Source organism: Lipophrys pholis (assembly GCF_963383615.2).
Source record: "Lipophrys pholis genome assembly, chromosome: 22".
Lineage (NCBI taxonomy): Eukaryota > Metazoa > Chordata > Actinopteri > Blenniiformes > Blenniidae > Lipophrys > Lipophrys pholis.
This window is the reverse complement of record NC_137644.1, coordinates 19,206,815-19,278,903: the sequence shown is the minus strand read 5'-3', so window position 1 is coordinate 19,278,903 and position 72,089 is coordinate 19,206,815. Positions and strand designations below refer to the sequence as shown.

The window sequence follows — 72,089 nt, the reverse complement described above, 5'->3', positions numbered from 1 at the left end:
GTCAGCATCGATATGAGCTAACGGCTAACATGCTAGCGACGCTAACTTGGTTCCGTAAACAAATGTGGTGTTGGAAAAGGTTCCATGCTCTACCGAGTGTAGCTCTAGTTTATCCATTAATCCGCCACAATCAGTTGAAATATCTAAATGGTTCCATTATCTGGACTGTCAAAGTCGCGGACGAAGAAGCTGACCTACATTCAGATCGTCTTTGATTCCCAACATCTTGAGTGTGGAGCGTTTACTTCTGGACCTCGCGCTGTTTTTTAGTGTCTTCCAGATCGACTCTGGCGCCTCCTCATGCCACTCGCCTCTTTCTGGATTCAGACGATGCTGCAGACCTTGATTAAGACAAAATAGCACTAAACTATTAATACTTTACTATTTACTATGGGGGACTTTCACCCCCAGTTATTTACCCATCCCATTTCTAGGATGTGGTGCGCAGCCACATTGCAGCACTCCAGGGAGCAGATGGAGGTCAAGGTTCCTGCTCTTGACCCACGGTGGTGACCCGTCCGCTGTGGGAATCAAACCTGTGAACTTCCGATCCCAAGTCAGCTTCTCTCTGGCCTCCGGGCCCAAACCAATGGCTGCCGTGCAAGGGAATCTACCCATCCAATGGGAGCGGTTTGGGGCTCAGTGCCTTGCTCAAGGACAATTCAAACATGTGGAATCGGGGAGATTTGGAATCTGCAATGAAGAGACGAACTACCAAAGAGGCATCAGGTAAAACTTGAGTTTGCCTTCATGCGTTGTCCATTGAATCACCCAAACCACCGATTAAAGCAGATTTTAGTGATTTTTTCTTTATAAATACCTGAAGTTAGCAGAAGATCGACTCCCTGTACATATCAGGTTATTATTGATGCTCGTATTGCTGATCATCACATTTAACTAACTTTCATAGAAGCCCGGGTCTGGTTAATTTCTCGTCTTTAGAAACTGTCTTTGTCTTTAGAACCTCCAGAACTATTGTCCCTTTTAAAGGCTTAATTTGACATGCATGTGCACAACCACAGGGTCATGATGGTATTCGCCTGCTTGATTGAATCCACTCCTGCACATGTGAGCAGGGAGAACAAATCCGTTTTCAATCCATGCTTCAGCATTCCTGGAACAACTGTCACACACACACACACACACACACACACACACACACACACACGCACACACACGCGCACACACGCGCACACACACGCACACACACGCACACACACGCACACACACGCACACACGCACACACACACGCACACACAGGCCTGCGCTCGTCATAATTCAAGCAAGTATCTTCAAATATCTGCACACTTTTATTTTGCCAAGCGGCTTCATCATTAATCAGTAAATCCTCCAAACAAAAACCACATTGTTATTTAATCTCAATCAGTGTCTCGTTGTCTTCGTATTGCCACTGTGGAGGAAAAACAAGCCGTGAAAAAAAAAAAGAATCCAGGAAGTCAACTTTGAGATTTTACAACCTTGTATAACCGCTGACTCGTTATGTTATTGGTTGTGGTCGCCGCGGTGGAATTCCGGGTTTGTGGTGAGAAGTTGGTGGACGGAGACGCCGGCAGCCTCGCCGTCCAGACCAGAGTCCTCGTCCAACACCTTCCTCTGGAAAGCCTGCAGGAGAGACGATGAGGAGGACTGACCGCTGTGCGCATATTTTCAAATGCATGGTTTTTTTTTTCCGAAACTACTTCTACTGTCATTTGTACTTCTTTTGACTCTGCTGCCGCCCGACTTGATCCAAACCTCATTTAAGCGTCTGATCATGAAGCGAAGCTGCTCAAACACACAGCAGGAGGGAGAAATTCTGCAACTGAGAAAATGTTTCCACGGCAACGTTTTTGCATTTTCGTTTTAGGGAAAGTTTCACGTTCACGTGGGAACATGTTGAAAACCAGGTTATTGTTTATTGTCCAGCTCCTCGCACATGTGCAGAAGAACCGTTTACTACATGCGGAACAGCAGCGTTCCAGAAAAGTTGGATTTTCTCCCGTTTTCACAGAGATGAGGGCTTTCAAAAAGTTCCACTTTGGGAGTCATTTTCAAATATTACATTTTCAGTAGGATAAGATACGATAAGATATAAGATAGATAATAAGACATAAGATAAGACATAAAACCTTAAAAGAGGTAAAAAAAAAAAAAAGTTTAGATTTTATAAAAAATTATATTATAAAATTATGAAAAATTATAAAACTAAAATTATATAAAATTAAAATGAAATTTTTTTTAAAATTAAAATGATAAAAAAATATTAAATTAAAATGATAAAAAATTACCAAATTAAAATGATAAAAAATATTAAATAAAAATTATTAAAAAAATAAATAAATTTAAAAGACCTTTAAAACAAGCTTCTGTGTTTTGAAACACTAAAATCATTTTAGCTGCTCTTTATTAGATTATTTGCGTTTTGCAGGTACGGTTTGAATTGTGGCCTCACCCTGAACGTGCGCAGCCTCGTCAGCCGGTCCTGCAGAGCTCTCTCCTGGGTGGAGGTCACCTCGGCGACGTGAGTCCTCCACCGCCGCTCCTTCTCCTGAAACACCACAACTCACTTTTTCTTTTTTTTTTCCTCCAGAGAAACACCAGGTACCGGAGAACATAATGGAGCGTAATGTTTGAAATGTGTCGAGCCATGAAATTCTTCTTGAGACAAAACAAACATCAGAGGTTAACTCCACAGCTGCAGCTTTGGACAAGGAGGGGAAATAAAAAAAAAAGGAAGTTGAGTGAGAAAACACCCAGAATCCTTCACACCTAATCCTCAATAAGGTCTTAAAGCTCAGCAGGGTCCTTAGGAAGGTTCCAACGTTTCCCCCCCGATACAATAACACAACAGTATGTACATTCTCCAAGGAAAGCGTAGGCGTGTGCGTGCGTGTGCGTGCGTGTGCGTGCGTGTGCGTGCGTGCGTGTGTGTGTGTTAGAGACTTTTGAGGTTTGTGGATGAAAGACATGGGATACATGTGAGATGGTCAAGGTCAGTGAACAGCACCTGTCATCAATTAACATTTCTGTCATGATGTGTGTGTGTGTGTGTGTGTGTGTGTGTGTGTGTGTGTGTGTGTGTGTGTGTGTGTGTGTGTGTGTGTGTGTGTGTGTGTGTGTGTGTGTGTGTGTGTGTGTGTGTGTGTGTGTGGAGCAGTAATGTGTCGAGGAAGTTGAGGCATTTACGTTAAAGTCAGTCAATCTAAAGAGGAAGACTTGCTGACATGTGGAGTGAAGGTGAAAGCATTTAAAGCATTACCTCCTCGATTACACACACACACACACACACACACACACACACACACACACACACACACACACACACACACACACGCACACGCTTTTTCAGGCAAACAAGCAGGTCTTTCTTCCCAAAAAGGCCTTGAGCCGAGTGTTTGTGTCTTTTGACTGATTAGACTGGTCCTTCCTGGCAGTGTGTGTGTGTGTGTGTGTGTGTGTGTGTGTGTGTGTGTGTGTGTGTGTGTGTGTGTGTGTGTGTGTGTGTGTGTGTGTGTGTGTGTGTGTGTGTGTTGAAGCCACGAGGAGCAGTAAACTCACAGTTTTGTCATCATTGACAAATTGATAAATTGGGCTAATTGTTTTCTGTCTGTTACACACTCGCACACAATGGCCGCCATTTTCCATCTGGCCTGCTGTGGAGTGTGTGTGTGTGTGTGTGTGTGTGTGTGTGTGTGTGTGTGTGTGTGTGTAGTGACTGAGCAGCATGATCACCACTTGGCCTGTTCAAGACATGAAGGACAAAAAGATATCGAGGAACTTTTGAATCAGAACTCTTTATGTACAAACGTCCAGGTTCTCTCAGCGAGCTGCACTTTCCAACACTGAAACTCAACATGAGGAACACTGGAGCTAGATGATGAACGCGTGATGGAAGGAAACTGTGACTGTCATTATGGGGTTATATCAAATGTTTTATCGGCCGCCTTTGTTTCTAAAACGGCGGCGTTTACACGTGCAGGCTGCTGGCACGATTCCAGTTTGAGGTTTTCCATGTAAAAGTAAATATCAGACTTTAAAGCTCTGAGGGCATTCCGGCGGTTTGAAGGTTGTTTTTTTCGTGCACATAATTACACTTTCTTTGATTTTATGGAATGATGTCCCGAGGAGCTTCACTTCAGCAGGGAGGGGAATAAAGCTCGGAGAATATTTAAGAACAAATGTCAGTGAGAAAAGAAGTAATACTTCCAGATACCACCCACAGATTGTCCTATATGCAAAGTACTCCAGTCAGGCAACTATAATCTTTGAAGATGATAATCTGAAGCTTGCATTAAACACAACTGAGCAGAGAAGACCCATATTAAAATCATTCCACTACATTTAACACAATCGCTGCCGATTTCAGGCTTTTTGATGAACAAACTAAAACTATATTTACTGTTTTACTGGAATTTCACGTCAAACTCAGATGATTTGTGGATTAAGGTTATTTTTAGATTACGTGATTTTGCAGATAAACACATTTTGGCTCAGCTGCAGCTTCACTACTTTCAATTCTTGCCTCTTTACGTCATTGCCAATCATGTTAGTTTGATTCAGTCTAAATCGGTCAGTTTTGCCTCGACATATTTTTTGGGGAACCGAGAAAGAATTCCTCACTTTTTCTTTTTTAATGTCCAAAGAACCTTTTATCTTTGAGTCCCATCATGAATTGTTTTGTCTGAAAGTTGTTTTGTGTGAAACTGAGCAGGAAAAAAAAGTGTTTCTGGCGTCGCAGTGAGAATCTGAGTGATTGAATGTGTGACGAACGTTCGTTCTCAGAGTTTCTATAAACCACAGAATTCACCTTTGTTCTGTGTTTCTGTACGTTTGTGTTCCGAGACGAGTTCTGTCATTAGTTTCCTGCATGTTGTTGTTGTTGTGAGGAAACGTTGACTAAGACAGGAACTTGTGTCCCTTGTTGACCTTAAACACTCGTGTCAGAAATGTGTGTGTTTTGTGTGTTTATTACTCTTGTGGGGACCGACATCTTTTCATCTTACATTACAGGGACCTGTCGTCCTCATGTGGACCAAAATCTAAATCTACTGAATGATACCATCACGTTATTTAATATTATAATGTAAGAAAAACTGAAGCAAATAGTTGTTATTGTTGAGTTTAAAGCAACTGTGCAGGAAATCATTTTAATAAATGTCCCAAGAAAGCATTAAAACATGAATGTGTGTTTATATCTGTTTTTCTACAGTAGTGGGGACATATAATTTACTAACCCACAGGGGCTTACCAAATATTTCAAACAATTCTTTTTGTACATCCATATATCTTTAAAGGCATGAAAACACAACATGTGTATTTAAGCGTGTTTATCGGTTGTGAAGGAATAAATCTGTTCACATATCTGCGAAATGGGAGTTTGTCTGAGATATAAGGGGGAAAAAATCATCAAATCCCCTGAAGGAAAGTTGTTTTTTTTTTACATGATTTCAGGTCGGAGTCAGGTACCACGAGTACACTGTTGATAGATATTCAAAGCCTGAGTACACGCCTTTTAATGTGCACGTAGTCGTCTTTGTTCAGGGCCGTGTGTGTTTGTAGTGACGGTCTTCACACAGGCGTTTGTGAAATAGTGCAATGGAGAGAGAAGTGTGATTAACAGGCGTCCGTCACATGAAAGGACATTTATCACTGAGTGTGTGTGTGTGTGTGTGTGTGTGTGTGTGTGTGTGTGTGTGTGTGTGTGTGTGTGTGTGTGTGTGTGTGTGTGTGTGTGTGTGTGTGTGTGTTCACCTTCTTGCACTCCTCTATCTCTCTCAGTCGCTCTCTCTCCTGCTGCTCTCTCTCCAGCCGCCGGCGGACCTGAGACGAACATAACATACCGACACGTCACATCAGGGAGTGATATTGTTGTCGTCCTCCTCTTCCTCCTCCTCCTCCTCCTCCTCCTCCTCCTCCTCCTCCTCCTCTTACCCTCTCCTCCTTTTTGTCTCTCCAGTCGTCCTCCAAAGTTGCAGCTTCTTCTGTCGTTTCCTCTGTCGTTTCTTGGGAATCCCCCAGAAATGCATAGTCCTCCTCTTTACATAAACTCCTCATGGACTGAGGTCAGAGCAGAACGATGATCAGATCACGACGCAGCATTGAGCCGCACGTTTTCTATTTCAGATCCACAATCATATGGAAATGTGCTGCATGCACATTAAAAAATAAATAAATAAATAAATAAACATTCCTTGTTTGTCTGAATTGATGATGATAATCGTCTTTTGGCTGCTTCCTTCCACGACAGACTCTGATCTGACTTTTTCTTTTTAGGTTTTATGTGCGACAGTCTTTTCCTCCCGAAACCTCCTAAAAATAAAATCAAAATAAAAGTTTTGATTGTTTTTTTTTTTGTTGGATACCAATACCTTTTTTTTTCCTGCATGCTCTACACGTCACTGGGCAGATTACAGAACTCGTACTGATTGTTTAACGTCACACAGAAAATGTAGACACACGGAGAATATTTGCAAACGACACGTACGAATGTTGAGACCTGCCCTATTTGAAAATGACGAGGCTCAACACAATATTCTGATTGCAAAGATTTGCACTTCGCCATCGCGGTCGGAACGGTTTTCAACACGTCGACTTTCCTGGAGATTTTCTCTCTTTGCCTCCGCCGCTCTGCTCTCGACTCTGGATTCGCTGGAGCAGAGCTCCACATGTGTTTTACACCTCTGGCAGATAATCTCCTTCTCTCATGAAATGCCTCATTTCCGATCGTTCAAAGGTTTTTTTGTTTTTTTAATCTTTTGCCGGAGTCCAAGATGTTTAGAGGCTTAAAGTGGCTCTCAGACCCTGACATGACAACACAGAATCCACCAGAGATCAGGATCGAGTTATTTCCTCCCGATTATTCAGAACTGATGTTTTGCCTTTATTTGGGTCAACTTTGACAATCCTTGTTTTCAAATGGGTCCTGATGGTATCACCTTTATAAATAGGCACAGTTTCAGAGAATCAGATGTTTTGCGATTGGAGCAAAATCAAATATGATCATCTTCGGGTACACGTCATTTCTCACATGACTAAATCTGCCTTGCGACGACGGGCTTTTCCCCACAAAGTGTTACTGCGATTCGTGCTGGTTAAGATAGGAAAACATCTTTTTCTTTTTTTAAAGTAGCTCTTCCCCTAAAGCGTTCAGTCCTGTCACTTGTTTTCCGCGTGCTGATATCCGGGTGACTATTCCGTCGGGCGGCCGCAGAGGGGAAAACCTGCCCGAAAGTGTCCGGCGCCACTGGCAGCTTGGGCGGTGGACGAACGCCTCGACCAGTTTGAACAATGACACGCGTTTTACAGTGTGGCCTCGATACAGATGAGGAACCAATCCGCCCTGGAAAATCGAGGCCGACTTCTGTTGCCTTTTCGACTTGCTCGTCTGAGAAAAACAATTTAGTTATGGCCAACGATATTCGCAGGGAATCATATGCCAGGTCAATCTGCGGCGAGAGATAAATAAATACACGAGTAAGGAAACGCGACTGAAGTGTTTCAGCGTCGGCTCTTCCCTTGTGTGTCGGGACCTTTTCTCCAGCATGTGACGCACCTTCGACATGGGGATTCCCTGAAACCTCTTCACATGAGCCATCGTCATCCAGGACCTGTTTGCTGTTCGTAACACAGAGATGCTGATAATTCATTGAAGTATTTCCATCACCAACATTCCTCTATGACAATGACATGTTGGGCGTTGAGCGTAAGCAGAGAAGGAAAGAAAAGTGAATTACTTACCTGCAGTTTTTCCACAAATTGTGACACAACTTTTTTTGGCCCTCTCCTTCTGCGAGTCGATCAATACGTGTATCCACGTTCTGATCGCTTCATGACTGCGGCTGCTCCGTTCCCGACTGGGAGTACCAACACGAAGCTTCTGATCAGTTATAGAAGATCTTGCGAGGTGACGGCACGCGGCTGGTCATTTCCACAGTGCAGTGACAGAAGTGTCACCGTTCTACTAATAAAAAGTCAAGCAGCCAGAAGAGGATAAATAATAGTTTTGACAGTTTGGAAAAAAAAGAAATAGACCAACTATGGTGGTGACATTAGTTCATCTAGAGTAGCAGAGATCTTGGTTTTGGTAAAAATCTAGAAAAAGTAGCTGTACCTTGACGGAAGTGCACATTCAGTTGTTTCTCACTTTGGATCTGAGTTTTGACACGTTGGTATGAGCAACTGGCTTAATTGTTCCATTTATCAGTGTCAGCTTCTACTGCCTTGTTCCTCTCTTGTCCATCCGTTACTTTTTAAAAGGTTTGAAGTGAAACTATTATGGACAGACTCTTTGAAAAAACTGGAATTGTCAAATTTACCGAAACATGTTGAGACTGAAACGCCACTGACTTTATACTTCAGGTAGCGTTGTGAAGATTCCTGTTTTACTTACATACAACCTTCCGCTGCCGTGTTTTCCCATCTGGAATCAATGAAGATCATCATGTCCTCTCAACTTCATTAACAGCACTGTCAGCTGGCTGCTAATAGGGAGTCTGTCAGCCACGGCAGCTGCTGGGTGATGGATGTACCCAGCAGACGCTGCGTCTCTGTTGAGATCACTCCGTCACCATGTTGCTAGATTGTTGCTGTAACTGATTCAAATATATCTGACCAAGAGAGGTCAGAGCAGAGGGTACCCTCTGGCTGCAGAGACAGTTTATTATTATTATTATTATTATTATAATACCTGTGTGATAGATGGCTGGTGTTCCAGTGATAATGTGGGCGTCGGCCACAGAGCGGGGTGTCGTCTGCATAGCAATGGAATTACATATTGTTTCAATGGAGAATGTGGCCAAGGACAGGGAAGTAGAAGATGAAGAGAATGGAACTGAAAGTGGAACCCTGAGGAACACCGGGGGGAGAGGGGAACTGAATCCACTGTGTCCTGCCAGAATGTTATGATGAGTCCTGCAGCGATACGTAATCCAATAGAAGCCAAGTCAGGATCTTTTAGGAGTTTGATGGTCATTATGGCGTCATTAAGGCGTCCTTGACATGCTAAAGTTGATTTTCTCAAGATTTCAAAACAAATTGACAGTAAAGAAAATGTGACAGGATATTTAAATTGTTGGTTTCATGAGAATCACAGTTACAGCAATAATTTTAAAATGATTATGATGCATCAGTAGTGAGTTTTCCTACGGAGCCATTTCAGTTAACCAGACGTAGAGCTGGTAAAAGATACAGGCTGGGCTTTCAGGAAAGGAGTAGAGTGTAAAACACAATATTATAGTGAGACCAAAGTTCATAAGTTCAGTTTAAATCCTGAAGTGACAGCTGTTAGATGAATGTTTATATTTATATATATATATTGTGATATTTATACATCATGTGTTCCACCACATCACCCTCCTCACGGTGAGAAAGCAACGATTTAATCACAAACTCAGTGTGGAGTAAGTTCTCCAAAAGATATGAATGTTGTTTTTTTTAGCCTGATTGATGACATTAAATGAGAAAAATATGCGTGTTTAGTTGTACTTCTGTCCGTGTTCACCCTGTAAGTGAAAAATATCATTCTCTAGAGCCACATTATGATATTCACCGACGTTCTGATGAACAGAACAGGACAAACAGACGTTTTATCAGTAACATGGAACATTTAATGGATCTTTTCATCATTTAAATTAAAGCAGGTCTGACAGATTGTCTTGCTGGTTTTGTATGCGTGTACCACAAAGTATTCCTGTATGTATTTGTGACCGGTATGTGATTGCGCCGAGGTGCAACATTTTCATCTGGTCACTACATTGCCGCTGCGAGTCTATTTTTATCGGTGATTAATCTGGGAACAAACTCTCCTCCTGCAGGCATAGAAACCGTAAGAATCCTCTGTGAACTGTGACTCTGCGGTGCATGCTCGAGTTTGAACACACATGTTGCAGAAATGAAATCCAGGCCGAGACGTTTGAGGAGTCAAAACATTTGATTTGTAAATTCTGCTTTGTGCCACTTCAGTCGACCACGTAACAGGATGGACTTAATGTGCAGGGAGTGTCTGCTGCAGGTTTCATCTGGGTACAATAAGTAAGGAGCCAAAACAACCACGACCACAGTGTGTCTTAGAACGTAAAATGAACTTGAAGGTTTACAAGCAGGAGGAGAACTTGTGGCGCCCACATGAGGCTACACACAACAACACTTTAAACACACACAACCTCTGTTCCTTTCGCACCCTGGGAAGCAGCAACAAGCGGCGACCTTTGACCTTTCAGTCCCTGACCATCTCCAACACCCTGTTATCACTCATCACGCCCTCCTAACAGGAAACGGGTCCGACCATCAAAGGCTTCCTCCTGCAGCATGAGGGGAATTTGTGAAAACACAGTAAAGTAGACGTGGCACGCATTGTTTGTATGTAATGATTAATGAGGGTCATCGTCATCCCACAGCCTCACCCCGAGTAGGAAATAAGGAAAAGGACCATATATGGCTTGTGAATTTTTATTAATACCCCCTCGGACGCATCCATGCCCCTGTAATCCATCTTTAATAGCACATGCTCTTATTTTATAGGTACAATGTGATCCAACTTGGTAAGACTGAGTATATATTTCCACTTCGTCACATTCTTTAGCTTGTCCCTCTGGGGTCATGAAACATTCGGAATCATCCGTCCAAGAAGTATCAGTCAGTACTCGCAGGACATACACAAAGATTATATCTATCATTGGATATCTTGGAAAACTCCTAGAAATGATGGTATGTCCTAAGTGGTAGAAAGAAAAAGTTAGATTGGTTTCTTTATTTAATAGAGGAACGATATCAAGGGTGCATTGATGCAGTTTCTCTCTTCAGCCTCTTCTATGTTCTCTCAAGAGAAAAAATAAAGCGCTAATCAACTTCATCTGATTAAATACAACATAATACATAAAGGTTTATAGTACTGTGCTCATGCTCATATGCCTTTGAGCCGGGGAAAAAAAAATCTGACATTTTCGACTACATCTGAGTGTTCAAATATAATCTGACAGGTAATTGAAAGCTACCTGTAACATTTCCCCTCGGTAAGCGTCATTGCTCACAACAAACCGGAATCCTACAAATTAACGTGACGACGCTGCTGAAAATACAACTTTTTTTAAAGGTGGAACGACCAGAAAATCTCCTTGTTTTCAGGGTTTCTGTGTAAACGGACATTGTTTTCAAAATGTTGCCTTGTAAACGCGAAACTTTTCCAACTCTAAAGCACAAAAACGATTTGGTTTCACCGTCGTATGAACGTGGCCTGAGTTCACGTCCTTTTGGTGCAGATGAGCGTAATGGAACTAAGCCTCACTTTGAGGTAGAGGCCAATCGAAGTGAGTTGAATTCAAAGTATTCAACTTTACAGTTGTGACACGATCCCCGTCTACCACATCCCTTTTCAATCTTCTGAGTGAAATCAGATGTGGTGGGTCTCGTTGACCTGGAGTGACTCTGATCAAAAGTCCTTGCTGAGAGCATGTCGTGCGTTTTAAACTCTTCATTCATAACTCATGTTTTGCAAAAAAAAAAGAAGGTTTAACTGCTCTAAATTACCATTCGGTGAATAAAGCACCAGAGCCTCAAAGGCTCGTCCTCCGAGGACAGAGAGACAGACTGCAAACTCACTGTAACGAGTGCGAGTCCAAACAGGACGAACCAAAGCGTGTGGATCTTCCCTTGATAACCTTTTAGCAGTATTAATGTGTGTGTGGGTGTACGTCTAAGTGACTTTATTGTGGCGACGAACAAAAAGAAGAAGTCTCTTTCCTGGGTGATTCAGTTTGTGAACATGTGTTTGCTGAACATCGTCCAAATCCCTGCAGAAACAAACTGAACAAAACAGTGTTTGTGCCAAACATACGTGTGCGTGGCTCCATTTCCTAGTGCCAGATATGCAATATATATATATATATATATATATATATATATATACATTCTGATTGGTGCTTCAAAGCCGTTCTTACAGCTGAAGATGGTCTGGTGTGTTCATTGTGTTCGCTGCATATTTGATCACATCTAATTTGTTTGGCAGGGAACTGATATTTCCAGAGGGGCCCGTTTTAAAAAGAAAACCTCAAGACATTTAAAGCACTCAGGGGATTTATGATCTGCAACATGCAAGTAAGCAGAATATGGCGAAGATACGTTTTATTTTAGATTAAAAGAAATAAGACTGGAGTTACATGTTGTTCATTGATTCATGGAGAGCCGTTGTGACTGTCGTACAACAAAAAACAACATGATGTCGGGAGGCGTCTTAAAGCCATTCTACTCAGTTGGATCAAACCATTTCAACTCCAGAGGTGATAAAAGGGAACATTAGTCCCATAAAACTAACTATCCTCCCCACCAAAGCCATAACCGTGAGTTAATGAAAAGAAAACCCAAACACCTAAATAATACAGTCAATTATAAACCCTGCTAAAACTATGTGCAACACCGAGTCCCCCCCACCCCACCCCCCCCCCCACCCACCCCCCCTCCCACTTCACTTGCTCCACTTCTTGGTTCAGCCCAGAACCTTCTTTAGCAGTATCTGTTCCTCGGGGAATCTTTTACTCGGACATCGGCCTATATATATATATATATATATATATATATATATATATATAGGCCGATGTCGATATATATATAAAATTTAAAAGAAAATTCCTAATACTTCTTATAAGGAAAAGTATTTCAGTATAATCTTGGAGCAGGCATTCAGATATGTTAACGCTAAACACATTTCAATGCATTGAGGTTTAACATTCATTCTTTTTCTTTATACTTTATGTTGGTTACTTTTAATTAAAACATATAAATAGTTAACAACAAAGGATTCACCCGTTCATAACTGGAGGCAGGAAGGCTGAAGAGTCCATGGAGGCGAATAACGAGGTCAAAGGAGGAGACGGAGCCTCGAGGGCCAAAGAGCTGCAGATGGAAATACAATGTGGTAAATCAGTTTTACTTCTAAATATAAACATCCATTTTTAAACTCTAAAATCTTATAGCATTATACATACAGATAAAATAAAAACAACAACAATCCCACATGATCAAAACGCTGTTTTTACCCTTTACGGGGTGAATATTGATGTACAGTCATTTAACTTTTTTTTACAGTATCTTTGAAACTACATGACATGATAAAACATAAAATGTAAAAATACTGACAGAACATTTTACCTTTCTGGTTAAAAAAAAAAAGATTTAGTTACTGGTTTTTTAAAATTCTAAATTCCTAATTCAGAAGAGTATTTATTAGGGCCAATCAAGAAAACATGATAGGGCATGAAAAAACAAATCATCCTGCACTTCCGAGAAAAAAAGTAAATTTTCAATGTGGAGTTCTAAATAGCGAGCGCATGTGACTGCCCTGCCACAGAAACCCAATTTGAGCGGTACCATTCAATTTAATTGACAGTCTGCGGTTCCTCCACTTGAGCCCAAGTAGTTCTTGTTTTTATTAATCTTACAGGAGCAAGAATATAAATGTAACTAGAGGTTTACATTTACAGAAGAAAATGCATGTGTGAATGCTGAATAAAGCTGATCTCCTTTTATCTCTCCGTGTCCGCAGTTTTTTTTCTTTTATTTACTTGGAAACAGTTAACGATATATATATATATATATATATATATATATATTACATTTGGATATCTGAACGGTTAAAGAAGACGTCAAAGACGTCAGAAAACTAATAATAAAGATTTGGATAACTAATGCCTCCAGCATTCACACAACTATGGCTTATAGCCGTTTCCACATGAAGCAACACAGTCGTGTTTCATCTGCATACGTCTTTACCATCAGTTGGAGTGAGTTCCTCCACAGTGACGTACGTTTGCCTCCGAGAAAACCTCAAACTATAAATCACCCCGAGCGATTGTTTGTTTGGTAGACGAGCTCTGTGATTAATGAGACCATCGCAATGTGAACCGCTGCTCATTCAGGGCCCTGAAAACTGGTGTCGCCTATTTTTTTTTATTTATTTAGTTTTTAAATTTGTTACTTAGATAAACGTTTTTTATGGCCCAAACCGGGGCAGTGAAGCTGTGAGAGAATCCAGCGAGGTAGTATTTAGACTTCCCGGGTTGTGACTCCACTTGAAGACGGACTAAAATAACAATATGTCAGAGAGTTATGGGAAGAAGATCTCCGTCCATTTGCTGAACGCCGGGGCTCCGATTTCCCACCTTGAGAGGGTGACACGACATGGGAACCAGGTCAACCCAGGAGAACTTTGCACACTGCTGCTTGGCAAGATTTCTGAGCTATGAGGATTTTAAGATAAATAAATAACATCTGACTCCACAGAGAGTTAAAAATACCAAAACACAATGAGGAACATAAAGAAACGACCCCTGCAAAAATAAGTTATAGTCTGTAATGCAATTATTTATGGCAGTTTGAGACCAAGTGCTCCGGCTGAGAGGAATGTTATGCATACAGATGCAGGTATTTCATATATGTTTCCTTTTCTACACTTTCCCCTTTGACTAATACGATCATAACTACCTCATCTCACTATCTCCCATTTGTCCGGGGCATCAAAATGCGTTAACATATGCCGATGACACTGTTTTCATAACTAACCCAAAAACACATTAATTCGCTCGATGTTGTTTGTGGAAAACCTGCGTCATCGTTTACCGAAAACAGAGGGGCGCTTAGAAGACAAACCTTATAAATGGCATAAATGGCCTGCCTCGTGTTTAAAGTTTGAATTGCTGTTGTTCCTGCCTACGGCGCCGGCCCTTTTATAATGAGATTAACTAAATCAAATGATAAAAATATGACATCTGGCTTATTTTTCATCCTATAAATGAGAAGTCTCCTGATGTCCGTAGATGACACTGCAAGCTTCTGTGTTTATTTATTTCTTTAAGTTTGTTTTTTCCAAGAGCAAAACCTTGAAACGCGCCTCTTGATAAATTCTTTTTTTTTTTTGATTAAAAAATAAATACATATACAAAGAACTTTTTTTAATTATCTAAATAAATATACAAATAAAATAAAAAAAATTAAAAAAATACATGTATGAATAAATGAATAAATAAATAAATAAATAAATAAATAAATAAATAAATAAAGCACTTTGAGTAAAATGAATTAAACTGTTATGATGCACAGTTTGTGAAACTTTGTTATTAATTCAATAAAAAATAAAAAATATTAATATAAGTGGAGTCTGGCGCCAAAGTCTCTGCTAACCAATGTGACCCAGCATGTTTAGATTTTCCTTGATTGATAAAAATGTGACATTTTTTCCAGGAAATGTTGCAGCCACATGTTTGCAATCAGATTAAGAATATTGTGTGTAGTTAATATTCAGTGAAAGTTAGGATGTTGGATTTTATCTGATATTTTGAAGCTTCTCCCCGGTTCAAACGTCACTGTCCCTGTGAGGTCCTCGCTATGGGAAGACAGGAACGTATAATCTGTGAGGATTCCCAACCAAAACATTCCTGAATGTTCATGTTACACCAGACGTAAGGATTCAGGCGGTTCTACTGAAACACACGGCGCTCAGCTTAGATTAACAGCACACAGACCCAAACCTTCTATTAAAACAGAAACCTGTCAGATGGATTTCTTTCTGTCGGACGGACTGAATGGCTCCGGGGAGAGCGAGAGAGCAACACACTCGCTCTTTCTTTTAATTCCTTCTTTGTCATTAGTCCGGACGGTCCCAATCAGAGCCAAACATGTTTGGCTCCGGTGAAGCAGTAGACATCTATTCATCGCTGTGGAGTCAGATCCGGCGGCGTGACCGATCGCTTGTCTGCGGAGAGAAACGGCGCTGCGGTATCTCCGAACATTCCGCAAGGCTGGAAGCAAATCTGCTCCCAACATCGGAATAGCGGTGACCTTTGTGAGCCGCTGCATCAACCTGACATCCATCCGACCGGAGACTCGGCCGGGGATGATTGAAGTTCACCTCCGCAGCGGCTGTGACCTTATTTGGACACTTTCGGATTCAGTTGTCAGGAACTGCAGTTGTCCTCCATCGTCAATATTCTCGTCAAAATAAAGCCTGTTTTACTGAAACTGATTAGAAAAAATAAAATGCACCTAAAAGGATTGTCGTGGCGTTCTCATTTAATGTCTTTCTTGTGGTTTGAGTGATTTTATTTTCGCAAAAAGTTGTCCATGAGTTCTATTTTCTGTGGAATGTCTCTGACCACGATCTGGGATGTGAACCCAGTTAACATTCACTTCACCGACGTCAGACTGCTGAGTAAGCACGCTAATTACTTTATCGTCTTTGTTTAACCATATTGTTTTTACATGTTTGTAACCTTGTGTGGTTTTATGTGTGACGACGGAGTGGAAATCAACCTTGTGCTAAAATCCGGTCTACGTATTTAAGGTGACCTGGTGAAGAGATGGGTTGTTGATTAATAGACGCTTTACCGTCCAAATAAACAAACAAATGTCCATAAGTCCATGTAAATATCTGATAGAAACACTTCCTTGTTCCAGACAGGATCATGGTCAGATGGAGAAACATTCAGGTATTTGGATATCCACCATACTGGGAGTTTTGAATGCATTTAGAAATCCCTTTTGGAACAGTTACAGCCTCTAACAGATTTATCTATGAGGGGAAGGGTTTAGTTCTTTTTAATAAAGAACCCCCCCCTTCCAGTTCGGGTGTATTACTGTTGTTGATCCTGATATGCTGTCGCTGTTGGGAGAGGAAATGAAGACGAATGTTTGGGGCCTTTCAAAAAAAAACAACTTTCTAGTAGAATTTGATAACTGTTGTTATGGCTGGGGAGCAAAGAAATACATTCCAACAATAAAGTCTCATAACCGAATCTCAAACTGATTGTAAACCTTTCTATATTCTCTCCAACAAACACAGTCACTAATGGATGTTATTCCCTGAACATGACCTCTGACAAGCACTCGTCATGTTTATTTTTGCTCTGAAGCCTTCGGTGATCAGGATTCAGTTTTCAAGGTTTGTGAAAGAGAAGAAAATCCCGCCGATGGTCCGGCGTTGTTGTTGTTTCCGAGCTGATTGCTCGGGTTCGACCTGACGGCTCAGACTTCCAGCACAAAGGCAGATACTGTGACGCAAACCTGAGGGACTCGGCCACGGCGTGAAACCGTCGCACAGGAAACGACACTCGTATTTTTCTAAAAACACGGACATGCTTTTTCACCCCTGACATCCTCGTTCACACACACACACACACACACACACACACACACACACACACACACACACACACACACACACACACACACACACACACACACACACACATCCAGTGGGTGGTCGACGCTGCGTTTAACTCCAGATGTTCCTACTGCCGGTCAGCTTGAGCGGCACATCAGGACATTTTTACCTGCCAATCATCTCAGTTAACTGCATCTCCTGGTTTCCTCTACTTCCTCCTTCACCTCTGCTCCTGCTGTGTGTTTGTTTGGTGTGTGTGTGTGTGTTCGTGTGTGTGTGTGTGTGTGTGTGTGTGTGTGTGTGTGTGTGTGTGTGTGTGTGTGTGTGTGTGTGTGTGTGTGTGTGTGTGTGTGTGTGTGTGTGTGTGTGTGTGTGCGTGCTCGGCCGCAGGCCTCCCAATCCTGCGTCTCCTCTCAACCGCCGCCAACATCAACCTCCAACGTGCCGAAAAAATCCCTTAAGACTTTGAGTGTTTTTGATCAAACTCCTGGCAACACGTCTGTTTGTCTTGTCTTGTCTGTCGGTTGGTGCCAACAGCTCTCCATCATCGTGTGCCACGGAGGTTGAGACATGTCGGGTGCTTCCTAATAGTCCCTCTTATCTCCTTTCCTATCCACTTTTCCTTAAGGAAAGGTGTTAGGAGGCTTCCTAAAGGAGTTAGGAAAGGTGTTAGGAGACTTCCTAAAGGAGTTAGGAAAGGTGTTAGGAGGCTTCCTAAAGGAGTTAAGGAAAGGTGTTAGGAGGCTTCCTAAATGAGTTAGGGAAGGTGTTAAGAGGCTTCCTAAAGGAGTTAAGGATAGGTGTTAGGAGACTTCCTAAATGAGTTAGGGAAGGTGTTAAGAGGCTTCCTAAAGGAGTTAAGGATAGGTGTTAGGAGACTTCCAAAAGGAGTTAAGGAAAGGTGTTAGGAGGCTTCCTAAAGGAGTTAAGGAAAGGTGTTAGGAAGCTTCTTAAAGGAGTTAAGGAAAGGTGTTAGGAGACTTCCTAAAGGAGTTAGGAAAGGTGTTAGGAGACTTCCTAAAGGAGTTAAGGAAAGGTGTTAGGAGGCTTCCTAAATGAGTTAGGGAAGGTGTTAAGAGGCTTCCTAAAGGAGTTAAGGATAGGTGTTAGGAGACTTCCTAAATGAGTTAGGGAAGGTGTTAAGAGGCTTCCTAAAGGAGTTAAGGATAGGTGTTAGGAGACTTCCAAAAGGAGTTAAGGAAAGGTGTTAGGAGGCTTCCTAAAGGAGTTAAGGAAAGGTGTTAGGAGACTTCCTAAAGGAGTTAGGAAAGGTGTTAGGAGACTTCCTAAAGGAGTTAAGGAAAGGTGTTAGGAAGCTTCCTAAAGGAGTTAAGGAAAGGTGTTAGGAGACTTCCTAAATGAGTTAAGGAAAGGTGTTAGGAGGCTTTCTAAAGGAGTTAAGGAAAGGTGTTAGGAGACTTCCTAAATGAGTTAAGGAAAGGTGTTAGGGGGCTTCCTAAAGGAGTTAAGGAAAGGTGTTAGGAGGCTTCTTAAAGGAGTTAAGGAAAGGTGTTAGTAGACTTCCTAAATGAGTTAAGGAAAGGTGTTAGGAGACTTCCTAAATGAGTTAAGGAAAGGTGTTAGGAGACTTCCTAAAGGAGTTAGGAAAGGTGTTAGGAGACTTCCTAAAGGAGTTAAGGAAAGGTGTTAGGAGACTTCCTAAATGAGTTAAGGAAAGGTGTTAGGAGACTTCCTAAAGGAGTTAGGAAAGGTGTTAGGAGACTTCCTAAATGAGTTAAGGAAAGGTGTTAGGAGGCTTCCTAAAGGAGTTAAGGAAAGGTGTTAGGAGACTTCCTAAATGAGTTAAGGAAAGGTGTTAGGAGGCTTCCTAAAGGACTTAAGGAAAGGTGTTAGGAGACTTCCTAAACTAAAGGAGGTTCTATAGGAAGCATTGAGCCTTCTTTCCTTAGCTTAGTGAGAATTCCAACGCTCCTTATCATGACCACTACATAGACACTTCTGGGGTTTAAGGAGAAGTGGATAGGAAAGGAGATAGGAGGGACTATTAGGAGATAGGAGGAATTATTAGGACGCACCCGTCCACATGCATCTGTTCGTGGCGTTAATATGGAGGCCGTCATTCTAATTCTCGCTAAAGTAGGTCAAATATTTATTTATTTTTTTTTGCACAGCAGGAACAAAACAAGCTTCTGAAATTTACAGTGAAGCGTCACTATAGATCTTCTGCTGTTACAGGTTAAATAATCGAATTGTTTCCTTGACTTTTAATGCTGCAGCCGAGAGAGTGACCTTAAACCCAAATCTAATTTTCCGTCTTGAAGTGAAACAAATGACTGCCGTCGTTTTAACATGTGAAGAACGGCTTCATATTTCAGATTTTTCACAGAACATACCTATTTTGGGCCGTGCGATGCGCCGGCCTCCCCGAGGACCATATTAGGACTTGCATCTTGAAGCAAACATTTCATTTTGATGATCCTTCAAAGCCATCTTGTGGAATGCCCGGCGCTGGACGGAGCGCTCGCTCTGGGTACGACCTGGCCCTCTAAAGCGCAGCCTAATCCCCGGAGAGTCGGCGCTTATGGCGTGAGAGGACGTAATATATGTTTGACGGAGCTGCCGCACTTTGTGAAAATCCCTGATCCTTGGAAGCTTTGAGAAATGAGATTAGTCTCTTGAAGTTGAAAACGGGTGGACGGCTTTTCTGGGTTAACCTGCTGGTGACATCGCATACAGCCTCGCATTAAATAGAATGTAGAATCAATAAGGGCAATAAATTGTATAACATGAACTCCATATTAAAGTACTGGTAATAGAAGTTTTGTCCAAACGTGTGGGCACAATACGTGGCTTTGTAGTTTTAAAACCCTTAACAATGGCAGTACGGAGCGATAAAGACCTCATCTAAGCGTTGGTACACGATTTATACGAATGAAAATGGTTCAACCCGGCGATCCGGCTCCTCTAACGAATCACAAGACGAACCGCAGGAGTCACATTAAGACATCGGATATTTTTATCTCCTCAACCTTGAGTTATTTAAAGATGTATTATCAGTTTATCCTTGAACTTCCGATTCACGATCCGCTCTTCGCCGTCGTTATGGAAACGTTAATCACGCTAAATAACACTTGTTTGGTCTTAGCCGGCCGGTAGCTTTAACGCTCCAATCAGAAACCTTTTCATTAGAAGTAATATGGAGCAGAAAGAATGTAAAACTATAGCATCGTCGTCGCAGCGATTAAAGGGCCTCTGAGGGCAGCCAGTGTGTCTCAGTGCCTAAACGCAGAGCACGCGCCCTGCCTTGGGCTTTGCATTGTCCTCGGAGACGCTCTTTTCATGCACAATTAGAGGGTAATTACACAACAGGATCCCTCGCACGAGTTACTTCCTGTCATGTACTTTGGGTCCTCGTTGGCCAGCGAGCGGTCTGAGCTGGACACGTGTGCAGGTGGTGAGATGAAGATCTTCACAGTGAGTGAAGTAAAGTTTTAACTCTTGTTTCGGACATTTAGGAGTCGAGCAAGCAAAACACTGAACCCCTAATTTCTCCCAAATGAATGAAGCAATTAACAGTGTGGGGAGCTGTGAGGCTACAAGCACTGCTTACCATGAACACACAAAGAAGCATTTATTCTATATCTGTTCTATATAATTCCACATTTTTCAATGTAAAAAACCCCACAAGCACCTCTTTTATAAATACTTTAACCTTTTTTTAGACATCTAACTTGCGTTAGATTAGTTTTATGAGCGACATACTGTTGCTGAGGCACAAGAGTTGAATGCAGTTATATTTATATTTATAAGGAACTTTGGGAATTATTACCCATTGAACAACTATTTTTAGATTCTTGTAAAGTTCTCAATGTTTTATTCCTCTCAGGGTACATTTGAAAGTTTTAGTGGCTTTAGCTTGTCCCTTGTGATAGAATTAATACACTATTTTGGCGTCTCTAATAAGAAATGTTTCCTTGAGGCCAGAAGAAGCCATGAGTGTGAAATGATCCTGCAGCAAATCGTCCAACACATCGATAAGCCCAGTAAAGGATGTTAACAGCTTATGGTGTCCTTTGATTGACGGTTGTCGAATCTCATCATCTCCTCTTCTCTATTCTTACTGCCATCATGCCATCTGCAAATACTCGTGACCTCTGACCTCCAGGCTCTGAGCAGGCTCCAGGGCTGTAAGGAAAAAAAATAAAAGAACCCAATAGCTTTAAGTGCCTCGGCGAGAGAGACTGCAATCTCATGTACGACTCGACACGAACAGACCGGTCCTGGATACAGGATACTATTCCCTGCAAATCCCCCCCAGTACACACACACACACACACACACACACACACACACACACACACACACACACACACACACACACACACACACACACACACACACACACACACACACACACACACACACACACGGAACGCCTCCTCTACACCCTCGTCTGTCAGGTCCACGGGTGTCGTCCTGAGGGAATCCTATTTCCTGCAATAACCCACCATCTTTTTTCTCACATGTCAAACATGCAACAGGTTGTAAGTTAAGAACCAAAACCTGCAGACCAAAAGCAGCTGCGCCAAAGATTTACAGAAACTTTCAGCTCCATTTTCCCTTTATGATGATTGGGAACACGGTTGGGGGGGAAATAAATGGAATACATTTTTTTATTTATTTAAGCATGTATTGAGATATTCCATCAGTAGGTTGTAAACATGTAAACAAACCGCAGTAGCAGCATTCCAGAAAAGTTTTTGCCCGTTTCCATGGAGACGGAGACGCGTATATACCTAGCCAGGTTGTTACAAAAACGGATATTTCCCTCTCTACGTTTACAAAAAAATCTTCATTGACACGGACCCGCATCTCCACCTGGTTCAGAGCTGCTATGAGCAGCCAAACCTGCAGGGGGCAGTGTAACGAGAAGCATAAAGCCGCGATAGCCAATCAGAATCCTGGAAAAAAAAAAACGCAACCTCACTAACTGTGACCTAAATATCCGCCTACTCCCTTTTAGATGCAAACAGTTCTTCCAGATCTTCACTGAGGCTGAAGTTTTCAGGAAGTTTTCTCCTCGTTTGTGGTGAGTCGTAGCTGGTTCATGTGTCAAAGCAAGAAATGCAGAGAAATATCACAGTTTTTTTGTTGTTTTTTAAACCTGGGTACGTGTAACCGTGGCCAGAGGCAAAGTTCTTTAGAAAACTTTTGTGTCTCCGAGCACGAAAGTTTTGAAAACGTAGCCGTGTAAACCCGTTCTATCAATACCTCTACATTTTTCTCACATTGATTTGAATGGATGATATCTAGATTACATTTTTTTTTCCTGGTTTTTAAAAAGAGTTACAAGAACAAATGCTCGCTGGAGCAACGCATGAGGATTTCCTAAATCCAGGAAAGTATGTTTTGCTGTGTCTGTTCCCTCTTTATATTATTGAGACGTTTCCCTTCACGTGCAGCCGAAAGCCCTTCAGATGTGAGCAAACCTGCGGTCGGCACATTGAAGGTGTTGTTGATCTGCTCTCCTGCGCAGCCTGACAACTGGTGAGCTCCTCACAGAATCGGAGATTACCGCCTCAAATCCCAGCTCTGCATGTATGTACATCTCCTTAAGTCTGCTGTAAAACCGCCGGGTCATTAGAAGCGACACACTTTGCACTAAAAAAAGACCAGACCTCCGCAGCTTCTTGGCGCCTTGCATGGCGGCTCAGTCCTATGTGGGGGGGCGTCGGGGTTACTGGGACTCAGAAAGGTGACGGTTAATCGCGGGAGTGCTAATTCATGCTGTCACCTTTTGTTTAAAGGATCTGGTGAGAGATAATCAGCCGGGGGGGGGGGGACCTTCCACTGGTCGCTACTGTGGAATTCACCCATTAGATTCAGCAACAGTTAGAGGAAGATGCTCCATAATCTGGTTTGTTCTGAAGGAAAAGGACTTAGAAATGACGTGGCGGGAGAACAAAACAGCTGAGCAATGCGCCGGCATGACGACGGCCAGAGAATGGAGATTAAATACGCATTAGCTTCTCTTTGTCTTCAGCCCCCACAGGAGAAAGGTCAAAGGTCGGCGCTCGTTTGGACACCATGCCACCCGGGACGTCAAATCAAGCCGGAAATCTGCGAGTCGGAGCTGAAATTTAACATTAAGATGACAACAAAAATCAGCTGGGAAATATAACAGTTATTATTATATGTATATATATATATATATATATATATATATATATACACAACAAGGAGGCAGTGAGTCTCCTTCCAAAGCTCCCAGTTTGGTTTGAATCCGGTTGATAATGACGGGCAGTGCTGAAGCCGGCGCCTCGGTTCAGTTCACGGCAGAAAAAGCAGTTCACAAGGTTCATTGTCATAATATCGAAGGCGCGGATCAGACGCATATAGAAGCCATAAAAGTTTCATTGGGTCTTTATATAGACTGTACAGCATCTGTATGTTACGTTATGTTCGGGCGTCACAAGTCAGCCGGGACGCATCGGACAGACGCTGCTGAGGAAGTGAAGCTTGGCGAGCGGCTTCGTGTGTCCATGTTGGACTGATCTTTTATTTTGTATTTTTTTATTTTGTATTAGTTACGAGTTTTACTCCTTCCCAACTAAATTCTCCAACTGGTAACTTTCCAAGTTCCCAGCTGGATCAATGCACCTTTCAATGGAGCCTTTAATTGATAAACAATCCTAAAATACGGATACCACGTTTTTGAAGGATGAGTAAAAGTATGAGTAGTACTGTTTAGCTACTTGAAGGCTCCAGTATATATAGTATAGCGTACCGTGGACTGTAGATCGCCACATGCTCCAGCTCGCTGGTAATCAGTGTACACTGCCAATTATTTTCCACTTATCAGGATTTTAAAATCTTATTTTCAGACATGACGGATAATTTGACTTGTTTTGGAAGTTTTGCACTTATTTTAATTTGTTGATTTCACAGTGTAATTGTACATCTATATCTAAAAATGCTATCCCAACTTTATTGTAAGATTTGATTTTTCCACTAAAATGTAAGACATGCGCAGCTTCCTGCTCTCCAGAAGCCTTTTGACCGTTCCACCGACTCCACCTCAGATCTACTCACTTAATCTTGGAACGACTCCATTTCCTGTCCTCCCAGTTTTAATGAGGCCTCCTATGATTTATGCTCGGGACCGGCTTTGGACACTGACGCACTGTGTCATCTGCAATGTTTCACCTCCTCCCAGCGTCCTCTGGATGTTCACTGTAAATTCACTGCATGTTTTAACCACGAGTCTTGCCTTTTATTTCTTACTGTCCTCGCTCTATTGGTTTCCTGTTTTGAACCTTCACGTCTCGCGCTGCAGGTTGTTGTGATACTTCCTTCTCAAGTGAATCGCCCTTGTAATAATTGGATTTTAATCTATTTCATGCAAAAACCAATAAAGAACTTTGTGACCCAGAATCAAGATCCTGAGTTTCCTTAGAAATTGAATCCCCTGTTGATGCCTCTCTGGGTCCCCACCCCCCCCCCCCCCCAACTTAAAGTGCTGTGACTAAAATCTGATATTAAGTGTGAAATGCTGATAACCATCAGGGAGATTGGACCCGGAGTTCATCCTGCATGAGCGCTGCACACAGTGGGATCCTTTGTAGGCGTCGCTCAGAAAGCTGGCTGCCTCCGCTTTGCTTTTATCCTGCAGATAATTGATTTTTGTCACCGAATTGGAACAATAGTTCATTCAGAGTGGGAGAAAAGTGTCGTGACTCCCGCTTCATATCCTCCTGAGAGGTTGTAGTTCTGTTGTTCAGAGTCGCTGTAATAACAATCCAACGTGGTCGTCTGCCCGTTTTTAATGTTTAGAACGTATTTCTATCTCAGATTGATGTTATTACCCGTGTAAACTGACCTTTTTCATGTAAAACTTTACCAGAACTAAAATACAAAAACGACTTTTCACTTGAAGCGTCGTGTGAATAAATACTAATAAATATCTAAAAGCTGGAAAATCTGCTGTTAAATAGTGATAATGAAGAAAAACCTTTATATTACTGACACTCAATCACAAACCCATCGCACGGTCACACTAGTGACACACGTCCATCAACCGTCTCCCAAACATTTGAGTATAAAATGTAATATCGTGTGTTTGTGAAAAGACAATGTTGAAAATCACTTGCATAACCTGAAGCCATATTATTAAATGTAATTTTATCCCAATATTTGTTTTGCTTTATAAATATATACATTTTATTAGAGATATACATGTGAAAAAAGTGATAATTAAATTAAATTAAATTGATCAAGAATATTAATTATTTGTTGCCTCTGGTTAAAAAAAACCTGAACAAATACTTATCAATATATTATATTTTGTGATAATGTAATTTTTATGCTTTTAACAACAAAGAAAAAAATATTAAAATATAATATTCTCAGGAAAATGTCACCTTTGGCTCTGTTGTTCACTGAAAGTGTGACTCCATCAATGAAATGTTTCCAGCATTAAGAAATAAAAGTTTTTTTTATTAAAAGGAAGAAACAAAAACAGCTCACGATACCATGTGTGAGTAAAACTTGGTGAACAGCGTCAACGTGGTCGGTGGTAAACCAAACATTCTCAGTCACTGCCAGCAGATTCCACAAGAGCAATTTGGACCTGAGGAGGAATGACTCGACTCGCCGTGCGTTACATCTTGAAAGTTGTGTCAATTCGTGAGAGCGCAGTGTGAATATAAAATGTCTGGTCACAAACGTCAAATCGAGTGTTTTGGTCCCAGGATGTCTGGTCGTATCTGAACTACTTGGGACTTTGAGGGTCCGGTCGGCTCGGTGAGTTCACCCCCAACCCTCCAACCGCGAGTTCCCGTCTCCCGTCTCTCTGCTCCGCAGCCACACAAGTCAAGGCACATGTAAAGTCTCACTGTGAAGCACCTTTTTGCAGCCCTGCTCTGTACTATCGTCTCATAATGAGTTCATAGCTTGTTTCTTTCCTTTTTATAGACATTTTTTTTTTTCCTTTTTGAAGACTTCTTTCAATAAATAACACAAATATATTCATACGTCATATATAGATAGATAAACATGTATAAACTACATGCATTTCATATAATTTAAATAATTTATATGTACACACATGTATTCCCTCCCGCCCCGGCCCCCTCTTCAGTGAGTTCTTTTGGTAACAGCAGTGGTGCCGCGGCCTGTGGATATTGCAGCACATTAATGTGAAATACGGTTTAAATGGATCCATGAAGTCCTCGGTCGGGGCGTCGTCGTAGAGCATGAAGGTGTCATGTAATCCTTTGGCGCTGTGCCTGGGGCAGAAAATCCCGTGCAGGAGGGAGTAATTCCAATGGGGTAGTCCACAGCAGCTGTTTGGTTTACGTCCTGTGACGTTTCCTCGACAAGGCGCACACACAGGAAGTGTCTATGCGTATCCACCTCCAGCCCACCGAGTTGCGAACCTGCGTCAGCGCTCGGACGTACGTCTGCGTCGTCTTGCACTGCGAGTTCCAGTTCTTGTCGTCGATGCCCCTGCAGCCCCCCTTAAAGGGCCGCGGGGTCCGACAGCGCGTTTCATAAAAGTACTGTTTGATGTCCTGCGTGGCACTGGTTTTGATTTTGGCCAGAACGGTGACGGGGTCGCCCCTGGTGTCCACCGCCTGGGTTTTGTCCGTCACCCACTGGCTCTCGCTGTCACAGACCGAGTATTCCCCCCGGTAGCTCCTGTGCTCAGCGTAGCGCTTCTTCCGCGTCTTGTTTCCCGCCGCCCCGCCGTCCGGTCCGCCGCTGACGAAGTCGTCCGCCAGGTAGAGCGGCGGCGGCTGCAGCGGTAGCCGGTCACTCAGCAGCACCCGGGGCGAGTTGTACCGCTTGTGCTGCCTGAGAAGGTCCGTGTCCAACAGCATCACCTGCTGGTTGACCACGCCGCCGCTGCTGCCGCCGCCGCCACTACGACCCTCGACCCCCCACTGCTCCGCATCGCCTCGCTCCTCCAAAGGGATGTTTGCGCTCAGCAGAGGCGGCTCAGGGTCCCTGCTCCTGCCCTGGTGGCTCTGGTTCCCCCGGGTCTTCCCCCTCGTCAGGTCGGCCTGAAGCAGCTGGATTATGAGAGAGTTCAAAGGGTCGGGACTTTGCTGTTGCCCCTGACGACCGCTGTCCATGTTGGTTGCCTGGATACCATAGAGGTACACGAGGACCATCACATACAGCAGGATGGACATCACTAGATTCACCTGTAAGATCTGCAAAAGCAAAGAGAGACACGTTTGTTAGACTTCTGGTCTTCAAACAATTGAGGTTGAGGCTTAATGCTCACGGCTGGTTGACGTTACGGAGACGCATGAAAGCTACTTCCTGTTATTTGCATTAGTTTCATTCCTATTCCTGTCAATCCTGAACAGAATGTCGCAGTACCACCAACAGTCTTCAGGGAAGCCTTGAGATCAGACTCTGTTACGTCTCATCGGCCTCACGGACCACCAACGATTGTACCTCCTTCTCAATGCCAACTTTAACACCGACCCCTGGCGACTCATCTCCTCTTCTTTGTACGTGGCCAGTATGTTGATTTAAAACAGTGGATTGAATGTCCAACGCTTATGGCGTCGAATTTAAGACAACAGTTCCACCGTTTCCATGGAGCTTTAGTAGATGATAGTATTTATTTAGATATCCTTGTTACGATTATATATGCTATGGTGTTTGATACGCTGGGTTTTTATATCTCTATATGCTCGTGGCGGCCGTCTAGGATCTTCTCTGCAGGCCGAAGAAAAATATCTGAATCACAGATAGTTAGTTATATTTTGTCCATGAATACTTCTTAAATAATTCCAGTCTGTCTGCTTCCTCTCATGGCTTCTCTCGTGGCCGCGCTGCTTCCAGACGTGTAATTCTACATTAAAGCTTTTAACCAATCGCATTTCACCGTCACCTGTTGCCGGGGTAGAGGAACCTGTCTGAGGCCTTTTACGTTCAATTCTGCAGGTGTCGATCACCAATCAGACTTTGAGTTGGCGACTCAGGGCCTGCTACAGAAACATGGTTGTGTTTTGTCAACCTACGATGGCTGAAGGAGAAAAGAAAGAGATTTTGGTGCAGATTTATTGTGAAAAACCATTTTCAAGATGGACTGTTCCAAGAGGTCATTCTTGGAAGGTCCAGTACAAGTTACTTGCGCTCACTACAGCTTCCACGGCGGGATCCTGGACAACATTATTCACCAGATTACAAGGCGTTTGTCACCTTCCTTGATCCCCAGAAGTTTCTGGAACAGCGGCTGCTTTTTTTATGCAGAAGGAGCGTTGTACACTCCGGGTTCTTTTTCATCAGTACAGGTATTTATTGTAGTGACACGAGTATCTGTGATGCTCTTATTACTGCATTTCTGCATAATAACATGGCTTTTATAGCCATTAAAAGTTTATGAGGCAGTTGGCGAAGACAAACCAGCAGTGACATGGTGAGATGAAGAGTAAATGGGCCTCTTGCACCTGTTTTGAAGCATCATTCATTACATCCAGTCACTCAAACATGAATCCATGCAAGGCGATGTGTTTGAAATCGGTTGATTGATTCTTCCCAAAGACACTTTTGACAGGCGGACACGAGGAATGATTGCACCACCAACGTTGAGGACACAACTCGCTCCACCGCCGGAGCCACAGATGTGAAGTCGAATCAGTGGAGTGACTTCGACCTCGTGTGCAAAACTGCTGCACGGCTTGACGTACCGGAAAATATTCCCAAAGTCCAAACTGGGATAATTCATCATGCAGGACGTGACGGTACAAGTGCAAACATGAAAACAAGATACACACAATAGTAAATAGTAATGTATTAATTTAAAAGAACACTGTATTCCTTCTCAGTCTAACCCGGGTACAGGCGGACAGATTGAGAATATTATTAACTTATTTCCACTCAGACTTTTTTGACATCCCAAGAAAGACGTTTTTCTTCTCAGTGAAGCTCTGAGCTGAATTCGCTCCTGACATCGTGGACATCGATGTTATATGAAGGATGTTTTGATTCACTTCTATCGGATTTGGTTTGTTCTGTGTCGGACTCCAACCCTGCAGAGTGGAAGATGCCAGGCTTCCAGGCTTTGTGGGAACCCTTCGGTTCAGTTTCCTCTCCACAATGTAAATAACAGCAGTTGTGCCTGTGCGTGCGTGTCTTCCACTGAACACACACGAGTTATGGGAACCGGCGTGCCGCGGCACGAACGACATACCACGCTTCCATAAAACAGACAGAATTCTGTTCTGGGAGAAACGTTCAGAACGTATAAGAGCAATGAGACGGTGACGTTACAGGCAGATGATGGATCACGCTAATAAATCTCTTTAGAATTACCTACAAGGCCTAATCCACAATCCATGTAATCTGCAATAATGTGCAGAATCAAGGACTTTATGAAGGAGACAGTTGTAATGGTGGGACTGTCGCCAATCTACGACAGAGCAGGGTGACTGGAGAGGAACGTCTTGCTACGCATTGAATAGCTTCTATTGTGTAACCGTTGTATACCAATACTGTTCACTAATTATAGAGGTACTTAAAGGTCAACGTGTTCTGCTTTATATTTTCCTGTCAGGCGAGGCTTCCCAGCAGCCGAAGGGCTCGTCTGCAAGAAAGGACTGGAATCACTTCCTCAGAGATACAATACATTCATCAGGGATTCTCCTTTTCATGTTCACTTTCATTGTGCATTGCTTTTATTTCACCACCACATTGGACATTTAGGTCTGAGCGTGCAAGACCAAGTACCGTTGCTTTTTTACGATTGACTCGGACGAAAGCAGAAGAAGCTCCCCACTGCAGTACCTTGAGTACTTTCCCAACTTCCTACATGGTGAGGATACTCCTAGGGTGTGTTGACATTCGTCACACTTGGTGGAGTTAAAGCGAATCAAAGAATTTGTGGAAATGTCAACGCAACAACTGACACCACAAAGCCACAAACGCTTCACGGTCTGAATACGTGAAAACTCAAACTTTTTGAAAGCGGCTACCAAAGTGGAACTGTTCAAAATAACTCCCGTCTCTAAAACGCTGCTTGAGCGCCACGGATGTAGTGAATAGTTCTTCTGCACATGTGCAAGTCGATGGACAATCACAACAATATAGTTGTATATAATACATACAATAGTCGTATTAACAATCCAAACTGGTCGTCTGTCCACTAGAATGTCCGTGAACTCACATTGTTAAGGTTTATAATATATCGTTCTCTGCACGTGCGTGTGTGATTTCGCTTTAAAAACAACAGCGCCCACTAGTGGCCCAACATGAAAACTACATTATTTTGAGCATTTCTGCCCGTTATATCTTGTTCTCCGAACTGTGAACGCTACCTTACAGTTAACCCTGGGCGCACCCAATCATCTGCTCAAGTTTAAACCAGTCCTGGCGTCTTGGCTTTCAGCGTTCGTGTTGGAATGAATGCAAAAACCCTGTGGTGGTTCTTAGGAAGTCTACGACTGACAGAGTAACATCATGTCAGAGACTTTTTCAGGTGGTCGAGGCAGATGTTTCGTCTCTGCATACCTTCTCTCAGTTAACCCAGGGTCAGGATGTGCTGCAGGGAAGTGTTGCTGCTGCTTCCTACTCGAGGAACCACTAACCCTCATTCTAATCCGCATCTTCAGCTGCCACAGCTTCGTTTTATTCATTCTCTATTGACAACAATAAAAAGTGCTTTTCTTGAGAGGATAGGAAGGAAATTGGCAGCTCTCTCATGTCTGCAGGGCTCCTGCAACCTGTTATGGAAGGTTGCAGGAATAAAAAAACAAAAACAACCTTCAGATAGCTAACCTGGCCTTGTTGTCGCTCTTAAACTTTTGTGAAGCGATGATCAATTAACTCTTCATAAGAAATCAATGAACGATGGTGATAGAGGCCATATGTGGCAGCACTGCTCAGCGTGTACATTCATTTTCAAGTTGTTTAAATACGAGGCGACAAAATGACGAGGAAAGAAGGAGGATGAGGAAAAAAGAGAGTAGAGCTTTTAACAGCTTTTATTGTGGAGGAGCCGCTTCCTCTAGCGCTTATCCATGACGTCAGTCACACGTTGATGGCGGTCGCATTTAGAAAATGGATTCAAATGAAATTGGAGCCACACAGCTATTTGAGAAATGTTACGTCTCCATGGAAACGGGGGGGAAATACAACTTTTAGAAAAAGCTTCAACTCCGTCTATGTGGGCAAACGCAACTTTTGGAAAATGTCCAATGTTCGTGGAGACGGGGGGGGGGGGAAACGCAACTTTTTGAAAATGCTCCGACTCGGTCTCCATGAAAACGGGGGGAAAAAAATACAACTTTTAGAAAAAGCTTCAACTCCGTCTATGTGGGCAAACACAACTTTTTGGAAACACCCGACCCCGTCTCCGTGGAAACGGAGAGACGCTGCTACTGCGCTGACTGACTCCACCGTTTTCACTTGAAACAACATATAAATGGAGCCTCGGCTCCCGGCAGCGTCACTTTCTGTCACTTCAACCACCATGAAATGTTTCCTCCAATTAGTTTAGTTTATTTATTCTTTTTTTACCACGTTTGCACCAAGAGGAAAGAAGAACTTTATTTTTTGTGTGGAGGAGTTATTAGTCCTGACTCCTCAGCCTGCATTCACTCATACAGTAGTTATTGGAGTTTGTGTGATATGTGAAGAGATCCAGGTTTATATTTTCCTCCCCACGAAGGCAAAGTGAAAACAGTCTCCTGGCTAAACCCAAATCACATTACTGATAATGCTTCCAGATCCCAACACGTCAAACTCAACATGTCTGAAAGTGAAGACCATCCAAACGGAGCATGAAGGCTGAACTCCAGCAGTTCACGGGTAATAAAATGCAGCTTCTGGACGCCGGTATGGATTTAGTCTGATGTCAAGTCAACAAAACAAAAACCGAAAGTCCCTGTGGGAATAGAAGAGAATTCCAAATTCAGATTAAATAAAAAAGACGAGGAAAACACAGAGCGGAGCGAAGTAGAGGTGCACGATTCATGAGAAACTACAAAGATTATCGCCACAATATGGAGGAGGAAGGAGAAACGTGTGTTTTTAAGTATTAATATTTAGTTTTTGTTATTCAACCACACACAGGAGGGATGAAGCACATGTTTGTTTCAGTAAATCACAGCAGCTCTAATGAGGAGGCGTCGCTGCAGAACCACACGGAGCCAACAAGAAGATTAATCTTCAGTCTGACACATCAACTCTAATTATTATACGTTTCAGCTGTTTTAGTACTTTAACTGCTTCTCTATGGTTTACATATTAACAACAGCTATTTGCTTCCTCATCCGGGAAATATTTGTAATAAAGTAACCATTTTCTTAAAAGCTTTTAACAATGATTTCTAAAAGGGGGAGGTAGTCTATTCTTTTTTTTTTTTTAAACATTTACTTTACCAGAAAAAAAACCTCGTTGAGATTAAAAATCTCTTTTTCAAGAGCGTCCAGCCACATAAAACATAAAACACAGAAGTTGATTACAATTAATGATTAATGATAAACTATTTTATCTACTTTCCAGAAGGAAAAGTCGCAAACTGAGTTGAATGTTTTCTTTTTTTTTTCTTATTTGATGTGCTCATATATATAAACACAACTGAAATTCAACTATTTATGTGTATAAACAAGCAAGCAGAAGAACGTATTTATAGCTACGGATACATACATGTAGTCACATTTACTGTGTGACAGAAACATAAAATATAGATAGTGTGTACACACATATAGTACGTAAATATTGTATGGCATACATGTGCTTCCACATACACACAGTTTAAACACATTATATTCAGCTTTGGACGTCATTTTTCATGATCTCAACAAACAGAAGTGAGACAAACACAAGTATAAGTGAATCAGAGAGCCGCAACAATCTATTTGAGTTTGATGGCAGGACTAATAGCAAAACAAAAATATACTATATAAAATTAAATATTTGAATATGTAGAATATAATCTCAAAATAACATCATCACATATTCTCATAGAATAGAATTAAATAACTTTGCATATTCAAATGTATCTAAATCATTGTTAAAAACTGACTAAGCTTCTCGACACACGACAGTTTGTTGTCATTAAAGGAGCAACTTTTATCAACACGTTTAACAAGTTGCCCCTTCACGTCACCGAAGCCCCGTTTACACCGTTTCAAGTGAAAATGTTAAAAATGTGGGTTTCCCTTTACATGACAATGCTGCTCGTAGCCACTGAAAACAACTTTTTTTAAAAACAGGCCCCCAAGGTGGAACTTTTGGAAAACTCAACTTTTTAAAAAAACCCGTCCTGACCGTGTCTCTATGTAAACGGGGGGAAACGCAACTTTCCTGAAATGCCGTTACTGCACATGCACAGCAACTGTAGTAACTAGTACTTCTGCACATGCTCAGAAGAGACAATCAGAACAACGTTTCCTCCGTGGTGTCATGACTCCATGTCCTCCTGGACTTGGTACTTTTATTTTGACAGTCACTGTAATAAAAATCTAATTTGGTCGTTTGTCCACTAGAGTGTCCGTGTACCAACATTGTACTTGTGTGATTTCACTGCAAAAACAAACAACAGCACCTTCTAGTGGCCCAACACCCTAACTACATTGTTTTCAGTGTTTCTATATAAGTGGAAATCATTTTCTTTCCTTTTTTCCACTTTTTTTTTTCTCTACAGACATAATTTTCCAAACATTGCCGCGCAAAAGCGAAATTTCTCTGAAATAAAAACACAAAAACGTGATAACCACAAAAGTGGTAAACAAACGCGCATCCGCCGTAATTTCAAGCCACTACTTTTTTCACGCGCTTTGAACGCTGCAGCTTAAACAATGACGCGGCTAATTTATGCATATTTACGTGTTAAGGAGCTTCAAGGCGCTGATCGGTGATGCGTTCAGGTGCATCACGTAACGCCGACCTTTCTTTCTTTTTAAATCTGGAGACTGAGATTCTTCATTACTTGTTTTAATGTATTTCTTTTATTAATATATTTATTTCATTTCTTTGTAAAGCACTGTGAACTGTGTTTGAATGGTGATCTAGAAATAAATTTGCCTTGCCGTTCCTTTAAATACGGTGGGTGCGGCTTATAGTCAAATGCGCTCAATAGTCTGGAAACTACGGTATTTAAAAAAAAAAAAAAAGTGTTACTTGCACTCCTTTTATTTTTAAAGGCCCCAAAAAAATTGATGCAGAAACTTTATTAAAATACCAATTTTGGTAAACATAAGATGTGGACGCTGTGTTGGGAATAAAGTAATGCAGTTATCCTTCTTGGTCAATAGTAGAATGCTTCTTTACACCTGAACTTTTCCTGCTCCAGTTAAACAGAACAAGGTTTGTCAAAAAAGATAAAAAAAATAAAGAAAAGCTCCTTATCATGGCTTTAACACAACCTTTGCCACTAAACGTACGATGGAGATCAGAAACGTCGCTCTGGGGAACTCTTGGTGAACCGTTCCAGAAAGCTGCACTGAGTCGGACAAATTCATTTCCCCTCCCGCTGCAATAAAAGCCTCTGTAGTTTATGATGTTGATGTTCAGGCAGTGCGAGGATAACTCGGCGCTGTGGGCGAGCGATAACTCTCACAGTGGGCAGGGTGAGACCGGCTGCGTGTGCGCCGCACGCCGACCTGGATTTCTTTGAACGTCTCGAACACTTTCACCGTCCCCGCCAGCGCCAGACGCCAGTGAATCACTGTTTTCTATGTTGAGCATCCCTCTTATTGTCTGACCTGCGTTCAGCCAAGCACACTGTCACCCGAGCCGCCCGTCTACAGCTCACTTCACTCAATACAAAGTGTGTTTCTGTGTTTCACATCCATTTCCTTCCATTTTAAATGAAAGTGTCCCAAAACTGAACCTGAACACGGCCTGCAGGGCCGACTGAGGCTGCCGCGACTCTGCGGACCAACACCGCTCTTTCTCCACGAGTCTGAAAACAGGAACCTGTTTCTGCAGCGACGAACAAGAAAGCTGGGAGGATTTGGTTTTCTGTTCACCTCCCAAAGATCTACTGAATTGGTCTTTGAATGGTGAGAAATCATTCTGAGGATTTCAGCCAATTCGGGTTCATAGTTTTTGCATTAAAATACACATAAATGCATGCATACAATAAATAAATAAATAAATACAGGCAGATGAAAACATAACTTCTTTGTTAATAACTGATTAGTAACCATGAGAAGTAACTGTTAGGATGCTTCCAACCACCTTTCTCATTTAGCTTCATTACATACGGAGCAGTTTCTGCCATTTCCGTGTGAAATATATAGCATATAGTAAAATATTGCAGTGTAAAGACGAATCTTTTCTGAAATGGAAACGCAAGACTAATGTGTTTTTACTGGAAATGAAATGTTTTTATTTACAGGATGGGGGCACATAAAGTGCATTAAAAGAAAAGATTGATTGACTAACAGCAGCTTTAGACTACCAACCTTCATGTAGTTTATAAAACGCAGCTAATTTATATATTCACTGGGTATATTTTGTGTTGGTGGTCCTCTGGGAGTTTAGAGAAATAGTACCCATTGAGACACGCTAACCAGCAGCTCTTTTCTTTTTTATCAAAATAAAAAGCTCATTTAAAGTAAAGCGATTGGATCTGCTATCATCTCATCACTTTGAAGCACAAAACATCGTGACTTAAACAACTTAACTGTTAGATAGTATTTATCAGACTGATCCTATATGCATGCATTTTAAAAACACACTAAAACTACAACTTATTTTGTTAGTTTTTTGCTTCTATCTTCACATTTTAATTTTTGCTGTTTCGTGTATTTTTGTCTTGCAGTTTTTCCATTTTGGTTGTTGTGGCAAATTTACCACTTTTAGCTGTTTACATAAGTGCTTTTAACAACGTGTCTGCTATTTTCACTCTTTTTACTTTTACTTGTTTGGATTTGTTTTTCCTCTTTTGTTTTTCTGGTGGTTTGTGCCAGTTTGTTTTTGTTTTTTTTAGCACGTTTTGCTGTTTTACATTTTTAGGATATTTTTGGTAAATAAAATCTGATAAAATCGTTTATTCGTCGGTTTTTGGTAAATCTCCAGGGAGCCGTTACAGAGGGGCTCAAGAGCCACATGTGGCTCCGCAGATAACTTATGACACGTAATAGAAAGACATGCTGTTGTGTGAATATTGTTGGTGTATTATTATAATGCATACCTGTCCAGGGTGTATCCTGCATTTTTCTTTTTTTTTTTTACTAAACGTCAGCTAGGATATGCATGCGAGTGGTGAGCGTCACCTTCGTGCGAGTGTTATGGAGCCCAGAGGTGAACCCTGCACCAGCTCAGGCCCGATTAGAAACAGGAAGTCACTGCTGGTAAAATTTCCACCAAATTTTTCTTGGAAAACCAAAGAAAGCCTCTCGATTTAGTTCCGAGTAAGCTCACAATTCCATGGCGGATTAAATGTCTTAGCTTTTTCCTCCATTAACAGACATTTTCCTTGTCGCCAAAACAACGATTTGGTGTGTTGGTTACCTTTCTGAGTACATTTTATGAGATATGAGTAATGAACTGTGAATATACAGTAAATTATTGAAGCAGCGGGTTGAGACATGAAGAAGCATCTGAGGCCTTGGGGAGCTGTCAGAGGATTCCTCACATATCGCAGGTCATTAGACGAACCGTGCCCCCGTCTTCAGGACAGAAGAACCCGAGTCGATTTCCAGCCTGTTGCCGTCTTGGGGGTGGTTCATTCGACGTTTCCCCTCTCGAACGGCAGACCGGCGGTAAATATGACCATCAGACGTTCACCACGAGGCTCTGAGTGCGGCGCTTCACATCTAAATGCAGAATTGCTCAAGGAAAATGTATTTTTCATGTGACATTCAGACGGTGCTTCCGTGCTGGATGGTGGAAGTTTGGGGCTTTTGGTGCCCCGTGTGACACGCTCTCATTTAAAATGACTAAATGCTTGTAAAACTGGAGAACATTATTCCCAGGAAGTCCTGCTGCCAGAAAATAATCTGAAGTGGAACAATAAAACAAAAAAACGCCTGTTTGTTTCAAAACCACCCAATTTGCTCGTGTTTAATTATTCTGTTTTTCATAACTTGCTGGTTTGCTTCAATTCAATTCAATTCAATTTTATTTGTAAAGCGCTAAATCACATCAACAAACATCTCAGAGCCTCTTACAATGATAGAGTACAACAGAACCCAACTAAACCTTCCAGAGCAGCAGATGGAACAAAGCAACAGTGGAAACCAGGAAAATCTCCCTCGCATGGAGAGAAGTTCATAAGAAGTCCCTCTTCAGGAAGAAAGCGTGGGGCGGACCCTAGACTCTGGAAGGGCGGCCATCCCCCCGGTTGGGGGGAGAAGTACATGGGATAGGACAGGGAGAGAGAGGAATAGAAGAGGGAGAGAGAGAGGGATAGAAGAGGGAGAGAGAGAGGGATAGAAGAGGGAGAGAGAGAGTGGCAGACAGGCCAGAGAAGTACAAATACTAAGAAAGGTCTGTGATGAGCGTTGGTCTGATGATGAACCAACCTCAGTCTGGAGTTTAGGCGCCGTGCCGTTGCGGTGGGGTCCCGGGCAAAGCCACCGTCACAGGTGGATTTCCTGCTAAATAAAACTATAACGCTGCTTTTGCATCTAACTTTACCCAAAGTATTGTGGTAGTGGTAAGCACTGTCATCTCCCAGTAGGAACATCCCCGGTCCAAGTCCCAACTGGGACTTTCTGTATTTTCTCGGGGTACTTTGTTCTTCTGAAAACGCCTTCAAAATGGCTTAAAGTTTTTCTAAGAGTACTACACCCATGGACTATGGTTGTAGTCATTGGTCTCACTACTGTTGTACTACTCCAGACCATATTTTCAAGATCCTGGTCTTGACTACATATGGGGTTTTTCCATCTTTCCAGTACGGACTGGCGCGCGCTCCCAAGCGAGCTGAGGCGAGTAGACAATGTGACGTTGGCAGGCGGAGGCTGCTGATAGACATTTCTTTGTTTGGTGGCAGACGAAGAAATAGAAATGTGAAGAACTGTGAAATGGAAAAGTGGAAATACTGAACATGAGTAGATCAAATATAACAATTCCATAATGTTGTCTTCTTTAATGAAAATGAGAAAAAGATTCATTTCCAGCTGATTGTTTTTGCAAAATTTCCCAAATTAGCACATCATCACGTTGGTTTGAACTTTCCTGGAAGCCCATTTATCTGTTCAAAAAACTCTCTGTACTCTGAAGTACTGACTCCAGTAGACGTAGTATCTACTTTGTCTTTCTAGTTGTTGACTCATATTCAGGAGAAATTTAGACGCAGTTCTGTTCTATTCGATCATCATCATTGACGTCGAGATGACAGATTTAATTCTGCTGTTTTTCAAATGAATCCCGACACATAAAAGAAGTATCTTTACCACCCTTCTCTAAATGTACAACTTTAAAGAGGACCATGCAGCATGCTGCAAAAATGTACTTGCGCTACACGGTTGGTCTGTACTGATTAAAAGACACAATATAAATTAGATTAGATCAGATCAGATCAGATTAGATGTTTCTTTATCAGTACCACATCTGGGGAATTCCAAATCAACCTAAAGAGTAAACCCAGAAAATCAGGTCCGCGATAAAAACACAATATTTCTTTCTGTCGCAGCTTCAGACAGATTCTGAACCGTTCATGTTCACAACAATAAAGTCCGAACATGAATCTGATGTCTCGTCCTCGGGCAAAGAGGGTGATATTTACCACCAAACTTCCTCTAATAAAACAATCTAAATTAAGTAGTATTATTGCAGCCGCGGCCGAACCTTCGACGCTGCCACTGAAACATCATACGTGTCACGCTGTGATACATAAATTAAATTCTGAGCAGATAACTCGCTGTCTTTTATGGCAAAAATCATAAAATCCTTTATTTAGTTGTAAATACTATTTAACTCTTCTTGGAGGTCGACAATTAATTCTCTAATCTCGGCTCTGTATTTGTAAATCCTCTTCAAATGGTCATTTTCAACCACAGAAATCTACAAATAAGTTTCATTTTGTTTGACTTTATTAAGAAGGTATAGAATGATATAAGAATGTCCACTTATATATTTATGGGCACTCTTTAGCCAGAAGTTGATAACTTTAAGAGGGACAGATTCCACTTGTTAAAAAGACAAGCACTTCTATAGTAGTGATGACGCAACTTTCCTGTATGTTGACGTACTTTCATGTCAAACTGATTCAATTACCATCTTCTTTATTATTGCATATTTTATCATTATTTTCATTGATTTATTATTTCAGGCCGTTCCAGAACAATCAAACATCCCCATGTGGCTGCACAAGAACAAGGTAGAATTTCTTTGGGTAAAATAATAGTATAACACATCTGTAACACTTTTAGTTACTGTTGAAATTCTGGTATTTTCCTTTTTTTTCCCCCACATGTAACTCAGTATTGTAGAGTATTATTTATGTCACAACTTTACTTTTAGTTTTTGCATCTGAAGAAAAACGGTGTATTTTAAGAATTTCCAGATGGAATAAATGAAGTATTTCAATTCTATTCTCCTCACAATTATCAAACCGGCTCATTTTAAGCTCTATGAGGACGATTCCGTTCAAAACAGACGGTTCACAATCATCCAGGTTACATTAGCAGCAGATGAATGTCGTTTTTCCTGTTTTATTCTTGTGTTGAGGTCATATTCAACACCTAAAGCTCATAAGAAGCACTGGTAGAGCCGACGCAGCAGAATTAGAGTAAACTGTACACTAAATAATTCACAGAAAACAATGCTGTGTTTAAAACAGTGATGAAAAATAAACTTTATAATCTTTACACTCTGCAACTCACCAGATATCAAACATGGCTTCATAAAATATAAACACATAATCTGTATGGATCAGTTCAGGTTAAACTACAGCGGTAAGAGGTACACATGCTTTTGTAATAAATGTATATATAGTGATTATAGAAATATTATAATATTATAAATAATGAGTTCTTATTTTATATAGAAACTATAGTTTTCAGCATGGATCCTAATCCTTAATTATTTATTAACCATTTTGTTAATGTGAGTTAATAATCATTTGGCTGGCTCCAGAATGAATCACTATTAATATAATGTAAAACTTTAATTTTAGGGCATTTCAAATTTGAATTTATACATTTTAATAACACAAGAGGCAAGATAAACACTCTGAAATCGACTGTAAACCAAAATATCTTAAAGTGAAAACCTACAAATGTTCATATTTGTGTGTCTGTAAAATTACATTTGGAAAAACAAACTACACATTCTCGAATTGTGTTCTAACAGAGGGAGCACAAGTAAAAAGTAATCTGAAAACATTACGTAACGCATCTTTTCCTCATTACTTCCCACCTCTGCTGAGCTGCTACTAAACACACACATTAGGAAATTATCTTGTGATTTATGTTATAAATTATGACAGATTGTGAAAACTAATTACCCTACTGGGGCAATGAAAGTTTTCTCATACAACAGATCAGAACCGTCTAATATTAATCAATTGCACTGTTTAAGGAGTATCTTAGAGATTCCTTTTTTTTTTTTTAATCGTTTAAATTAAGGATGTCAAACATTCAATTTTTAAGTTTTTAGCTGAATTTTCATTTGCTCGTCAAAAACCAGGATGCAAATCTTGTAGAAAAGGTAAAGAAATTATTTCAAGCGACAGATTTATTATTGTTTTTCCCAAAAAGGCCGGTGTTAGTTTTATTATTTTGTGAATTAGCAGTCGGAGAAGCAGTCTGGCACACGGCAGCTGTGCACCGCCAACCTCTGACTTAACACTTAACCCCACTTGGCATCGCCACGACAACCACGAGTGTCAACAAGCCGACCGGCGAGGAAACACGAGCCAATCTCACCAATAATCTCATTGTGCCATTGCTGACATTTGACGCAGAATAAAGTCATAATAAAGCGACAAAGAGGTCTGAATAAACGGATCCGGCCCACGAAAACAAAAAAACTCAACAATGCCAAAGGACAGACGTGGACCGGGCCTGTTCCACTCAGCACATAGCAGGAGGAGTTTCAGTAATGCCATTTAGGGCTGACGTGCTTCCTGCACTTCGTGCAACACGTATTCCTGGAAACCCGGATTGGACCGACGGGGACGCGAACGCACCCCGAGTTAAGTCCCCGTGCGCTGAATCCTTCACACGGTTCACTCCGTCCCGAGAAAACAAGCGGAGTCGAGAGACCCGCGTAATCCCGGCTGCTTCTGATGAAGCCGGATCATATTTCCACCACTTTTCTCACAGTTTTTTTTAAAACTATCTGCTCGTCTCAGTCGCCCCCCCGGTGAATTCCAGATCGTCCAGCGTTCGTCTCCACGGCAGTGCGGAGACGCCGATGCACAACGAACCTCCCGGTCACAAGACACGCGTTTTATAATTCGGACAATTCGGGGTCAATTATAAAAGACCACAAGTGGGCGGACGTCTGTGGGAACTTCGTGTCCAGATGACAACTCAATAAAAAATGAAGATTAGATTTGGAGAGATTTAGATAAGATTTTCAAAGAAAACGCTTAAAGACGTTTCTTGTCTCGCCGCCTCTGAGGCTCGGCGGCCATTAGGTCGGTGTCGGGTCCACCCCCCCTGCGACGTTATCCGCTCATTAGCTCTTCACCCTATTCTTTTCTTTTTAATCTGCTTTGTGCTCACAGCTGCTGCCAATAGTCGATTAAAAAACCCCAAAACAAAACAGTTTTATTTAATGAAAGTTCGACTCAATTCGCCTTAAAAAAACCTCAAGTTAGAAAAGCTACCGGACCCGTTGGCCGTGTGTGAACTAGCTCATGGTTCCCTGAGAGAAGAGACGAGGATCCTTGTTTCACCGGCTCGCCACGCTCACTGGAGCCGCTAATCCTCCTGTTGGTGTGCGGAGCCATAACAGCGCCGGAGCAGAGGGGGCGGGGCCTGCAGGTGAGAGCCGGGGTCGACAGGTGTGAGGGTACGTTACACAAATGCGTCTGTCGCGTGCAATCTGCCACAGCCCGGGGGTGTGTGTGTGTGTGTGTGTGGGGGGGGGGGGGGGGGTAAAAGCTGCGGACTCGTGCCCTCTGAGCTTTTAACACCCGGGGGATTGATGCGGATCATCAGCTCCTGGCAGGCGGCGTCTTAGCAGCAGCACACAGGACTTTTTTCTTTCCTTCCCTGACTGAGCAGGATCTCAGGATCTCGCTCCCTTGAGCAGGATCTAGCTCCCTTGAGCAGGATCTGGCTCCCTTGTGAAGGATCTCGCTCCCTTGTGCAGGATCTCGCTCCCTTGTGCAGGATCTTATTAATAATAATAATAATAATGATAATAATAATAATAATAATAATAATAATAATAATAATAATAATAATAATTCCTGCTTTGCTGTTCATTTTGAAAATGAATAAATTGGGATGAAATAGTGGAAAGAATTTAATGGATTTTGTTATTTTTTTAAAATTACAAAATATATTTATATAATGCCTAAAAAATCTGAGACTAACTATGAGTGGCACCTTTAACGAAATCTGTTAGAAAGCTGTTGATGACATTATCTTATATTACTAAAATACGGGAAATCTGGAATTCAACTAATAATTACTCCTTATTATGATGCTACCAATGTGAGTTTATAATTGTTCGTACGAGTTCCAGTCTAAACGTGAGCAGAAACAGATCTGCCTTGCTCAGATTATAAAATATATTTTTCTTAGTCGTCTTGTGTCGTTCACCAGGGAAGTGTCTACATTTGATCCCACTATTATGTCATTTGCACAAAATAAAATGTCAGACAACTTTTTAATACAAATGATTAAATTATCTGCGACATACTTCACAGGTTTTCTTCTGCTAGATTTAAAAAAAGAAAAAGTCAGAGGAGTACTTACGCTCTGTCCGGATTGGGTAAGTCCACTTAAGGTCGGCGTGTTAGTGACCCTGGATTTCTAGGTAAGTGATTAAACTTTGAGTTTTGTCTGCGAGGACACTGCCTCTGAACTAAGTAGTGATTAACTCCTGCATGTGGGAAGTGCAGACAAAAAAACCCCTAAAACCCTCAGAGGAACCATCCCCGCAATAAGAACCAAGCAGTCTGATGCGAGTCTCGTCACCAGAACACCGAATCAGACGTCTTTACCTGAGCTCACCAGCGGCACCGGTCCGACTCTCAAACTGGATAAAGTTCCACTGTTTTCCGAGGTGGACGCTGTCGGCGTTCAGGTGATCTACTGACTCAGCATTCAGCAGAGCAATCTAATCAGTCGCAGCGGTTCCAACGCGGCACTTTGTGAAGTACGGGCCGCTGCAAACCGCAGAAAGATTCTCTACACATTTTGTGAATTAGATAAAATACTGAACGACCCAAGAAAATGGTTCATCTTTTATATGAATTTGGGTTTTTATCATAATAACTTCATTACTCTACAGGCAAAATTGGTAGAAATAAATAATTGCAAGCGATATTGGCTGACCGAGTATCAGTTCATCTGTCTTTTGACTTTAGTCATCAGTTTTTGAATCTTGTGTGCATTTTGTGGAAAACGTCTCACTTCTGGAGAAGAAAACCTCCATATAAGTGAAACATAAGAAATGCACTCACTCCACATGAATAGTTTATTCAGACGTTATATTTAAGGCCGTGCGATATCAGGCGGTTATGTAATATTTTAATGACGATATAATTTGGTTTGTAATATGAAATAAACTGCCAGACTCCCTCTCGGGGCAAATAGAGCCGTTACCTGTCATTCCCAAGTGATTCTTGTAAACTGAAAATAGGACGACTGGTAATCGTCTCAGTTCTCTGCTGAATCAACAAATTAAATAACAGCAGCTTATTTTCTCTTTTCATTGTCGAGCTCGTTACAGAACCTGACGATTGACTGGAATCAGATGTGTTGGAGCACGGAGACGTCCAACACCAAGAAATGTATGTATAAATAAAAAGCATAAATCTCAGGCAGGGACTGAACTCGCTCTGACAGGTTTGGCCGTAGCTGCTGGTTTTATTCTGCAGGAAACAGTCTGGACTGGACTATGACGCGTGTTCATTTGATATAGTCGTACGTTTCACAGTGACAGTGCTCATCAGTCAACAACGGAAAAAGGTAAATCATCAAACACGATTAACACATTAAAACAACACAACTGTCTCTCCGTGTTTTCTTTCTGCTCATAAATCAGAATAACACAAAAACCACAGACAGACTGACGGTCATTTAAATAGAATTCCATCAATCTCTTGCGTCACAGATAATCCACACAGGAGCTGTGATTTAGACAGAATATACAGTTGAAGATGATAAAGTTATAAAACTTAAAAAACGTGTTTTTTTTAAAGAGTTTACATTCTGAGGAGAAAAAGTTCTGTATTGGTTTTCATGGACGGTTTTACTTTTACCCCGAACAGCCGCCACTTCAGAGGCTGAATCCACCCTGCCGGGTTATTTCTGACTGCAGCCGAGCCCCGGAATCTGAATACATATTCTCATCTTGACGACGAGTATCAGTGAACGGACAGGAAGCGATAAACTTCCTGAGTGTGAGTCAAGTGAGGTGGAGAAATGACGAAAGGCTTGTTCTGTACGATACAGCTCAGGCCCGTCGAGCAGGATTACGCTTTCTCCTCCCCCTAACACAAATCTGCCGGCTCAAGAAGCCACGACCGCACCGGAGTGGGACCGTGGCGGGACCGTGGCGAGGAGGTCTCGCTGGGCAGCTACCGAGGAGACCCCAGTGATGATGCAGTCAGGGGCGCTTAGCGGCGGGGGGAGGGGGGGAGGGGCTTAGCGGGAGCAGTGTGCCAAACCAGCAAATCCCCCAGCAGGGATTTTCACCCCGGCGATGTCCGAGTCCTAATACTGTCCAACGGACTCCAGATGTTCCGGCACGGCGAGGCCCAGCGCCAGAGAGCGCCCATCCTGTCTGGATGGACCAACGGTAGAAGGAAAGTCAATTAAAAAAGAAATAACAAAAAGGTTTTTCGAGAAAAAAATGAAGAATTCCATTTCTAATCCGAGCTCCGCTTCAGATTAACGTCATGCTGAATACTTCTGTGACATTACTCACTATTCACTGGTGTCCTGTGTGGTCCTCAAGAGAGTGGAAACTGGCAGCAGGCCAAAAAATGTTTTATCCATCTTAGATTAAAAACTAAACGTGCAAACAAAGAGGAGAAAGTAAACTTTTGAGTGGAATGGAAGCAGCGCTGAGTGTGATTCATCTCTTTACGTCTCAGACCGGCCGCCATCTGGTCAGTTTGTGCAGCGAGAGATAAAGACCCCGAGAGGGTTTTCCACCGAGGACGAAGTTCCTGTCATGTACTCATATTGTTTGGCGTTTTGATTCACAGAGAGTCAGAGGGTGCAGGTCCAGGAAAAGAACATTTAGTAGAAGGCTCGTCTGTCTCCAGCATCACTTTGTGTTTCAATGAGACTTCCTGTGCAAATAAAGCCTAATAAATGAGGTTTTCACAGATAACAGGTTTTACTTCACTGCTTCTGAAACCCTACAATGTGCTGATCCCCTCCACCGTCCTCCACCTCCCCCCCCCTCGCTCTGCCTTTTAAACCCCGGGGGCATTAGGGTAAACGCAGGGAAGGGCTGAATTCCTATCATAACACCGAATTAATGTTTCGCTGCCTCCGAGCCAGGTGAGTCACCTGCGCTGAGAGAACTGCCGCGTTGTGCATGTGTTTGTGTGTGTGTGTGTGTATGTGTGTGTGTGTGTGTGTGTGTATGTGTGTGTGTGTGTGTGTGTGTGTGTGTGTGTGTGTGTGTGCGCACTGTCAAGAGAGTGAAAGTGGTGTTAAGGTGTGTGCGGTGGAGAGAGCGAGCCGCTCAGCACCATGAGGTGAAAGGAGTCGGATGTCTGAGCCCCTGCAGTTGTTTGTGGATCCCACATGACTGTAATTACATGAGTACCCACGGGTAGAAATTCCCCCACCTGAACTATATGAAGAAAAATTTAAAATACTGTGGAGAGAAGAAAGGGAAACTCTTTCCATCGTGTGTCTCTGATTATACAGGCCGTGAATCATTCAGGTAATTGCAAGCAAAGCGCAATCGAACCGCTTCCCGGGCATGACATGACAACGGGCCAGTGGTGAGTCACCGTGTCGGATAAATGCCTTGTAAACAAAAACCAGGGTCTTTTAGTCACGTTCTCGTGCACCGAGGACCTCAAACCGTGGGCGACCTTCATATTGAGAATCGTCACCAGAGACGAGCGCCGCGTCAACAGCTACGATCCAGTCTTAGAGAAGGCGGAAGAAGGTTTTGCAGTTTGAGCGGGATCAGTAGCATCCTCATGCTTAAGGCCCCTGCAGACTCCCAGAAGAACCCAGAAGAACCCAGAAGAACCCAGAAGAACCCAGAAGAACAAGAAGAAACGTTGGGCTTCATACTCCGAGAGGACGCCGCTGAACTCGCAGGCCACGCCCCCTCATGGCAGGCACATTTCTCTGATCTGTTTCAGTATTAAAAGAGAAGGTTTGCGTCCGAGCCGCCATGCTGGTCCGGTTTTACCTGCAGGAGCCGAGTGATGCGTTCAGGGGCATCACGTAAATCCGTGCACCCACATGTTAACGAGCTGCAGGGCTCCTATAGTACCGAGGTCACAAGCTAAATATGATTTAAATATGACTGATACAATCGTTAACGAGCTGGAAAAGTGCACGAGCAACACACGGCAATGCCAAAGTTTCTACTACTTCGGCCCGGATGGTCGGCACAGCCGCCGCGCCAAATTTAGAAAATGACGTAATTTTGTTCGGTAGGACCCCGGAGTGCCGAACGTTCTTCTTGTTCTTATGGAGGATGAATCCGTCTTTACGCGCTTGTTTCAAATGAACTCTTCTCTAGGGAACTGTGCCAGGGCTCTAAGGCCCTGATTACGTCACAGTTTCAAGTGAAAATGCAAAAACATGGCAACTTTGCTCAGACTCACTAAAAAACGCAACTTTTTGAAAACAGCTCTCAAGGTGGAACTCTTTGGAAAATGCTCAGTGTCCATGGTAGTAGTAAATAGTTGTTGTGCACACAAGCAGATGGACAATAACAATGGCGGCCTCCCAGTTCACACACACGGTAGTTTTATAGATGAGAGTCATTTGTATCGTATAATGACGTCCAGAGTTTTCAGCCTCACTGGAGTTGCTTGTTTTCAAAATGTTGCTCTGTAAACGAGCAACAAAATGTCGTCATGTCAAGAAAGTTTTAGTGCAACTGATCAGAACTGTGGCGATCAAGACGAAAAGGAAATAACAGCATCGCCTTCTCCCATCTTTCCCTGCTTTACAGGCTGATTTTTACCTTTTCCCCGTGTCGACCGTCTGATGATGAAGCTGCTCTCCTTTCTAATTAACTGCCGTTTTGATCTCCGACTCCCACTTTCCTTGGACCCAAACTGTGATTGGAAAGACTGTGAATGTTGCTGATGGTGGAAAGAGCTGCAAGAAAATTCTCTTCAGTTTTCTATTGTCTTCATTTCTGCAGACATCGGGGGTCCTGGCAGGTCTCCAGACCTCAACGCTGGTTTTTGTCTGTCAGCGCATGAATCCATTAGCCAGAACACGTCGTAAAATATGACGCCCTCGTGAAGATTGTTACCATCAGCGTTACAGACATGCACGCAAAGGCCAAGCCACCCCAATGGCAACCTCAGTGAAAAACTGTTTTTTAGCATCCACACATGTTTTAGAAAGCCGGGAAATATAGAGAAAAGAAGAGTCACAATGATCTGCTCCACATCGAGGTGAGGAGCCATTGGAAGTAAGTTAAAAAAACATTGGTGACTCTAATCAAAACTCTTGACAACTGGCAATGCTCCGGAGTAAAGTTTCAATCCTGCTAAAACTTCCACAGAGTCACACCACACACTCAGCTCACACACATCCTGAAGCTTCCCAATCGGATTTATTAAATAAAACAGACTACCACCAATTAGTAGACGAAACTTTTTCAAATTTAAAACAAAAATCAAGCGTGTTGGGAGTCGGGAGGTGTTGTAACCATCTCTGAAGTATATGAATATGTGTAGTATAAAGAATGTGAAAAGCTCATTTGAAGCCCTTATCATATACAGTGTACCTCCAGTCATTTAGAAAGTGCAGCAATTAATCCAGATTTTAAACCTTTAAAGTTTTATTTTCCCACGTGAATTTATCAGAACTATTTTCAAATGAATGAAGAATCTAACGCACCAGTTTGAGAAAAGTTTTGCGTTGACGCAGCAATGTTTAGAAAATGATGTAGTTGTCATGTCGGGCCACTAGTGGGTGCTGTTGTTTGTCTTTGTAGTGAAACCGCACACATGCTGGCAGGGAACGATACGCTCTAAACGTTAACAACGGGAGTACAGAGACAACGACCGAGTTGGATTGTTATTCCGGGTGAAGTTTCTATAAACTGGCGCCAAAAAATGCAACAAGTTTTCACTTGACCTGACATTTAATTAAGTTGATATGAAAAGTAAAATTGATCCAAATATGTGACTAATTCCAGAGATGCTTGATGATTAACTGACAAACATATGTCATATAATTGCGGCCCTGAAGCTCTAAAAATGCTGTTTACTGTATCCGCCACTCCTTTTCTCTTCATCTCTTTCAGGATATCCTGCACGCCGTGCTCACAGCTTTGCCAGGAGCTTTCAGGCCACTTGACATTTGTGTGACAGGTGAGGAGGAAAGTGGCTTCATGCGCTGGTTCGCGCCACCGAAGCGTGTTTTGGTTTGTCTGAAGCCTCTGAAAGGAGGGAAACCATGCAGTGAGCGCAGGCGGCCGCCCGGAGCGGCGGGTTTGCCACCCTCGTTGGTCTGCGGGATAAACGAGTGCGAGCGGTTGTTGGCACACTCCTGCTCACTCCCGGAGTGAAAAGAGAGGGAACAGGAAAGCCTCTATCCGTCTCCCTCCTACACAACAAGCCACGCAGACACAACAGGACTGGTCGCAGTGTTGGATTTCTGTGGCTTTCCTCAAAGAGCAAAGAAAAGAAGAAGAAGAGAAAAAGAAAAGGGGCTTTTTACTGCTTTAATGCAGCTTCTATTGTAACTACATCTTGACAAGAGCCACTCTGACTGGGATTACACACCGAGCAAGCTTTCACCCCGGCTGCTGCCAGCCACGTCCGCCGAGGAGCGAGGAGCGATCGGACGGTGGATGGGTTGTGTGAGAGGGACGACGCAGGGAGAGGTTACGAAAACCAAATCAGACGCAGAGATCAGGGGAGCTAATCTGGTGTCAGGCCTAATAGAATCACAGACACAGGAATAGACTGGAGGGCTCAGCAGCGGCTTTGACCTTGCCTCCGTGTGTGTGTGTGTGTGTGTGTGTGTGTGTGTGTGTGTGTGTGTGTGTGTGTGTGTGTGTGTGTGTGTGTGTGTGTGTGTGTGTGTGGTGGGAGTTTCTCCCGGATTATTGGTTTGAGACAGATCACTAACAAAATGGGCAAACCTGGTATTAAAGGCCAAACTGCAGGCCTCATTTCGTTGTGACTGAGAGTTTGCAGTCCCGCTTTCAAACAAAATAAATAAAAAAACACACTTTTTTAACATCCTTGGGGAAATTACTTTAAAGTATTACACTCATAGTTACCGCAAATCCCCGGTAACCCGGTTGAGCGGCAAAAATGTGTCAAAACCAATGTAAAATAAAGTATTCAGCATTTTTCTGAACGTCATGTGATGGGTTTCTCTCTCCAGGCTATTTGCAATAACCCGGTTCGATTCTGCTGTGTACGGTCAGTTTCCCTACATTTCCCTCTGTTGTGCAGCTGGATGGATGAACGGGTCACTGGAGTCACAACAGATCTGATAACTAGATACGAGTCCGGTTCTAAACTGGCTGGACGGCGTGACGATCAAAGAAAAAGAATTAACTCTAACAATGACACCCATTTGGTTTTTGATCATTTCGTGTCCATGCCACGGTGCCTCATACACAACACGACCAGGTGTGTGTGTGTGTGTGTGTGTGTGTGTGTGTGTGTGTGTGTGTGTGTGTGTGTGCGTGAGACCAACAGAGTGACTTGAGGCTGCTCGTGTAATTCAACAGTCGCCACCGCCTCTTGCGGCGCTCTGATTGGTCGGCTCGCTCCATACATCTGCTCTCCGTCTGGCCGCCGTCTACTAAACTCCTCCACGCCAGCAACCATCTCCAGTCAGCGGGCTCGTCCTGACGCGCACGAGTCTCCGGTTTTATTGTCTCCTGTAATAAAAGCTGGAGTTTATGTGGGGCAGAGAGTTTTGGCGACGCTCCCGCGAGGTGTTGTGATCATATTGCAGATAACCGTACCTCAACTAGGAAGCACTAAAATACTGGGACACGGAACAAAGGAGGGATTAGATGTTTTCAGACTGTGAGGTCTGGAGTGTTGGAGGATATTGTCTTGGCACGTTTCAAACATTGAGACTTGTTGAATCAAACCAGTGTCCTGTGAAGAGAGAGTTTGGAATATCTTAGTTCAGTTATATATTTGATCATGTGAAAAAAGGAAATTGTCTACAAATCTTGGATTGTGAAGTAAAGTGATTTGTGAATTACCAGCTCACCTAAACCACTATTATTCTTCTTTATTTAATTATTTCTATACTTTTCATCAGTCCCTCAAGTTTCTCAGACACTTTTTCTGCGACATTTCACTTCAAACGTGGTAGTAATGGTGGTACAATAGCATCATGCTGCTGTTACACAGTGCCATCTAGTGGGCCATAACGGTATATCCTCCTATCCTATATATAAGTCACACAAACAACAAACAAAAAAGAAGTGTGACTTTCCATGTGGAAAATATATTCCTGGAGTTCTGTCTGATGCCCATGGGCTCCAAGAAGTACTGGAGATGTACTCTACAAATTAAAACGTGTTCACTCATCTTACATGTCAGTGTGTTGTTCACCGTTTACGACTCGCTGCCAAACCAGACGACCACAAACCCTTCATGTAATTACCATTGATTAACTCCCAAACCAAAGTCGATTAAACTGGGATCAAACGGGTGCAGAACACAAAGTGTGACACGCGGTGAACACGGAGAACTTTCTTTCCCCTGCGGGATGTAGTGTGAACTGCACCACAAGCACGTCAACAACAACAACAGAACAACAAGCTGAGAAAAGCTTCACTTGGGGGGGGGGGGGGGGGGGGGTCATGATTTCCTTCACAATAAGACCTGCTTTGTTGTTTTGCTCTCCCGGGCGCTATTTCTCATCTGACTGTTTTATTTGCTGACAGAATCGCGTGGTTAAGAAAATGGGAGCAGGAAGTGGAGCCAGTTCAATATATAAATAGATAATTGTTTCATCAATATCATTTAGTCTGTGCTCTTTGTTTATAATTATGTGTTATGTAATAAGAGAAATGACCCAGGTAACCCAGCTTTTATTCTGGACTGTATTTTTATGATTTTTTTTATCCTACTTAAAACAGATTTAAGAGATTTAAGTAGGATAAAAGTTCATCAGTGTGATAACCAGACATTAAGGTACATTTGGAGAAAATAAAAAACATTATGTTGAAAATACACAAAATAAAAAGAGCTAATAATGCAAGAAAACATGTATTTATAGATTAATATTGCAATCATGCTTTATGACTGCAAAGTTCACGGTTTTAAATGTTTACACTGAGTAAACTAAATGCATCTGCGAGCTTCTAATATCCACCACCTTATTCTAGTAAGTCTTAAAGAGGTCATATTATATAAAATCCACTTTCTAAAGGTTCTCCAACAGTACTACTCGTCCCCATACCTGGACTGACGTCCCAGAAGTGAAGACAGTCTGTCCTCTCTGTCCCTGGCTTGTTTCAGGTTTTAAAAAGTGTTTTGCTCCAACCAGCCAATCAGAAATCAAACCCTATATAGTGTCATCAGGGGTTTAGCCAATCCCAATCAAGGTAGGCCCTCCCTTTGACTCCTCCCACTATTAGGCAACTCTGCTCTGGCACATGGCACCACGAGAGGAAGTACTTCCTCCTCTTCCCAAGGTCTGCATGTGTGGGCGGAGCCAGTCCAGCTCACACAGACACAGCAGATTCTGAATGCAGCTCCTATGATCCAATATTCAAATGAGGAAAATCAAGGAGGAGCTAGAAACTTAGAATACTGAAGGTTTCTGGACCGACCAGACCAGGAGGAGGAGGAGAACAGGAGGAGAACAGGAGGAGGAGGAGAACAGGAGGAGGAGGAGAACAGGAGAACAGGAGGAGGAGGTGAACAGGAGGAGAACAGGAGGATATGACCCGTTAAACATTTTCCATGGGTACAAACGATCCTATATAGTACAATCGATCCAACTCCAATCTCTTTGTGGTCCAATCCTGTGTTTCTGAGAACAAACAGACCAAACCTAAGTGTCTGTTGCCGACTGCACTGCAATGTGCTTTAACTAAAAACCTCTTTTATTCAAGTTTATATGTGAGCGTCTGTGCAAAAGCAAGTGTTTACGCGAGCCGTCCCGCTGCACTCAGACAAACTCTGATCCCTCCGAGGTTCCCGGCCTCTCGTCTAAACTCTGCTGACACCGTCTGACAGGGAGGGGGAGCGTCAGGTTCTGCTCTGGCAAACCCAGCGGAACCCGACTGACTCTCCGTTTGGCTCCTCGGCCTCCCCAGCGCAAACGATTCCCTGCTTCCACAGACGCGCCAACGTTGGCGCTGCTCGCGGTTGTTTATGCCTTCCGAAAACTCATCGCTGTATTTACAGCCACTCAAAATCAAGTTGGTCAAAACAGAGGCTTCAGATGTCGCAGATAGAAACAACAGAAGAAAGTTGTTTATTCCTTCAAGACTTAGAAGTTAAGAAATGGTGAAATGAGAAATCTGGACTATGCCTGGCATGCAAAGTCACATAACAGTTGGTTTGTAATGTTTCATACGGGAACTTTTTGAAGCAAGTCGAATTTAAAGATCACATAGGAAGTTTTCCAAATAGATTCCAGACAGAACTTAGTAAGATTCAGTGTTTCTAAGCCTTTGGCTTTAAAGTGTCAGGTATAAACGCAGCTGATTAACAATGGGCCTTTCATTTGAATGCTGGGACTGTCATGGTGGTTCATAACGGGTTACCAACAACCATATTATGATTTCCTAGGCAGAAGGACGTATGGTCAGGGCCTTATGAAATGATTTAGTTGTTTACTGAAATTACAACAAGGGACCATGATATCATGTGCGAGGTGAGAGTCAATGTCTTATGTCTTTATAGTTATTAGTAAACAATGAGGCTGCTATGGTGCTATAATAACATTTTCATGAGTATACGTCATAGAAATGTCTACATTTCAACAGTTCCTCTCAAGAATGACGACAATCTCGACATAAAGCCAATTTTAATTCAACCTTCTGGTGCAAAATGCAGTTAAATTGCCAAAATGTTTGCAATCTGTTTAGTTCCATCTATCTTCTGTGCTGCTTTGTTCAGTTCAGATTGAAATTAAAATGCACTGAAACAGGGAATCAAGAGTCAAAACCCAGAATCGAACAAGGGTTTATCCTGCAGCGCGATGAAACCACTACCCCACCGTTCTGCTTCGATGGAGTAAAGAAACTATCCTCTCACAGAATCTTCTTAAACCATGACGGTTTCTCGTTTTCGCCATAGAAAACTGCACCTTATTGAGTTTCATTGAAAAACTTTATTCCAAAGTCGATTTTCGCCGTCGCGGTGTAACTGTAAGCGACGGGCCGCACAACGTCCGAGACGACGTGACTCACCGTGCAGACACTAACAAACACTGGAGTCGACAAGTCAACCTTCACCTGTCTCCTCATCTCCACCGCCCGAACTTTAAATCCTGCCAACGTTTGACATGCAACACTTTGTGGTTTCGTCACAAAACTCCTCAGATTTCATGCAAACGGGGTAAACAGTGCTCTTCTCCACCGGGGGACAATACCTCTACTGTCGTGAAGAAGCCGGCAGCTGCCAAAGAGTGTGTCGTTTGTCGTGTTTGTTTCCGACAGTTTGCCAAAATAGTTCGTTTTTTTTTCTTTTTCCCCCAAATACAAAGTTGTAAAAGTATATAAAGTCCCGTTCCGAGACAAAGGTCTTCTTATAAAATCATAGAGGAGATAAGATCTGACGTGCAATAATAATGTCAGCTCAGGGAATACCGCTCATGACAAATCACCATTGTTTCTCGTATTCAAACATTTGAAGGCCGGCGGCGGTTTGGATTCACAGTGAAGACTTTTTTTTTTTTTTTTTTTTTAATTCCGTTCGTGTTCTTCTCTGTTGTAATCAGAATACAAAGAAAGTCGTGCGTTGTCTGTTCTCTGGACTCTCATTACTCTCTGGCTTTGTGTATTAGATGTACACAAACTAACCACCACATGCGCCACTCGGTAGACGTACCATGTGGTTTGATTGTCTTCTGTGTTGGTTTTGCTAATTACTTTACGTAAGTGGAAGGTTCGTACTGCAGCTGTGTCAAACATGTGGCCCGCGGTCCAGAACAAGGCCACAGGAAGGTCCGATCGGGCCGGCGAGGCGAGGAGGAAAAACACAAAAGCAGATTTAAAAAATAAATAAAACGGTCGAAATTAAAAGCTGAACAGTAGATGGCAGCAGACATCACTAACAGCTCACTAACTCATTGCTCGTAAAACAGCATTAGCATCAGCGCTATACTTCTTTGGGGGAAAAACGTGGTAAAAGCTGGAGAAAGTATTGTCTACATTTTCTCATGAAATACTCATAATATATTAATATAATCCATCGTTCTTTATTATTCTTCACTTTTACCTGTTTGATGCGGCTTCGCTAGCTAGCGGGATGAGAGGACATGACGTAGAGCGCAATGCATTCTGGGTAGTAAACAAACAAAGCTGCAGACGCAGAAAGAAAAAGTTGGAAAATGTCTCACAGGCAGACGGAGTAGAGAGGAAGATGTAGTGAGGAAGACTCTCATTGATATCTGGTCTGAAGACTTTATATCCTGGTTGTTTGAGGCTACCCATTAGCCACGAGCTAACTCGCCTAGCCACCACAGGCTGAAGGGGCGGGACTTCCTCTTGCGGTCCGGACCAATCAATGAGCCGTGTTTCTTCTTTACTTCCTCTCTGGTCAGTGTTTGTTTCGGGCGACGGCGCCCCCTAACCAGCAGCGGGTGTAACTGCAGGAAGTTTCCCAGGCGGTTTGTCGTTTTCAGCGTTTCTGCCGTTTCCATGTCAACGGACATCGTTTTCAAAATGTTGCCTTGCAAACGAAAACGAGTAAAACGACGCGTTTTGTTTGAACGGTTGTATGAACGAGGCCTAAATTAAACTATTTGTGGCCCCTGAACTAAAATTATTATAAAATCTGACGGCAAAAGAATTCTATTTATTCATCCGCCATGTTGTAAGAAATAAAGGAATACTATACGGTGGTTTATGTCGTGATTCAGAAAGTGAAGGAGCTGATAAAATCACCACTCGGGCTACGATGGAAAGACAAGATACAAGCAAGATTAAAAGACGGGAGCAACTGATGGAAGCGGTCGATAATAAAATTAGAGGATTAGTGGATTCTGTAACAGGACCTCATTTCAGAAGTTCTCCCTGCAGTCAGCCAGAGCGGTGAGGAAAAGAAAGCATCTGTACGGCAGAATAAGGAGGAATAACATCTAGATCAGACATCCCCGACCCGTACGACCCAGTTTAACTGAACATGAGGCCACGACAGCCTCCTGCCCGACTTTTCACCAAACCCCGGAGGCTATCGCACATAAACAAACCTCGGAGAGTGCAAACTCGTGAAATTCCTGCAGTGGAGATCACACAGCTCGATAATGGAAGGAGACCAGTATCGTGCAGTTTCCAACGACTCTGCCATTTCTCAAAACATTTGACAGTTTGCAAACAGCACATGGGCAGAACGGAACACAGACTCGCACGGCGCATCCTCCCTCCATGGCTAATTTGAACTTTTGCTGAATCTCAGTCAGATTAAATATTCACAAAGTTCTTCTGCAATTATTTAGGATTCTACCCAACGTGGTGGAGGATAAAGATAGAAGAGAAGCCCGGTGGGACGGGGGGAACGGAGACGAAGAACCAGTCTGAGTCGTAAATCTGACTTTTTTTTCTTTTTCCTGCCTCATAAATCAGCGAAACGTTGATGTTCAGACATGGAACATACTGTATTGACGTCACGGTTCCCGTGGATATCGTTTTCTCTGGGACGAGAAATACACGTTCAGAAACATCCACAGAAATCACAGGTAGAAAAACGTTAAAATGACGTCTGTCAAATTAAGATAAAATATACATTTAGCCCAGTCAGAAGAAAAAAACTATATCAGTTACTCCTACTTTGAGTATATTCTCACTCTGTATCCCAACTTTTTGAAAACGTCTCCCAAGGCGGAAACCTTTCCAAAACGTTGAGACTCACCGGTAACAGCGGTCCAACTTTATTAATGTTTATTTTGTATTGTTCTCTGCAGCGTTCGTGTGGTTTCATCACAAGAACAACCAACTACAGCCACTTTGGAGCCGGGCGTTCTAACTACACGCTTTTCAAAATGTTGCCGAGTGAATGCGAAACTTTTCTGAAACACTTTGAACTATGCGGCATACAATGTGGTGCGGCTTTTCTGTGGATTTTTCTTCACCCGCCAGGGGGCGCTGTAGTATAAAGTGAAAAAAACGAGACCGGTGAAAGTCAAATTTTAACATAAAAGAAGAAAGTGCTAATTTTCATTTAGCACCACGCAAGCAGCAGGCACGACAGAGATTCTTTTTCAAACCCATACCCCTTCATCATGGAAACCACACGAAGGCTGGACTGTTGCGTGAAGAGGGCACTTCAGCTTCAGAGTCAGATTCACCCCGGGACGATGACAGCGACAGGGAGAGCGACACGGAGAGCAACACTGACATCGCCACAGAAAAGGTGTGTGACGAAGCTCTTCTGAGGCTGTGCAACTCCGACACTGAAGAAGAGGACTTCGATGGTTTCAGTGCGCAGGAGGACGACGAATAAAGCAATCAATAACTTTTCTGTTTTGCTTGATAAGCACTTTTATGCTTTGGGCACCGTTCGGAAACTGATCAGTTCAGTTATGTTCAGTTAAACTAACTATTCAGTTCAGTAGTTAACCGCGGCTTTTAGGCCGGTGCGGCATATATAAGTACATTTCAAATATTTTTTAAAAACTTTGTTGGTGCGGCTTTTATTGAGGTGCTCTATAGTCAGGAAAATACGGTAGTTGTAATCTTGTTCATTCTCAGCGTTAATCTTTTCTTCTGTCCAATAAAACAAACATATTTGTCAGTTTCTCTATTTTTCACAGAAATGTCCAGCTTTGTCAAAACTCAAACTGAAACTTGCCAGAATGAGACAATATGAGTTAAAAGTGGTTCAACTTCTAATCTATGCTACAAGAGAGCAGGGAGCTCGAAGGGACCCGGGACTAAACCCTGTGGGACGCCCACTGCCTTTTGAGAAAGTAACTAAAATAAAGATTCCTGGTTGTCATTTAATCATGGACATTCGTTGCTGACATGTGAGAGGAGGCCAGGTGGCGCTGAGCGGGATCACTTTCAAAAACCTATTTAAAAGTCGGAGTTTAACATGATGCGATCCTACGGAAGAGATTCTTAGGCTTAGAACAGATACGGGCGGTAAAAGGTATTCCTTTGATGATTCCCATTCCGCCATTTTCCCCTATTTTTGGGGTTCGGCGTTCGGCTGAAGGGTGGAGATTAAAGTCGGGATTAGCATTGTGTTAGGGGTTGGAGTTGAAGCGAGTGATCTGACGAGTCGAGGGGGGATTTGGTTTGTGTGTGGCGAGAGTGACAATATGCTTTCACCCTCGGGCTGCCGGCACATCCGTCAGTTCAAATATCAAAGGTGGTCATGTCCGTCCACACAGATGTCACCTCCAGGATTCCCATTCTTTGAGGGAGAGAATGAAGACGGGACCCGCCCCGGGATTTGAGCTGCGATTTCCCGACCAAGTGCGTTACATCGGGAACATGGGAGTCTTTTTATTTCGCCTAAATGTGTAAAGAGGAGCGGCTCCATTACCATCTCCTGTATCTACTCCATCAACACTGAAGTTTGAATAGTGTGTGTGTGTGTGTGTGTGTGTGTGTGTGTGTGTGTGTGTGTGTGTGTGTGTGTGTGTGTGTGTGTGTGTGTGTGTGTGTGTGTGTGTGTGTGTGTGTGTGTGTGTGTGTGTGTGTGTGTGTGTGTGTGTGTGTTGTTACAGCTGTAAAAAGTTCAGCTGCACGAGACAAGATTAAGAAGAAAAGCAGCAGAATTTCAACAAAAACAACAGTTTTTTTTTCTTCTATGAGAAGTGAAAGACGGTAAGAAGTAAGTGTCGAGTCCTGGCAGACTGCTCACTCTGTTCTCACACTTGTGGATTCGACCTATAAATGAGAAACAACATAATCAAATAATTCTTTAGAATTGATATCTTCAGGCGTGCGTCGAACAGGCGGGCTTCTCGGGTCGACCCCGGATCGATTCCATGTGAAGGCCTTCCCCTGTGGAAACCGAAAGTTCTCACTGTCCGAGGTTTGGATTTCTCTGGATTCCACCCAGAAACATGTGTGTTAGGATAACTGAGAGTATCTGCCTTTTGTCTTTCGTCAGCTGGGATTGACTCCAGCTTCTTGCAACCAGCATTGGGAGCTGGATGAAGCCAAATAAGTACAATCGTACCATGAAATATGGTAAAAATTCTGTTTGCGTCTTTAGTTTATTATCTCATCAAATGTTGAACCAAATAGGAAATAAATGTAGAAATTAAATCAATGAAATATTCGTGGTAATTTGGCTCTATGACTGAAAGTACTCCATCTTTCTGTGAGTATTAATTAGATCTTATGTGGCTGAAAACAGCATGAATATTAAAATATCACTGCATAGCATGAGGCCTTTTAATTCCAACATGCACAGAAACAATTAAGACGTGATGAGAAGAGTGGAGTTTGCATGTTCTTTCTGCACTGCTGCACAGGCACACGACAGCCATATTAAATCCTTCTTTTACACACGCAGGAGCAGCTGGACAACAACAACAACAGTCTCATGGCTTCAAGTCCATATTCTCCTGGTAGTTTTATAGTTCAGTCTCTCAGACTTAAAAACAATGTTTATTCACTACAAACTGTAGTGCAGGACGCCGTAAAGGAGACAGAAGGAGACAGAAGATGACGGCTGTCAAACCTGGAAACTTACAAGTCAGACATCGAGCAGTTTGTTTCCTGCCAGCTCAGACACGGGTGACATTTCTTTTCAGATTTATAAGATTCAAACTTCGAGGTTCCGTCCCTGACAAACACTCCTGCACATCCAGCAATCATCCACATGTTTTTCTTAGCGCTGGAAAGGTTTTTAAAACTCAGAGTGTTAGGGTCATTGAAGAAAGTAAAAAAATCCTCATGCACGTCGAGAAAAAAGTCGAAAATCGATGTCGAGGTTGTTTTTTTTTTTTTAAATACAAACTGGAGCCGTCTGTCCGTCACTCAGACCCATGGAAGCCGTAATAATCACATAATTCTGACTTTATAAAGTTGCTTACTGCTTTTGAACATCTGATCTTATATTTTTTTCTCCGTGAAGAAAAAAAAATCTTGCGTTTGATTTTTGACTTTTTGTTTTAAGTGCATGAGGTTTTTGGGTTTTTTTTTAACCTCCAATTTTTTTTTCTTCGTGGCCCAAATACACTTCTGTAATGAATATTAATTTCTCTCTATAAATAGGTTGATGCATGATAAATGAGCCTGATTTGAGTTTGTCCTGCCCGACACCATCAGAGATCCGCTGCGTCAGAACAGTAACGTTATCAGGAGGTCACGCCGTGAGGGAACGGAGAGAATGGGTGGAGAGAAAGAAAAAAGAAGACAGGCTGGGAGGGAGAGTTTACTGTAAAGAACATGAAGGGGGGGAAGCATGAAGATCCAGACGGTGGATCTGAGGGCGATAAAGAAAATCACTCAGATTAGCGGATCAGACTGAACCGTCATATGACCGGACTGCTGGTCAGTCCGAGCCTCACCTTCAAACCACATGATCTCTATCTGCTCCCTCTCGCCGGGAATTATGGGAAAGATGACAGAGCGAGACAAGCGCCGGACTGCTTTGTGTGCGGTTGTGTTTACCTGGAGGGGAGAGTGAAGGCTGCAGGTCTAAAGGAATGAGCGTCTGGGCCGCTCTGGCTCCGCAGACGAGAGAAAGCCGTCTAAGAAACCTCCTGCGAGTGTTTTGCTCTACCTCGCCGTAAGAATGTGCAGCGTATAAACACTCGGCTCGATGTGTAAACTATCTGGGAGCGACTGAGACGCCGCAGCCACGGAGGACGAAGAGGGTAAACATGTCCTCTCTCACCCTGCTGGTATGAAGCCTCCAGTTCACACACGCCGAACTCTTTAGAGTCTAACTATAGACGTTTATTCACCAGACTTCGCTCCGCCACAAATCTTTTGAACGTGACGTCACAACAAACCTCCGGCGTGCTTGACCCCTCACCCCCCCCCCAGCCGTCCTGCCAAACGCCATAATTGACAGAAATATTTACGAGGAAAGTACTTGAGCAGCACTTGACTCTAACTACAAAGCCCCTTTAATGCAGCGGGGAGCAGGAGGCTGTGGAGAGGCCCTGAGGTGGCCTGAGGTGGCCTGAGGTGGCAGAGTGACGGCGGCCCGGAGGTGAAACACGACGTCACCTCCCGAGGCGCTCCGACGCGTCGGTGAAAGTCTGAGCAATAAACCTGAAGAAGCTCTCAAACATTTGTGTTTGGTGAATTACATTTTGGTGTAATAATGTTTATTGATCTTATAACAATCCTACCATCTGTTGCATAACGTGCAGTTTGAGTGATTGTGGTGTTTTCTTTTAATTTTGAACTATAACGTCTATAAAAGTGTCATAAAATGTAATTTGACTCCTTCAGAGTCAAAAAATAATCAAACTGCGTCACAGTTGTTTTAAAAGTCGACAAAAACCCAGTTTTTCCAATAGTGATCTGGTGCGTTCTGGAGCTGGCAGCGTTCACACGTTCACATACGGACCGTCGTAATGCAGTCATGACACCCGGGCTGCTTTTAATCGGATCAAGCCTGACGAGTGGAAACGCGCTGCAATGTTCCGCCTGATTGGAATGGGCAGGTTTCATTAAGCTCCTCCTGGAAATCCTTATTCAACCAACCAACCGTCCAGCTACTGTCCAGTTGCATCAAAGTTCGATCTTTTCTCATGAGTACTGCGTCTTGGGCCCGTTTCACACGACAACGGAGCTCCGAGTCTCTAAAATGCAACTTTTAGAACTTTTCGACGACGCGGCGTCTTGGTGAAATCAGTGAAAACAGAACTTTTCTGAAACACTGCGCCTGCCCGCTAAGGTCATAGAAAACGGTTCTGCCTCGGGTGTGAGACGGATTCATTCATAAAAATGAGTGCAGAGTGTGTCGTTCACTCTTGACCCTGACAGCATGTTGAGTCGACCAAAACCCTGAAGAAAGACCGTTTTATATCTTCCCACCAGGAGCTGGAAGTGACCCGATTCAAGTCTCACCTCAACGCCACCAAGCTGGTTGAAGACGCGGTGCTGAAGCTGCACTTCCTCCAGCAAAACTTCCAGACCCAAACCCCCCTCCTTCCCACATCGGGCTTGAGAATTTCCTCCACACAGGATCAGGATCATCAGCGCCGGCGCTCACGCTCCACTTTTCACCACCAGCTGCTTTAACTCAACGGCCTCCCACTTCCCAGAGTCTCTCTGTGCAAGGAAACATATCTCCACTCTTTTCCGGTCGGAAGTGTGTTTGAGAAGCGAGAGACGGCTGCACACAGCTGTTTGACAGCTCGTACGTAACGCTTCCCCACAAGTCCGGATGAATTGAAACTGGTTGTGAATGAAACCCGACATGATTCACTCCGAAGGATCTGAAACCAGAACGGCTCCACTGGATGCTTCCATCTGAGCGGCGAGACGCCATTCATTCACACTCAGAGCACAAGGAACTGATGATTTCTTACCTCTCGTAAGGTCGAACGCAAACTTGTAGACACGCTACATGTTGCACAAGACGCCTTATTTCAAGAGAAAAGTATGTGAGTGTTAAGTAATCCCCGATCCTGCAGAGGAGGATTGTGGAGTTTTCTCTTGTTTTGTCTTTTAAAATGGAATTATGTAATTTCAAAAAGTTCAAAGTCGGAGAAGAATATTCAGAAGTTCAGGAAAACTTTTAATCTGCCAACACGCGCTTTAACTAGATAGATTGTACTGGTACTACAAAATAAAGGACCCTTGTAATATTTCAAGCAGGCAAATCTCATTACTTAAAATTCAGTTACGAAGTAGAACTAGAAGATAATTCTCGTCATTTGATTGGTTATTTAGCGGCACACTCGCACCAAACACTGATATTAATCCTAAAAACTATATTTTCTTTACATTTGATCGGTTCAATTCTGACACTTCAGCGTTACTCCCCCCCCCCCCGTTGTTTAACGTCATGAAGATCAACTCCTGTGGTTACGTCCAGTAAAAACAAGCCAAACATCACATGTGGAGAGAAGAGCAGGTTTCCAGAAAACAAAGGGTGGCGGAGGTAAAGGACATCAGCGCGTCCCTCCGGGAGCCACATGCACTGACGTGAGTGAAACATCTGGATGAGGAGAAGCTCGTTGATCCACCCTGGACGTCTTTTCTCCTTCAAATCAGCACGACGGGGTTCTGATCCAACTCCGTCAATCAGCCAGACGGACCGTGGCTGCATCTGTACCCGACACAAAGTCACTCCTGCGATCTCCTCCCGTCTTTATCTAGATTCCATCAAACCTTCTTGGGCTCTGATGTCCTCAGATGTACCTTCCTGTTCTCGGTGGTTATTAGTTGCACATTTGTGATTTACAGACATTTTTCTCTGAGCTTGTCAAGTAAATATAAATCAGCAGCATCTGATCCAAACTGTTATGTAAGCTTATCAATGATCGTTGCTGTTTACTTCAGTTATATCATGTTTAGTTTTTTTTTTTTTTAAAGGTGTAAAGTTGAAGCCAGGGCAGAACCGGGAAAATGTTGCAGAGCCAAAAGCTGAGGAGATGTTTTTTATTTTTATTGACGGAACTGAACTTAGACTTCTGCCTCTGAGACAGACCCTCTCTCTTATATGAAATGTTAAAGAGTCAGACTGAACCGTCACACTGGAGGATGAACTCCTCCTCTCAGACACTGTAAACTTCACTCTTATCTTGTTTCAAAATAAAGTGTGCATGAAGGCATATCAGTGTTTCGATTCCCAAACCTAACCAAGCTGTACGTCTTCCATAGTGTCAACCACATTTATTCTTCCAATCAAGACGACAAAGATGCTGCCTGTTCTTTACTTTCTCCACTTTTCCTTCGTTGTCTGAAGTTATATAAAAAAAAAACAACTTTGATGTTGTTTACGTCAGTTACTTAATGTTGTAGGACAAGTCCTGCAAGGCAGTTTGAAAATAAAGGTGCAACAAACAAGTGGATCAAGCAGTGACAAAACTGAATATGTTGTTTAACTACACACTGTACTTCATGTTCTCCTCCTGAGCACCGCCCCTAAACACACTCACACCCCTCACTCCAGAACACCCCCCCCCCCCCCCCCAGTAAAACACAAAACCAACATTGTGAACGTGACGTCGTGCAGCTGCATTGTGAGTTGCACGACACCGACACAACACACTGGAGGAAGTTGCAGAATAAAGCAGGTCCCCTGGTTCTTCTTCTCCTCCTCGCTCCCTTCCTTCCTTCCTTCCTTCCTCGCTTCCTAATTTCCCTTGTCAAAGATGAGCTCTGCGTCAAATCCGCCGCTGCAACAGCTGTTTCAGTGTATCCCCCCCACCACACACACACACACACACACACACACACACACACACACACACACACACACACACACACACACACACACACACGAGAAGAGGGCTTCCAAGCGCATGAGAAACGCATCCGCCACATGCTGAAGGCGCGCACTGATGCACGCCATTACGCAAAAATGTCCAGACCACATGTCCAATCACACATTATCCTGCAGGATTTCACCCCAATAAAAGACCAGCGCGAAGACTTCCATCCATGCACAGACATCCGGTGGTTTTGGGGGGTAACAAGACATATTTAGGTTCTCAGAAAAAGTTAAACAAACGAACCTTAAACATGCAATTTCCCATTTTCTAAGTGAGCAAATTATAAGTTCTTCATATTTTTTTTTTTGCTTTTTCTCAAAGGTATAATCCAGGTGTGGGTTTTACATGTTATAGACACACGTGGCTTTGCTCTATGTTGCATAAAGATCCATTATATATGAGGTGTTTGAGGCAGTTCCGGGGCCTCCGTGCGCACCGAGACGAGCCAGACACGCAAACAGACACGCACGGATGCGCACCGCGCGGACAGACGCGCGGGGAGAGAAACCGGAACGTGTGAACTCCCAGTTCGTCTTTTGTTTTGAGACACATCTGTGACATATCACCTTTCTCACCCACTAACCGGGAGCCGAAGGCACCATTAGCGCACCGGAGGTTGTCCAGAGACACAACCTGAGCCGCGTCCCGGCCGTGCGCACCGGGGACCGGATCCACTCCCTCCAAACACCAGACGCACACGCCTTACGAGTTAAAGGGCGAGAAGCGAAAAGTGCACCGGAGTCTCCTGTGTTTGTGAGGCAGCTTGGGAACTACCCAAGCCTCTTTGTCTACCTGTGCACAAGGAGAAAAAAGGCGAGTACAAGAAGCGAGTTTCCCCGAGCTGGATTCACCCTCAGGCGGCGCGCGGCGCGTCCTGCCTTCTTTTATCTTACAAAGCTCCCAAAGCACGAGATTATCGGAGAAAACAAGTCCGTGCACATGTCCTGTGGCTCTTCTATTGCGAAAAAGTCAACATCCGATCTCCATTACACACATAAACACGGCAAGTTTGGCCAAATTGAATCTTATCAGAAAAGTTACACCTACACGTTGAATGTTCCTCAACTGTTTATCTTTACATCTTCAGCACTTCAGCACTTTTATGAGCTTTTTAAATCTGCTCCCCATGCTGCACACTTTATCTGAGCCACTGGCCATCGTTTTAAGTCAAATCTCCAAACGACCGAGTGAGCGCGTTTAATCAGCGACAAAAGAAGAAGAAGAAGAAGTAGTAGTAGTAGTAGTAGTAGTAGTAGTGCGCTCGGAAGCGCCAAAGAGAGCAGAGATAAAAAATAAAAAAATAAATAAATAAAAGGTTGCTCCTACCGTAATAAAGGTAACCATAGCATCGGCAGGTTAGTATCCAACAGAGTCGACATGAAGGTGATTAAATTTTACACAGAAATCCTTTTGGCGAAAACTTCCCACTTTGCGAGGGTTGTCGTCTCGTCTGCGCGTCACACTGGGTCTGTGGAGAGGAGCTGGGTGTGCGTAAAGCTCTCTCTCTCTCTCTCTCTCTCTCTCTCTCTCTCTCTCTCTCTCTCTCCCTCTCTCTCTCTCTCCCTCTCTCTCTCTCAGGACAGATGGCCTTTGGCGCTTGTCGCCGTAAAGACCTGCCTGCATGCGGCCACACTGTCTCATGAATTAGGACACCGAATTAGGAGCGTGTGCGCGTGCGTGTGGCACTAATGCAACCTTTAGGCCTTTATATAGTGCGGGCTTACGGTTGGATCCCAAAAGACTAAAAATACAACTGACTTTTTTTGTTTTTTTTAGCCTTATCAGCCTAAAAACTTCAAACAGACCAGTCAGGGGGGCCCAATAATACTTCTTGAATAAGAAGAAAGAGTACCATTCATAAAAATACGCAACACTGGAAGTCAAGTGTATGATCGCAAACACTCAGTTGCCTTCCTCAAATGTTCACATCTATTACTTATTATAAGTATTAATAAAGCAGCTGATTTAATCTCCACAGAAAAGCCAGGGGGAAAAGAAAAAGTAGAAACACTCCAAAAACTAACAATTCCAATATGTTGGTGTTCTGATTAATGCAGTTGCATCACAGCTTGGTTTTAAAACAGACTTCTTCGGGGCACGGAGCCTCCATATTTGCCAGATTGTTGCATAACGTTGCCTCCCGCCTCCTGAGCTTTTCAGTCACGCTGATTTCTGACCTTTCTACAGGTATTGGGTGAATTATAAAAGTACAGACGTTATGGATTACTGCTCTGAATCCCTGATGCCCGTTTATCAAGTGGGATCCACAATGACTCTCCACAGAAGGAGAAATATAATGTAAGGAACTAATCTTTATGTGTGTTTCAGTACCGAACTGGATCAAACGACTGATATCGCCAAGATAAACTTCAGGCAGGTGTAACATTGACTCTGGGATTAGGAGTGGGATTGGTAACTTTTCTACAGAAGCGTCTCACTTTTAAACTGCGTCCTTGTGTTCTTTTGACCACGATGATGAAGATCCTGCTCGGCCAGTGATTAATGAAGTATTTGTCTGTATCTGTTACTTCAGGGGTAAATGAACGTCCAGCGTTGTTGTGAGCGCGGTGGATCCCCCTCTCGCTCCGCGGTGGATCCCCCTCTCACTCCGCGGTGGATCCCCCTCTCGCTCCGCCGTGGATCCCCCTCTCGCTCCGCGGTGGATCCCCCTCTCGCTCCGCCGTGGATCCCCCTCTCGCTCCGCCGTGGATCCCCCTCTCGCTCCGCGGTGGATCCCCCTCTCGCTCCGCGGTGGATCCCCCTCTGGCTCCACGGTGGCGTCACCTGGCCGCCGTGGCGACAGAGGCCCGTCTCCACACATCCTCTCACCCGGTTCTGTTTCCTGAGCTCATTTCACAAGACGTCCAAACGGCCTTGGCAGCCGTCCGTTTGCTGCACATCTGGTCTTCCCTCGGCGTCTTGTCCATCTCGACAGCACATCTGGCGAAGCTCTGAGTGTGGACCCCTCGGCGAGAGCGCTGAGATTACACCCGACTGGACCGGCCCGCTGGATTAATGTCGTTCACCTGTGGATGAAAGTGGTTGGATCGAAGCTGAGTTGAACCTGCCAGAAATACTTCTGTATTTTTTTTTATTAATGTCCAAATGTCGAAGAAGTCAACTGGAGTTTTTGACCAGTAACGATATAAGAGCGGGTTGAGATGAGACTTTGTTGGTGAACTCGCCTCCCCAGATTAGACCTGCTGTACTTAAATGCACATATCGAACTGGGTTACAGGCTTACATCAGGTGATGCAGGTTCACGTGTGTTTTTTAATCCTTGTGTAACAAACATTTTGCCAATAATATAAATTATTACATTAAAGTCAAAAGTCACAGCTTTTGTTACTTAGCTTTTACATTTTTTATTAATATTATTATTATTATCATTATTATAAAGTGAGCTTCACAGTCAATTCTACTGTATTCTACTCCCACAGTGTAGATATACATCACCCAGAATAAAAAAAAAGAAGAAGAGAATATAGACAAACTATATCACCCAAAAATAGAGAATACGTGACTGAAATGTGTAATAAACACGATATACCCCTGAAATGTTTAAATATAACTCGGTGTAGCCTCAGAATGAACAGTAACTGTTGACGGATATGAAATGGACATAAAACCCGACTGAGGTCAGTGAGACTTGGCAGATGTGACTCAGATGTAAGAGAACTTGGGATTGGAGGTTTGCGGGTTTGAATCCCACTGCTCATGGGTCACCGCTGTGTTTGTTTCCTGAAGGGTCGCGGCATAAAGACTTCCGAGCATAAAGACAGGATGGAACGTGGCACCGCCGGGTCCAAAGTGCTGGAACAAGTGAAGTTTTCTTTTGAGGATCTGTCCCATGTCCACTCGATTCTTTTGCAATATGTTTCAGGATTTTGTGTGACTGATGGAATTAGAAAACGTATTAGGCTTCCTCTGGGCGGCTTTTCTGGGAGATGGGGGCCACATTGCTGAGATATTAGAGGAGAACCACATCCAGTCAACCAATCAGCTGCCAGAACAACTTCACAGCCTAAAGTTAGAATGATCAAAAACACAACTTCTCTTCTTTTAACAGAAGTATTCATCATCGTCGTATAAAAACAGACACAAGAAAACGCAAAGAAAAGTTTCTGTTGTACTCCTACAAGTTGAGATAGTAACTAAGCTTGAGGCTCATGATAACTGGAGGCTTCTAGGTGAAAAGTTCTAGACATTCTTATATCATTACCAGAGAAATGAATACAGAGAACTTAATAATAGAAGAAAGAAATAGGCTTTTATACATCTTGTAACCAGTTTTATACATTTATTGACCAGTTCTATCCATCTTCTAACCAGTTTTATACATTTATTGACCAGTTCTATTCATCTTCTAACCAGTTTTATACATTTATTGACCAGTTCTATCCATCTTCTAACCAGTTTTATACATTTATTGACCAGTTCTATTCATCTTCTAACCAGTTTTATACATTTATTGACCAGTTCTATCCATCTTCTAACCAGTTTTATACATTTATTGACCAGTTCTATTCATCTTCTAACCAGTTTTATACATTTATTGACCAGTTCTATCCATCTTCTAACCAGTTTTATACATTTATTGACCAGTTCTATCCATCTTCTAACCAGTTTTATACATTTATTGACCAGTTCTATTCATCTTCTAACCAGTTTTCTAACCACATCAGTCCTGTACATCTTGTCTCTTCCTCTCTCCGGGGCTTTACACTTCGTGTTCCCCTCCTCGGTATGACTCAGCATTAGTCATACATCACAAGAGGTCCCGCAATACGTTTCAGCGTCATCGCCGTAAAGCACTCCTTCAATTTTTAATCAGCACAGCGGCGACGCACATCTCCTGCTATCCTCCTCCTAAAACTGTGAGCGCACGACAATCAGCCTCGTCACCCTCAACAATCTCTGCAGGCTTTATTTCCTCCGTTAGGAAGTAAATTAGCTCTTTTTGTTTTTCATAGATTTAAAAAAAATAAAAATAAAAATCACTGTGATTGACGTTTCTTCTATTTTTGTTGTGAAGTTTTCAACTCAACAACAGATGAACGACTCATGATGGCGTTTTAGGAAGAACACGATTAGCGACACAGAGTCGGGCTTTGTTCACTCTCTTGGTGCCAATTTACTACTACTACTACTACTACTATGACTACTACTACTAATAATAATAAAAATAATGAGAAGAAGAAGAACTAATAATAGGAAGCTGCGGCTCAAAGAAGCTTGCAGTTTTTAATCAATGTGCTTTTACATGCATTTATATCCTTTGTGTATTTTATGTGTTGTCGTTTCCTGTTTAGTAATATATGACACAATAATCCCACTTGCATCGTGTTGCTTTATTTTGAAAGTTGTAATCCAGATTTGACATCACAGCAGATTTATTTAGCAAAATCCTTTTTGTTTGATGTATAAAATACCAGCACAAGCACAAAGTAAACTGCATACAAGTGCCAAGTTTTCTCTTTTATTTCAGTGTGAAAATTTCTGCTGTCATAATTACTATCACCACTAGGGGGTCTCTGTATTTCATAGTTTGATTACGTAAAAGTTTAATGCATTAAGAAATTATGCTTAATGTGTGCATTATGTTTTAAATCCACAACAATGTTTTTAAGTGAAACCAGAAGACTCTTTTATACCACAAAGGTACTTTTTACAAATAGCTCCCATGCTCCGTCTCCGTGGAAACAGAGGGGGGGGGGACGCAACTCAGCATCCATCTACACACTTCCCTGTTAATGAGTGTATCAGTCATACTTTAATTATGTTTAGCATGTAGCATCGCTAGTGTGTGAGCCCCGAAAGTCTTTAGCATGTAGCATGTAGCATGTAGCATAGCTCGGAGTTACAAATCAAACCAAGATGGCGGCCGCGTCACAAACTCTCTTTTCTTACTAAAGTATTCAGCGAAAAGTATTTCTGAAAACCTGTGAGGGTAGAAATAAGCTGTGCAGTCGCTGCATCGGTCTTTGTTTTGATTCCACTACAGCGAGTTGAGACGCTTTACGGAAGTCGGACCTCCGCGGGTCTCAGAATCATACCGATATCGAAAATATTTAGTTTGAAGAATATCGGTGTATTGGATATCGACACATATCCAATATTGTGCGTCCTTAATGAAAATGCAAAATCCAGGCGTTTTCACCTGTGATGTTGTGTCAACAGAGAACTTAGTTTTGTTTTTTATTATTCTGCTTATTGATCTATATATGAACATGTATATAAGAACAACTAACCCTGACGCAGTTGAGTGTAGAGACGCTTCATAGATCCGGAAACCCTCCGGCTCTGTCAGGAAACCTCAGGAAACCTTAAACAAGAGTCTTTTCCTAAAGTAAACTAAATCCTGACCTGATCCCGTCAACATCCCCAATTACAGCGGCCTGATCAGTGTGTTTGCACAGTTAATTCTTTATTCTCCAAAGCGGATCGGAAGCGTGGCACGCGCCCATCTTTTTCTTCTCACAGCGAACAATCCCGACCGCAAGCGGCGAACAGCGCTCCTGTTGAAAATATCAACAGTGAGTAATTAGTGGGCCGGTGGTTTTTATGTCACGCCACGACGGCCGAAGTCTGCAGCGACGGACGGACGCTTATTAAAATGAGATGAATGAAACGCACAAGGGCTTCATTGAAACTCCTGTCGGAAGACAAACAAAGCGAGTTAGACGCACAAAAGACACGCAGGCACACAAAGCAAACAACAGGACCGACGGGAGGAGGTGGAGGAGAAAGGAGGGAAAGTCAGAGGAAGAGACGCGGATCAGAAACAGAAAAGAAAAGAAAATTGACATAGAAAAGCGATCAGGAGGTAAAAAGGGAGAAATAAAGGTGTATTTGATGTGGTTGATGATTTTTATATTATAACAATATCCAGTTGGGATGAGCATGCATTTGTGGGATGAGCAAAATATTAATAAATGCATTTAGAAACAATCACATTTTTCTGTTTTTAAGCAGTTTGTTTTAAACGTTTATCTTAACTTTATACAATTCAACAATTCTAAGATTTGTTTTGTCTGGAAAACAACCAAACTTGCAGGCTTAGATGAGAATTTTAAGCTTCACGAGGAGCTTCGCAGTACGTTGTTTTCTTTACCAGTCTGCTCTGCTGCTTCTCAGACACGCAGACAAATAAACAGCAGAAGAAGAGAGTGAAGTGCGTGCGTGCGTGCGTGAAGTGCGTGCGTGCGTGCGTGCGTGATCCTGTTGATCACACACGCACAAGAGACAAAGGTTGTTCAATCTGTTATTGAACAACCTTTGTCTCTGGAACATGTGAACATTTCAGAGCAACAGACCTCACATGGAGAGAGAAAGTGGATTTATTTATGTTGACAAAGGCACAAAGTTACTACCTATTTAAAGCTACTGGTCTTTAGGGACACGTGTTTGCGTGTGTGTGTGTGTGTGTGTGTGTGTGTGTGTGTGTGTGTGTGTGTGTGTGTGTGTGTGTGTGTTAGTCTATTTTGTGTTTTTACAAAATAGACGAATAAACACACCCAAGTCAAGAAAAGCGGACGAGTAGAGAAAACCCGCCGCCGTGAAGAAAATAACAATATTTTTTTGCACACGAGGAAACCGACCATGTCCGACGTTATTCTGACGTACAGCTGCGCTCTCACAAAGAGGAGCGAATAGTTTAACGGCGTTTCTTAAGGTGATGAAAAGTGAAGGAACTGAAGAGAAAACAGGAACTCTGCAGGAAGGTCATCTGAAACCACTTTTCAGAACCAGGCCCAGATCGTATGCAGACGCAGGCTGGTTCAAACTCCTCCGTCTCCTCGTTTAAACCCGAACAGAACCCATCATGTGGAAACCAGAGGCCTGAACTACGACGCTGGAGTTTCTCTTATCGAGATAACTTCCAGGATTAACTCTGGTTTTCTGTACGACGACGCTGGTTCACTTCTCACCCGATAAATCACCTGGTAACTGACTCTGAATGTCTAACCTGCTCCGGAGTAGGTTATGTTCTGGATAAGGGCCCAGAGCTCCGCCTCCTGACCAATCAGATCTCTTGGAAAATGACCCGCCCTGTTTCGCTCCACGAGGGTTGAACTGGAATAATGAGGTTAATGATCTCACCTGGCTGAACTGCAGAAACAGGAATTTAT

The 72,089-nt window shown here is 42.8% G+C and overlaps 1 protein-coding gene across 1 annotated transcript; it reads right to left on the bottom strand.

Annotated features, from left to right (window-relative positions):
- Positions 1 to 26,101: 26,101 nt before the first annotated feature.
- On the bottom strand, positions 26,102 to 65,429 carry ntf3 (neurotrophin 3). Its single transcript, XM_080491667.1, has 2 exons — positions 65,284 to 65,429; positions 26,102 to 27,324 (listed from the first exon to the last, which is right to left on the bottom strand). Exons 1-2 carry the CDS (start codon positions 65,299 to 65,301, stop codon positions 26,461 to 26,463), a joined length of 882 nt encoding a protein of 293 aa, XP_080347793.1. The 5' UTR covers positions 65,302 to 65,429; the 3' UTR covers positions 26,102 to 26,460.
- Between the last annotated feature and the right edge of the window lie 6,660 nt (positions 65,430 to 72,089).